The 52763-nt window shown below is 32.4% G+C and overlaps 6 protein-coding genes and 1 non-coding gene across 12 annotated transcripts; 2 read left to right on the plus strand and 5 right to left on the minus strand.

Moving 5' to 3' along the window:
* Positions 1-853: 853 nt before the first annotated feature.
* LOC107929215 (NAC domain-containing protein 104) lies at positions 854-2238 on the minus strand. 2 transcript variants are annotated; one of them, XM_016860597.2, is made up of 3 exons: positions 1713-2238; positions 1345-1613; positions 854-1250 (listed from the first exon to the last, which is right to left on the minus strand). In XM_016860597.2, exons 1-3 carry the CDS (start codon positions 1876-1878, stop codon positions 1092-1094), a joined length of 594 nt encoding a protein of 197 aa, XP_016716086.1. In that variant the 5' UTR covers positions 1879-2238; the 3' UTR covers positions 854-1091. The 2 variants fall into 2 exon arrangements, with proteins under 2 accessions (XP_016716086.1, XP_040964096.1); XM_041108162.1 differs by having other exon boundaries at positions 1342-1613; positions 1713-1954.
* Positions 2239-8285: 6047 nt separating this feature from the next.
* On the minus strand, positions 8286-11428 carry LOC107929206 (F-box/kelch-repeat protein At1g22040). Of its 3 annotated transcripts, none has more exons than XM_041108163.1 (2): positions 11288-11428; positions 8286-10121 (listed from the first exon to the last, which is right to left on the minus strand). In XM_041108163.1, exon 2 carries the CDS (start codon positions 9979-9981, stop codon positions 8716-8718), a length of 1266 nt encoding a protein of 421 aa, XP_040964097.1. In that variant the 5' UTR covers positions 9982-10121; positions 11288-11428; the 3' UTR covers positions 8286-8715. The 3 variants fall into 3 exon arrangements, with proteins under 3 accessions (XP_040964097.1, XP_016716075.1, XP_040964098.1); XM_016860586.2 differs by having other exon boundaries at positions 8286-10221; positions 11288-11417; XM_041108164.1 differs by having other exon boundaries at positions 8286-10089; positions 11288-11388.
* A 13523-nt stretch (positions 11429-24951) lies between these two features.
* Positions 24952-25037, minus strand: TRNAM-CAU (transfer RNA methionine (anticodon CAU)). Its single transcript is given in 2 exon segments — positions 24952-24987; positions 25000-25037. It is a non-coding gene; the product is annotated as a tRNA-Met (tRNA).
* Positions 25038-25918: 881 nt separating this feature from the next.
* LOC107929199 (heavy metal-associated isoprenylated plant protein 3) lies at positions 25919-27705 on the plus strand. 2 transcript variants are annotated; one of them, XM_016860575.2, is made up of 3 exons: positions 25919-26555; positions 27006-27081; positions 27353-27705. In XM_016860575.2, exons 1-3 carry the CDS (start codon positions 26259-26261, stop codon positions 27472-27474), a joined length of 495 nt encoding a protein of 164 aa, XP_016716064.1. In that variant the 5' UTR covers positions 25919-26258; the 3' UTR covers positions 27475-27705. The 2 variants fall into 2 exon arrangements, with proteins under 2 accessions (XP_016716064.1, XP_040964099.1); XM_041108165.1 differs by having other exon boundaries at positions 26027-26555; positions 27223-27705.
* Positions 27706-32718: 5013 nt separating this feature from the next.
* LOC107929194 (non-specific lipid transfer protein GPI-anchored 31) lies at positions 32719-34169 on the minus strand. Of its 2 annotated transcripts, XM_016860563.2 has the most exons (3): positions 33653-34169; positions 33323-33349; positions 32719-33099 (listed from the first exon to the last, which is right to left on the minus strand). In XM_016860563.2, exons 1-3 carry the CDS (start codon positions 34023-34025, stop codon positions 32933-32935), a joined length of 567 nt encoding a protein of 188 aa, XP_016716052.1. In that variant the 5' UTR covers positions 34026-34169; the 3' UTR covers positions 32719-32932. The 2 variants fall into 2 exon arrangements, with proteins under 2 accessions (XP_016716052.1, XP_040964100.1); XM_041108166.1 differs by lacking the exon at positions 33323-33349 and having other exon boundaries at positions 33653-34162.
* Positions 34170-42962: 8793 nt separating this feature from the next.
* On the plus strand, positions 42963-44608 carry LOC107929184 (uncharacterized). Its single transcript, XM_041108167.1, has one exon. The coding sequence runs from the start codon at positions 43043-43045 to the stop codon at positions 44363-44365; it is 1323 nt and encodes a 440-aa protein (XP_040964101.1). The 5' UTR covers positions 42963-43042; the 3' UTR covers positions 44366-44608.
* Positions 44609-47194: 2586 nt separating this feature from the next.
* On the minus strand, positions 47195-49643 carry LOC107920885 (uncharacterized; the record flags this gene model as incomplete). The annotated part of the gene is made up of 7 exons (XM_016850708.2): positions 47195-47495; positions 47592-47649; positions 48626-48679; positions 48817-48864; positions 48943-49005; positions 49135-49248; positions 49608-49643. Coding segments are annotated over 7 exons (417 nt in total), but the record flags the coding sequence as incomplete, so codon positions are not given.
* Positions 49644-52763: the final 3120 nt, after the last annotated feature.

A 52763-nucleotide genomic window follows, 5' to 3' on the forward strand; every position in this document is an offset into this window, starting at 1 on the left:
GAATCAATACAATATCTCTATAATATCAATCTAAATATTGTTTATATTAATATATGTATATATATATATTTGACCAACAAGTGATTGGAAAAAGTGGAAGTGGACTTCTTCTAAGTACTTGAACCAAGCTAGAACCCTAAAGTTTGCATTCGGTTTAAATTTGTTAAACTCTATAAGTTAAATTAAGGAGTTGATGTAAAATATTATTTTTTAAAAATAGAGACCCATGAATTTTTTTTAAAATTAATTAAAAAATAAAAAAAATACAACCAAATACTAACATTTTTAATTAAATCTCTATGGACGTATATCTGAAAAAGCACGTGTTGGAAAAATTGGAAAGCGTGCGACTGCTTGCATCATATGTGACTGAATGCTTGTCTAAGTAGGCACCCAGGAAAAATTTTGTTCCTTAGCATTGCGACACAAGACAACTACCAAACGCCCATCAAAGTGGAAAATGCTATTAAAAGGCTACAATGGACAAAGGGCAGAGGGCAGGGGCGAGGGGATGCGAAATATATAATCCTCTATTGCTCCATGCCCTACCAAGCTTCACAGTGCTGTTTGGGCTCCACTTTCATCCTTGCACGTGATTATCTCACCAAAAGTTTGGCACAAACATTACTCCAAAAACATTGTTTATTACGAAGTGTGGATGTATCCTAATTTATAGTGCACGTACAATTATTTTCATAAAAATATACATTTACCTACCAAGTTATCTCCACTCTCACGTAAAGTGTTTCAATTCATGAATCTAATATTTTCCAACATAATTGGTGTCTGTCGTCCTTGCAGAATGTTTTTGCATATTTCGGAAACATTAAGTATACAAGCAGGGAAATTTCGGTAGTAAAACAGTGAAAGTGAATTCCAGAAATATACAATGCCATATATATAATATATCAAGTAGTACTATATAGTCTATATAGTCCAGTCCGTAGCATTAATATACTTAGCTACAGTAATACCATTTCCCAAGAAACACAATGTTGTCAACATTCTACATTTGGATAAAGCTTTTTTGATGGAAATGGAATTAACCCTAGCTAGCTAAGATCTTCCCAGATATTTGCTCCTCCAATAAGCTAGTTGAATGGCAAGCTTATTTCATCCATATCATCCAAAGATAGAAACACTTCATCCAAGCATGACAGTTGTGTTCCATCATCATCATCATCACCATCATCTTCGTCTTCACTACAATTTCTTTCATAAACTCGACATACAACCCACTTGCTATAATCCTAACATATCAGAAAAATCAACAGAACAAGTCAATAAATAAAAGACAAATAGATCGAGTTGGACGTATTTTATATGTAAAATGTATATTACTACTTTGGAATGTCCTCGGCGTTTGGACGATTTGGTGGAGCTAGAATCAGACTTGGAAAGACGATACTCCTGCATTATCCAATTGGTTTTGATGGCAGCCGTGCCTTCTCCAATGTAGAAAACCAAATACTTTTTCATGCCAACTTTCTTGCTCCTGCTATTAATAACATCTTCTTCTATTCCCATTGGCTTCCAGTACCCATTGCCGGTAATCCTGTTTTGCGTCCTTCTACTGTAAAAGTACCATTGGTTCCCCTCACCCAAAGCTTTGCCTATCAAAAACATATTAACTTTAACAAAAAAAAAAAAAACAAATACTACTACTAGTACGTAATAATCAGTTTATGTAAATACATAGTAGATAGATATACCATCAAGTTCCCAAGGATCATGGGGATAGAGTTCAAGATCAGGGATGACATCAGGGTGGCAAGGCAACAGGGCAGCCTTGCGTTGAAGGAAATGAACCACAAGCTCTTCATCAGTTGGACAAAACCTGAACCCTGGAGGAAGATTAACACTGCTATTCTCTCCCATCTCTCTCCACTGCAGTAAAAGAAACAAGAAGAAGAATAGTGAAGAAGAAGGATTTGTAGTGGGGTGATATTTATAGTGTGAGTGGGAGAGGAATTTATTTATTCTGTTTTTTTTTTTTAAATGACATGAAAAAAGGAGGTGGGGTTTGATAGAAAAGGACGAATAGGGAAAGGGAAGTTGATGATAATATTTGGTTTGGGTGCTCTCAACTCAAAGCTCCAAAACACTCCACTAGGCGGGCGGGCGGCGGTTAACGGGACGCATGGCTTCGCCTACTTCCAAGTAACGCTATCTGTTACTACTATTAGTTAATAAGATATGGAGGTGAAAGAGAAAGAGATTTTTGTCATATGTATTGTTGGTTCATTTTTTAATTTATTAAATGAATGAATGAATATATATGATGGATGTAGGTGGGCCGTCCTCATACATCATGCTTATATCATGCATCTGCTGGCATACACGTGGCACTAATCAATTTGGGGTTTGGTCCTCATCCATATATATTACAACTTTAATGTAGGGCTCATATATTTTCAATATTTTAAACCAAAAATTGCTTCTTCTTCTTCTTCTTTTTTAAATTTGGAATATAGGTTGATTTTTCTTTTTCTTTTTTAATTTTTTTTAACAATAACATAAAGATTTCATTTATAAATTAATTTAAAAATTTTAAAAAAATTATACAAAAATGTTATTAAATTGAAATTGAATTTAGAAGATTGGGTTTTGTTAGAAGTGATTTGATTTTAGATATTAGTCACATCTTTTATTTTAACATCAAGGAATTGCCATTGATCACATATGTAACTAAATAACACATTGGGCATACTTTTTCTCTTTCTCACATGCAGCAACCAATATGTTATTATTTTATTCAAAACCTGAGATATAAAAAAGCATAAGTCAGTGTTAAAAAAGCAAATCAACCCAACCAATTAATTCCTTAAGAAGGGAGTTCAAGTTCAACTCAACTTCAATGGGGTCAGAGAAAAAGATAAAGACGGAAATTACTATCTCTACAAACAATGCATCACATAAATGAAAGTGTTTTTTGAAATAGCGATGGGGATTGAACCTTTAAGTTCATGATTGAAGGATGAGGTGAGCAACAATCACACCACGCTACACCTCATCATTAATAAATAATATTATCAATTTTTTCCTCAATCAATTACTTGACTTTTTTTATTTTTTATTCTCAAATTCATATTTGAATAACTTTCAAAAATCAAAAGAAAAAAAAATGTTTAGATGATGTACAATATTTTATATATGCAACACTTCATAACATAATTTTTTCCCTGTTTGCTAAATTGTAAAACAACATTTGTAGCAAGTATATAAGAGTGGGCAGAGCATCCAAATCGTGGGATAGGGTAAGGGTAGGAGTTGAAGTAGATTTTGATAATTGGGGTAGAAGGTAGGAGGTAGAGTTACTAGGGGTTGAATGTTTTTTTGTATTTATTTCGTTCATATTTTAATTTTGTGAAAAAAAAATCTTAAAAATGAAAACACATGTCCCATTAATTATTTTTTATATTTTCCATGTTCTTTTTATGGTTTATGTTCCGATTTTATATCTGCTCTTCTCCGTAATATCGTTTCTAATATTTAAGTTTGTATTCTTCTTTGAGAGTGCAATATACATTATCATTGCACCCAACATCTGTTTATTACTTATAAAATTTTTACTTTCGATAGTATACTAAATAACAAATCTTAAAATATTAAAACTAGAATTTATATAGGAATGATTTTAGCATGTTAAAAATGATGGAGTTTTAATTAAGGTGAAGTAGAAAGGAGAAAGACGCATATCACATGCATAATACAAGCTTTGGTCCTTTAAGTGCCCCTTTATAAGAAAGCTACGGGTGGGGTTGCAGAAATCAAATCAATATAACTAAGCAGTGGTTATCCAAACCGATTTCCAAGGGCGTTCACATCTGTTTGGCAGCGCGGCACTCGCAACGCGCACCCTTTTTTCTACACGCCGTGTGCCAATTGCCAAACTTCATCATATAATCACCAAAGGGTATATATATTATATGTGCTTATTTGCACTTTTTTTCTAAAAAAAAAAAAGGTTAATTTACGTTTTAGCATTTTAACTTAGTATTTCTTTTGAAAATTTTCACTGTAGGTTGTAATCATATATGCTCTTTTAGATACAATGTTTAGAACTACCTATAGCTCATCTCCAACCTATAAATATGAAGATAATGTGTTTCAACACACTTGAACCCACATCCTCTTCTATTGATATTTATGATATCCAATTTAGATATATTATACAAATTATCCCAAAGTGCAACTCCATTAAATTTGTTATTGCATAACACTTTCAAGGACAAGTGGTCCAAACATATACTGACACACGTTGACTTATTGTTTTTAATATAAAAAAATAAAAAAATTAAAGAATTGCATATTTATTAAACAACTATTTTGTATTGTTGAGTTCCAAAAAGATCATTTATTTTTAGTTTCTTAACCAATCTAAAACTTGTTTAAGATTTGTAGGTTATTTTATGGAAGTGGTAATAGCCATTTTGTTTTGGTGTTTGGGAAGGATTTGAGTGTTTGTTTAGGGGTTTAGAGTTTATAAACACAATAGGAGAAAGAATATAGCTATGGGTTTTTAGATCAAAGGAATTATGTGTTTCGAATTTAAGGGTTTAGGACAAAGACATTAATAGGTTTCTAAGAATGTGTTTTGAAAAAAAAGGGTTTGAAGTGTTTCGTACTAAAATGTCTTTGGATTTTTCAATTTTACCTTAATTTCTTTCTTGCAAAACTGGAAGAAACTATTGGAGAAGATCACAATCGAGGTGTTCTCAAATTTGGGATGAGTAATATTTGATTCGACTCGAAAAAACGAATAACAATTTCAAATTTCAAGGTTAACTGAATTAAGTTATTCAGTTTTGCCGAGTCAACTCGAATAAGTAATTTTTTTTTGAGTTTTAATTGAGTTAAATTTTATAATTTGAATAACTTAAATAATAGATTGTGTAAATACTCCTTTGGTCCCTCTTAATCTAAAAAAAAATAGAGCAGATTTGTGTAAATACCCCTTTGGTCCCTCTTAAACTCAAATAACTCGAAAAGAACCACCAATCATTATTACCACCCATCCCCTGCTCCCCTGTCTCTATCGTTCCTGACTATGCTATCCCCGCACTATAAGAATCACCTTACAGAACTGCTTCTCATAACTGCATCAACCATGTTGGAGAAGCAGTCGTGTAAGGTGGTTCTTATGGTGTGGGGGTAGCATAGTCATGAGCGATAGAGATGGGGGAGAAGGGGATGGGCAGTAATAAGGATTGGTGGTTTTTATGTTGCAAATAAACAAAAAAAATTGTTTTAGACTAATTACAGAGAAGTCCCCAGCCTTAGTCAAAAGTAAACAAAAATGCCATGTGACAATCATTGAATGGGCTCTTGTATCACGTCAACAATCTGTTAGTAGATTAACGACATTGTTAACAACAATGATCAATACAAACAATTATCTTAATTAAAATGATTAAATTGACAAAACAAATTGAAGTGAGAAAAATAAAAAAAAAACACGCTATTTTAGAATGAATTTAAAAATTTATTTTTATTCAATAATTATAAAAAAATTTAAATATATGTGATATAAGTCGTAAAAAAAGAGGCTTGAAATGAATAAATGTTAGGTGGTGGATAGAGTGACCATTGCATTTCCTAAACTATAAGGGTGAATAGTAGGATTTGGGTATTCATCTCTTTCAGGCGCAATGAAAGTTAACTAACTTAGCTCCAATAATACAGCTTAAGATGAAATTATTCCAACACACAAATTCAAATTTTAGAAAGGAAACTTTTCATAATGTAGAAAAATCTACCTTAAAACAACACCTACACAACTCGATATAATTTTAAAATAAAAATTACATTTGCATGAAATATTATCTATCAGATGCATATGCGTGTAAAAATACGTATTTCTGAAATGGAGATGATGTGAACATAAAATAATTCAAAATAAAAATACAGATCGTTTGATTGAATCAAATAATAAATAAGTAATTTAGTCATAAGTCCTATTTTATTATTCTTACTTGATTTGAAATTTTTTTTCAAGAGTCAAGTGGAATTGTTGGGTTAAACTAAAGTCTTGTTGACAATACAACTAATTTCGAGATAAATTAAAAACTCTTGACTTGATAATTTTTCTTGTATAAAGGCTCAAATTTATCATTTTAGGAAATAAAAAAATTAAATTTAACATTTTTATATAATTTTTAGATTTTTCTTTAATTTGAATTTTTTAAAAATTATTTTGAAATTTTTGTACTTCCTCATTTTCAATTTTTTTTTTGCTTATTTTCGAATTTGACTTGGACTAAAATGATATTTATACCAATTTGTTATCTAAGTAGTAAAAAATTAATTCAACTCAAAACACTGAATTACTGATTCGAAAAATCGAATAAAAAATGATATTTTCAAGAGTGTATTCAAAATTTCAAAATTCTTATTATTTCATAATTAAAGCATGGCTCAAAATTAAAATGTGATCTTCTATATAAATTTCCAAACTTCATTCCTAAAGTGAATATAACAGTTTAGAAAGACATAAGAGTGGATAATTCATTAAGAATGTTTTATAAATTACTTGTGATTAAAACACAATAATACCCAAGGATAGATTCATCAATTGTATTAAAAAAATAATAATGTGAATATCTTGACTTACTTTTTAGTATTAAAATGTATTAAAAAAGCAAGTGTATAGAGTGGTAGAAAAATATGGAAGTTGCTTGTAATTGTAGCCAAATGCAATAACCTCGAAATTCATGAACTTTCCAAAGTTGGTACTAAGATAATATATATATATATATATAACCTGGAAAACTTTCATCGCATGTTCCTGGGAACCATTATGAACATACTTATATATATGATCCTGGGAAGCGTTGAAAGATATGTATTTTTTTGAGTCTCCCTTTGTCTGAAAGAAACATTTCCACATTTCTAAATGTGGTGTGGTGAAGTGAATTTCACTTCACCAAACATTGGAAACTGGAAACTGGAAAGTGGAAACCATATCATACATTACAAAACAACCACAAAGCACCAACTTTTAAAAAACAAAAACAAAAAAACAAGCCTACTACCGACGCCTAGGGAGCCTGCCTGAGTTTTAGCCATTCAATAAGTAATATTATCTATGGTGTACATATGGACTGCCTACCCCCTATTATTCCTCGCCTGTGCTACTTCTGGTAATCATTAAAACTGAAGTTCAAGTCTAGGAGTTTTTGGTCTCTTGTCTCACATTCTACTTCTAGGCCTTGTCCATGCTTTAAGGTTAACATATCAAGTTCCAATGGGATTTTGGCTTTAACAAACGCTTCCAATGACACCCCTTGGTCTTATATATAATTCCAAAACCTCCAATGCCTAAACATCAATGATGACCATGTAGAACTAGAAACATCCAACCTATCCAGCAACATATCAAGGGAAGGGTTTAGTGACATCAATGCCAAGAGGAACAACTCGATCGCTCTTGACTCAAGCATGGATCAGGTACGGCAACAAGGAGAAGTTGAGTGTTTCAATGTTCTCTCATGGATGTTTTGAGACCCCGCCGCTCTTTGAAATCGGTTCACATTGATCCCACATTGCTGCTAGTTGAGTTCAAGTTATGCTGGTTTCTGTAATTATAAAAGTTTCCTAACAGGCCTGCATTATGTGCATGGCTGGAGATTTGCAGTTGTTATCACTTCAGCAAGTATTAATATGATTTTCCAAGTGATCATTGGTGCTGTTCATATCATAAGTAGAAATAGAGATGGAGATGAGATTCTGGGAGACTGGGAAACTGAATATAGAGCTTGGAAATTCCAAGTACTTTAAGCTCTTCTTCAAGTAGCAATTAAGCAGGTGTCTAATGGTTCTTGTCGAGGAATGAAAGAATGGGATGGCTGGTGCCCAAACTAAGATAACGTCTATGATTGTCCTCAATGGGATTCTAGACAAGCTTTTTGTACCAACTTGGTCTCCTTAAGGGGACACAACAAACTTGGGGACCTACGATACAAAATTCTAAATGGTGTTCCACAAGCATTGCTATAATGGTTTTACAATTCACATATTGAATTAGAGGTGCTCTTTGAAGCGTTTAGAAAAGGAATACAAAATATCTTGGAAGGTATATACATTCAAGTTTATATTTTCTTTACTGACAACCTATACATACGAGTTTATATACACTACCAGTCAACTAATTGATGTCACTTCATTGAAAGTTTCTATGACATATATACACGTATAGCCTTATTTCAAAGGAGGTGACATCATCTAATTATTGATCATATTTAGATCCTATTCATATTTGAACATATTTTTAATGGACCACTATCAAGATAAATTGGTTAGTTGACATCAATAATACATAGTAGCATCATTCTCACATCATAACAATGACTAAAGAAGATACTGTGCTGTCAATAGAGATTAAAAAAATAAACAATTCATGAAATATAGTAATAAAGCAAGAACAAAGATAATTCCGAGCTTGCAGAATCAATCTTCCTGGTAAAATAGATAGGGGCAATAGAAACAGAACAGACTATTGTACGAACCACTGTTTTGGAAAGCTGATGGCAACTGAGATCCCAAAGTACCCTGATGGTGGTACTAGATACTAAGGGTCTGACAACTTACTAGCTCAAAACATCGACCTGTCCTTGTGGCAACAACCCTCCAAATATCCGTGTCTAATCCTGCTGCAGACTCTGCAGACTTAGCATGCATATCGGAAGAAGCTGGTGATAGGGAGGTACAATGGTTTCAGACATCAGTCTGCAGGACCAATATATTGTTGTTGGCATCTTTAGTAATCACATGAAGCTTTCCTAGTAAACCAGCAAGTAAATATGGAGATTCTGAATCCGTAAAGTTAGGAATGGGGACCTCTCCAACTACAAATTTCCAAGCATCATCTTGGTAATCATATACCTTGACCCTAGCACTTTCAAGAGAACTAGACAGATCAAGCGCATACAACTCGCCATCCACAGTGACACTTAATTTCATTCCTGCCTGTCTTGCAGGCCAACCCTCACCCATACCCACCGGCATTTCGACCCATGAATTTACCTCTGGATCATATACCTCCCCTCCAACATCAACAAAAAACGGCCAGCAATATAAACTTTGTGGCACAAACAACCTTCCCCTATATGATGTCAGTCCCGTAGCAATGGGTTTGAGTAGATCAGCCAGAAAGGCAGTGGGTAGAACCTGAGCTTTTGAAAATGGCATGCTTGGTATTTGAGACCATATACCTGTATGAGAATCAAATACTTCAGCAGACTGAAGTGGGGTTAATCCACCAGGACCCCTGGTAACCCCTCCGACAACATAAAGCTTATTATTTAGGATGCCAGTCTTACAGTAGGCCCTAGCAGTTAACATTGGACATACTTCACTCCAGGAATTTAGAACTGGATTATACTGCCAAACACATCTAAGGGCTGAAGCTCTAGACAATCCTCCTAACACATAGAGGCATCCGTTAACAGCACCAATTGCACACCCACATGATGGACCGTCCAATGCATCCTTCCTGACAAGCCATCCCCTTATGAGATCAGCAATTTTTATGCTTGAGCCCACCACATTCCACATTCGAAGGCCATTTAAACCTTTCCTGGATTCATCTTCAGAAGCAACGTTGGGCATTGGAGGCAATCTAAGCCATCTTCTTGACAAAGGGTCCAAGGCATACCACAAAGGCTTTTCGCCTTCATTCTTAGTCAATATATAGAGCCATTCCTCTGTTGTTCCAAGCTCTTTCCTAATATTGAAAAGCTCAGAACTCATGATGGAAGCTTTCCAGGATCGAGACACTAACCTCGCATTCAAGTAATTAATCCTTGGAACTCGAGCAAGAATCTTATAGGATACCTCATCAGGAAGGCAGGGAATCAATCTTGGGTTCTCATCACAAAGACATGTTGACAACTTCTGCCTCTTGCATGTTTCATTTTGTGAAACCTCTAAGGGCTCACTCGTTCCAGCCCTGGAATAATTTGAACTTAAGAATGCCCCCATCAATATCTTACTGATAGAAATATATTCATATATCAACCCCAGAAAGAACCGACTTTCGATGGCTAGAGATTTTAATCAACACCAAATTATCTAACTTTCTACATGAACCTGCTCAAAACCATCGGGACTCTATCAGGTATCTGAGGTCAGAACAGCAGAGTAAGATGGAAGACGTCAGAGTTGAATCAAAAGGCCAACAGCATGGATGAAAGGCAATTAACTTAGTTTCAGTATAACCATCTGATTCAAGGGAGACAATCAACAATAACCAGATAAATAAGCATTTAACAATCATCTATAGATTAGAAAGCTCTAAAGAATGGGGAGAAATAATCCCCTTTGCAAATTGTATAACGAGAAATTGAACTGGAATACCTTATGAGAATGATAAGAAAAGAAACAAGCAAAAGGAACTCCCCCACCCCCTTTTCTACTATAAAGCTGATATCCCAAGGTAAATTAGATAGAATTCTTAAATTCATATAAAGCCAGCAAGAACTTCCGAGCTCAGTATATAACAATAAAGATGGTCACGTTTATCTCTCCCCAATACATCTCTGCAGCCATCAACTCTTCTATCGCGGGTGTCAGCACTCTCTTCAGAAAGCAAAGATTGAAAGTGCAACAAAGAAGAGGCTAATGATACCCTCTTTAAAAACTTCCAATATAAGAGGTCAACCGGGAGAAACAAAGAACACTATAATAACTTGGAGTTCTAAGACATCGTCAAAGATGGTAACTCTTTCTTATTTTTCCCAAATAAACCCAATTAGATATTTAGAACCAATTCACTCAAACTCAGGTGAGAGTGTCAGAACAGTACAGAAACCATTAAAAATACCTCATCACTTATCCTTTTTTTATTTTCTTCTAAACAAACAAAAAATTTAAAATAAAAAGGTCCTGCCTTTAATCACACTTCACCCAGCAAAAACAAGCTAAACACCCCCCCACCCCAAATTCTCAATTACAACAATTCAATAAGGGCTCTTCACATAAATCCACAATTAATTAAAAAGAAAAAAAAAAAGAAACTGCAGTAATCTAAAAGAAGAGGGAAAAAAACAGCTAAATTAAATGCAACATTTGCCTACAATCAATTGAAATTAACACTGTTAAAACAAACTGAAGAATAAATGAAAGAAAAGAGAGCCTTTATTGTGAACTGTGAGTCTGTTTTATTCCAAGGGACAGATTTTTGACTGAAAGTTCATAAAAGTTGAAGCCCACAAAAAAAAAGGCTAAAAGACCAAACTTTTAAAGGAATTGAAACAGAAAAAATAAAGTGAAAAGAGAAAAGAAAAACCTTAGTATTTGCAGAAAGAGGAAGAGACAGAGAAGACGATTCGTATGGGGTATTCAGGCTATCCATTCGTAGTTAACTTTTTGTGCAGAGTCTGAGCTTCCCTGTTACGGGTGAACAACTTATATGTAATACATTCAAATCACACAATTTATATGTTACATACTTGAATAAAAATAAGAAATTTATCAATATAATTATATTGATTATGTATATAACTTTTTAATTCATTTTATAGATATTATAAATATTAATATTTATTAAATTATTAAAATATTAATTATAAAAATATTTAAAAAAATTATTATAAATTGAAGTTTTTGTCATAGTATATTTGAATTTTTATTTTATTTTTATATTATTTGTAACTATGTATTCCTGCTCACATCAGCTTCCAAACGTCACCATGACCTAATAGATATTTATAATTTATAACAATATATATTATAAAATATAATAAAGAAAATTAATTAAGCTGTAATTTAGTTACCGCCATCATTGTTGCAATGTTTAAGGTAACATAAGCGGAAGCTTATTCAAATCTTAACAAGTACAATTTTTTTTTGAATCAATTAACTCTTCAATATTACATCAATAGCAATAAGTACAAAAAAGATTCAAAATTATTACCAACAAAATTTGAACCAATGTTCTAAGAGAAAAGAGCAAGCATCTTAACCAACTAAACTAAACTAATTAATTAACATATTATAAAAATACTGTTATTATCTTAATTATATTACTTACGTTCTAACGATTTATCGGACCTATTCCATACACGTGTCAAATAAAAAAAATAATACAACAATTCTGTAAAAAAAATCCGGTGTTTACTTCAAATAAATAAGGAAAATAATGATTTGAATGTTTCAAAATTCAATTTTAAACTGAAAAAATCAAAATTTAGGGGCAAAAAAGGATCTTTTTCGATGAAAAATGTGGCAAACCGCCTTCGGCTGTTTGTCAGCGCGTAGATCTCGAAAAGTTATTTGAAATAAAAAAATTTCATCTCAATCGGACAACCGAGCGAAAAGTTATGGCCTTTCAAAGTTTTCCAAGCTAAAAAACATAAACTGTTCATGCCACGTCAGCAAATCGCGTCCTAGGGGGTGCGATTTGTGTCCACGTCAGCAAATCGCGCTTACGTGGACGCAATTTCCTGGCGTGTACCCTGACATCACGCTGACGTGGACGCGATTTCGCGGAAAACGGACCATTCCGGTAAATAATTACATAAAGGGCCCATTTCGGTAAATTTTGAAAAAAAATGGATTTTTTTGGTAATTTGCCCGTTACCGCTATCGTTGTTGCAATGTTTAAGGTAACAGAAGTGGAAGCTTATTTAAACATATTTTTCAAATTATCGATTCGATTAGTATGAATATTATTGTCAATACATGAGGATGTGAGTTCGAGTGCGTTAAAACATATTTAAACATATATATTTTTTAAATCTAGCTAGTGAGCTCCAAGAAACTTTTTAACGATCGTATGGTTGACCAATACCGATCGACGAGTAGTAGAATATATCTTAGATCCAAGTTAATATAACGATCATTGCTAAAAATCAGAGAAGAAAGTTATTTAAATTTTGATTCATGGATTTATGACGTTCAAAATTGTTTTATGAAAAAAAATCGAATTATAGAAGAAAAGGGAAGTAGAGCTTTTAATTGGTGCAGGTGGTGTAAACAGAGAAGGCTATACAGACTTAAATGAAAACTTTCTAATAATTCAATGACTATTTTATAATTTTTAAAAATTGAGTGACTAAAACGTAAATTTAATAATTAGATTAGTCATTGTTTTGTTATTCATCCTTATTTCACAAATGGAAACCAACATGGAGTTTTGTTGCATTTTAACGACCTCACTTTCACTTTGCTTTCTTTTTTAATTAATTTAATTAATTTATTTTATATTATTGAAGTTTTAATTTAATGTAATATATTTTTATGTTTTAATAAAAATATTTATATTATAATAGAAGTTTCTTACAATTTCTTGATATAATAGAACTTGTTTGACATGGAAATTAGCTACCAAAGTATTGGTTGCACTTAGTGAGAAAACACATTCACTGCAGATAGTGATATATGCGATTCATTTTTGTTACTTATAGTTTTCATTAATTCCACATTAATCAATTCTACATGCAATTTATTTTAGGTTATATCGAGCTAGTGGAGGGACCGATCAGGCATATATATATAATTAGGGATCAAGTAGTTTGTAATTAAGTTATTGTTATTTGTTTATTAATTACAATATTATTTAATCATGGAGTCATTCCACTATAGTACAATGATTATTACGAAAGTTACTACTTAAGTGATCGCCTAATGACCTTGTCATAATTGTGTTACTCTCATAGGATATCCTTAAATCTCTTTAGGATAAAATTCGTTCTCCTAATGTGATCTTATGTTATTTCATGGCATCAATTACATCTTGCTATACGAAAAAGTCAATTACTAACACATAATAATTAAATCATTTTGTCTTATGACAAATGACCTGTGGTTACGTTATTTTTTCAATAACCATATAATACCAATGAGAGGATACCATTTACCTTATAGGACTATGATTCTATTGTTGTGGAATGATGCTACATCATGCAAAAGTCGTATACCCAACGTACTAACTTTCGGTTCATTAATTATTTGAACTCAATCTTTTAATACGTCAAAATATACGAGTCGCCATACATAGTCCGTCATCTACTCAAGATTAAGGTATGCCACACTATGTACATCACAAGTGCATAAATTCATAAACAGATTGGATCTATACAATGTATTGCCAGTACAGACAATTACATGTATATATCTTTTAGGAGTCACTTGCTCTGATACCCAAAGCAAGGTGTTTCCCCAATTGGACTTGGTAGATGACGCAATAGTCTTTTAATTGATTTGCTCAAGTTCGATTAGACTATGGATTGTTTAAATTATTTACTAATATAATTTTTCTTCTCGCATTATGATTTAACCATATAATGCAACTCAATATTAGTTAAACATTAGATAATCAACGAGCCAATATTTGCTATTATTTTGCTTTGTATGCAAAAAATATTGAGGACAGATACAAATGATATTAATGAGTAATGGAATTTTATTTAAATCAATATGTTCAAAAAAATTACAAGTACTAAATGGCGAATACACTACAACTAAGGCACTAGATTATAACAGTGTCATGCATGGTTGTGCGGATTGGCTAGATGCCAGTGTTGTTACAAGTTAGTTATCTTCATGGTACATGCTACATGATCCTATATGTGTCATAGGTTGTCATGTTGTAACTACCTAATTTTTAGTGGTGCCGAAAAAGTCGATTTCGTAACCCTATTTTTGTAAATATGGTTAGTATAAAAGATTATTAATAATAAAGTTTGGTCCTTCAATTTTGTCTATTAATTGTTTAATTTAGATACAATGACTAAATTGTAAAAGTTTATCGCAATAGATTTTTAATTGGCCAAAGATTTAAGGACTTAAATTGTAATTAACTAAAGATCCAAAATGACAATTGAACCATTTCTCAACATGAATTAGTGGAATGTGATGTATATAGGAAATTATATTAAGTTAATTAAGTTAAACTTAATTAAACTTAATTAAATGTTAAACTAGGTATAAATACGTTAAGTAAGTGGAATTTTCACCTTTTTTCATTTTTCTTCACCGAAACAACTCATAAAAATGTAAGGAAAAACCATTTTGAATCTCAAAGCAATCGGTCCCTAATTGGTAAGCTTTTCCAAGTCATTTTCTTGTAATTTCTATGATTTTAGGTCATGGGAGCTTGATTTAGCTAGCCCATGTACCAATTTGCAAAATTGTTAAAATTTTTAATAGTTGCCATTATTGATTTCTTGAAGAAATTGATCTTAAATTGATAGATTTTAAGCTTAGATATGAAAAATGACTACATTGTAATGTTTTATTAGTTTTGTTCATAAGGACTAAAGTGAATAAAATGTAAAATTGATGTGAAATTTTAGTAATAATATATAGTAGAGAGTCCCTAAGTGATGTAACTAAAGTCACGACGTGGAGGAGATGACGTCACGATGTTGGTCCTGAACTTTTAAAATATTACAATTTGATCCTATATCATACTCGGGTTCTTAAAAGAGCTTTCATAAGCTCGATTAAGACTCAAAAAAATATTTTTTAACATGAAATGAGTATGATTAACATTGAATTGAATGTGTGGATGATTGTTATACTGTGTATTCGTCTGTAGTTGCTCCGATAACGAATGTAGCATCTTATAGCTCGGATTAGGCAACAAGGTCGAGCGAGGGGTGTTACACATACTCTGACATATTTGTCCTTAAATTCATAGAAATGGTTGTGCTTAAGTGACCTAGTGAGGGGTGTATAGTGAAGGGTAAGCTGTGAACCATCCACAGGTTAGTTTATCGAGGGTGTAATACCCCAAAAATTTTTACAGTAAGATATTATCTTTGATATAATAAAATAAGGAAATAAAGCGACAAAAAGGGAAAATTTTGGAGTTATGTCAACATTGAGAAGTGTATTATGACATATTAGTTCAAGAAATGATTAAATCGTAAAAGTGAGAAAAGTTTTGTTACCCAAGAATAAATACTCAAAATTTGAGGGGTTAAAGTGTAAATATGAAAAATTTGAAGGACCAATGGTGTAAATATTTTAAGGGTGGAATGATCTAGAAACTAAGGAAAATGGATGGATTAGGACCAAATTGAAAAAAAGTGAAGAATTTTGAAGGATTAAATCGTAATTTTATCAAATTAAGTGATGACTCAATGATAGAATTTTAAAAGATCATAAAGGGCAAAATAGTCAATTAGAAGAGAGAGAAATCTAGAAGATAATGATGATGTTGGAGATATTTTAGATTAAATAAATAAATATTAGTTTATTAATATTTTAATTTGATTTTTAAATGATATTTTATTATTTTATTATTATTTTATTTAGTATATATATATATGGAAGGAAAGATGAAGAATCATCATCTTCTCCCATGCATTCCAACGTATGAAAAGAAAAGAAAGAAAGAAACTTTCTTTTCTTTACAATTTGGTCCTTTCACCAAAAATTTATCATTTTCATCTAGAAATCAAAAGAATTTCCATATCCATCAAGAGAGAAAGATATCAAGGAGACTGGGAAGCTAGAATATCAAGTTAGATTCAAGAAATAAAAGCTGGAGGAGAGAGAAAATCAAGTTAAAGATTGAAATCAATATGACAAGGTAAGAACATCAAGATTTTAATATATTTTTAAGTTTGATATTATTGAAAAAGTATGGAAATGATGTTAATGTAAAATTTTCATATATATGGTCCTATGTTCTTGATATGTTAGTGAAGAGAAAATAAGAGAAAGTGATGAGAAATAGTGTAGAGAAAGAAAATAAGGGTGTTATAAACATGGTGATAAACATCTTGCACTAAAACAGTTTTGGACAACAACAGTAGGTTAAATTTGAAAAATCACCATAAATTATGGGAATTGAACTAGAGGATTAAAAAATATGAAATTAAATCTTATTAAGTCTAGTTTCTCATAGAAGAAACGGTGTAAGTAATTAAATTTTAAATCATGAGATATAATAAATTTTGTGAGACAAGGTCAGAATGAATTTGGGTTCCCCTATTTTGAATTTGGAAAATCATAAAAACTTGAATAAAAATAATTAGAGGCTTGAATTTATATATTTAAAATCTTGAATGAGTCTATTTTCAATAGAAATAAACGGAAACATCATCTGAATTCTTTACAAAGAGATAATTAAGTTTTAGTGAAGAAGGGTCAGAACTGTCAGACAGCAGAACAGAGGTGACTTTAAAGAATAAAATGTATTTATTGGCTAAACAAAAAATTCTAAAAATTTTATGGTAAGAAGATATTTGAGTCTAGTTTCAGGTAAAATTAGCAGATCCTAATTTTTAGTTCTGTAGCTCAAGATAAAAATAATTTAGTGACCATGACTCAAATGGACAGCTTTGAATAAATTTACAAGTAAATAGTGAAATCATAGATAATGTTACTTATAAGCATGTTATATAAACTAAGGATGTGGAATGGAGAGGAGGAGAAGGAAAAATATATATATGAATGAATATTCAGCTAGCATGGATAATTTGCACGTTTTAGGCTCAGTGACTAAATTGAATAAAAGTAAAACTTTATGGGTAATTTTGTAAAAACATCAAAAATGATCAAATTGCATGAAATGGATTGTTTATTTATTTAAATTACAAAATTGAATGAAATTAGAACAAGATCGGGTGAAAACATGTTTTAGGGATTAAATTGAAAAATGTTAAAATTATGAAAAATTCTGATATTTTATAGAATTCATGGGCTGTTATCAATATGTATGGGAATAATTAGGCTTAAAACAAGGATTAAAATTATAAGAATTTATTTTTCTGAGCCTAAGGATTAAAATCATCATTAATTAAAAGCTTAGGGGCAAAATGGTAATCTTGCCTAGAGCATTAATTGAAGGTATCAGAATATGAAATGAATGAAAATGATGATTAAATTTATTTATAAAGATCCGAATGACTCAAAAACGAGACTTGAACGTGAAAAAGAAAAGATATCGAATTAGTGAAATTGTAAACACGAACAAGTAACGAGGTAAGTTCGTGTAACTTGAATTATATTCTTAAAAGCTTGAAATGTATGTTATTGATGTGAATATGATTTAAATGTTCATTGAAACATTGATATAATTGATAAAAAAGGGGAAGAAATCTCGGTTGAATGAAAGGAAAATTCGATAGATCTTTGAAAAGGAATTGACTGTAAAAAGGATCTATCCCGGACGGGTGATCCTATCCTGATATAGCCCTCCCGAAGAATATGTGTGAAAAAGATCTAACCCGGATGGGTGATCTTGATATAGCCCTCCCGAAGAATATGTGTGAAAAAGATCTAGCCCGGACGGGTGATCTTGATATAGCCCTCCCAAAGAATATGTGGAAAATGGATTTAGCCCGGACAGGTAATATGAATTAGGGTATGAATTTAGCCAGGACTAGTAATTCAGATCCAAGCTCATTAGAGTAATTTTCATTGTAGGGGATTTAGCCTGGACTGGTAATCCCGACAATACTCTATGAGTTTATATTATAAGGGATTTAGCCAGGACTGGTAATCCCGCTGTAAGAAATAAAGTTCGCGGGAGTGTGCTCTCTTACAGGGGATTTAGCCTAGATTGGTAATCCCGCTGTAAGAAATGAGGTTCTCGAGAGTGTGCTCTCTTACAGAAGATTTAGCCTGGACTGGTAATCCCGTTGTAAGAAATGAGGTTCGCGAGAGTGTGCTCTCTGAATTGGAAAATGTGCACACATGAATATGAATTGACGGACTCGAATTTGTACACTAAAGTGTACCCTTGAAAATCCATCGAAATTTCGAGAAATTCAACGGGATAAAAATAGAAAATGATAAGTACTTAAAATCATGAAATTAAACTTGAAATACATAAAAATGATAATTATTTGATATACTGAAATATAACATGGAAAATACATGTATGTGAAACTTGCCTGATAATTATGCATATTCAAGATTATGAACTGCTACTGGAATAAATTTACATTGAACTTATAAAAATTATGGTACATGAAATATTGTCATAATGAATTGAATGATTTATATTTAAGAAGAAACAACAAGAAAATGATATGTATCATGACATGTAAATATGAGACTATCTTTGATATGTTGATACAAGGAAAATTATGTGTATTAAGATGAATAATAAATTTAAGTGAGACATGGCGAGAAAATAAGTTTGTCAATATTAAAGTACGCTAACCAATGTTGTTGCTTGAAGTTTTGGCAAGAGCCAAATTACTGTTGAATGGTAATATGTTTAATTATAAGGTGCATTGGAATGGTAAGTGCTTAGATGAAAATATAATTGAGCTTATGAAAGAGTGGAAAGGTTTCAGTTATGCAATTTCTTATGAAAAGATTTGTTATGTGATACGCCCGTATGAATCCTGCACCTAATTCGGAAATAAAAAGAAATCTAAAATCTCTCTCTCTCTCTCTATATATATATATATTTAAGATTCTGCGAAAAATTCCCTATGATTCTGATTTAATCCCAGTAGGTTCCTAATGAATGTTTTAGGCCTCGAGGGCCCTATAGAGGGACGTTATGATTATTTTCAGAATATGAATAATAAATGACTCAGAATTATTGAAAATGTTTAGTAAACTCTAGTAATGCCTCGTGTCCTATTTCGACAACAGATACGGGTAGGAGGTGTTATAGAGGGATCCACAAATGGTTAATCACAGGCCGCTCAATGGTTTGATATATATCCTGCTCTACTAAAGTATACACTTTTTTAATTAATTTTAATTTGATTTTAAAATTTTATTAAAAAATATTTTTAGGTAACCAATTACATTTAATATAAAAAGAAAAATAAGTGGTAGCTCTTCTTTAGAAAATCGTCTAGAAGTTTGAAATCCTTCCAATACATGTAGAATAAAAAACATCAATAACTTGAAGACCAACACAAATTAAAGTTTATACATACAATTATAAACATAATATTATCAACATGTATATAACTTAATAGGAAAATAAATTATAGTAACAATATCTTTGACAACAAAAGTAAGAAATAGTATAAAGCAATTTGATAATGTAAATGTAAGTTTAGAATTACTTTAAAGTAAAAAGAAATTAAACCATATTTTAACCAGGAACTTTGAACAAAATTGTACTAATAACCGATTGTGAAATTATAGGAAACTATAGTAACAACAAGAAATTAAAGAGAAATATAGGGCAAAACAAGAGATGAGGAAAAAGTAAGACAAAAAATAAGAGGATAATTCTTCTTTTATTGGCTTTCACAAGCTTATATATATCCATTTCTTTTATGCTTAAAGGGTTGCGTAACATCCTTATACTTGACCCGGTCGTCGGGTTAAGGTATCGGGATGTCACATTCGTTGTCAAAGCAACTACAGAAATTTCAGATCGATCTATCATATTGTTTGATTATTAAAGACCATTTCACTCTTATCGCAACAGTTGAATTCATATTAGAACTGTTTATGAGCTAAAGTAGTTTATACATTTTGCAATTTCGTTAATCCAATCAATATGGCCTTCAACACAATACTTCAATTTATTAACTAACATTTAATGAACACATCAAATAACCATTATTCACTTATTATCTCATCAATTCCTTTAAACTTCTCATATGTATTAGTCATTCCAACACTTATAACAATTTCATATATTTACGATTTAGTCATTGCTTTAGGCTAACATATCTCAACATACTTCTTAATTTAAAATTTTCTTTAGCATTTATTAACCTTCTCCTTTATCATCTTTATACCTCCCCTTCATTTGACTGGAAATCAATTATACACTATTTAATTTAACACTACTTTTATAATATATCGATTTTTTTTTAGTGTTACAGATTGATTGAGTTGGTGTAATCTATCAACCGAGTCTCAATTCAGTTGAGCAATTATCACAAACCCTTTTTTTTAGGTAAAATCAGAAACATTATTATAATAACTTAAATTATGTAAAATTTTAAAAATTGAAGGATTTGGACCCAAAATAATAAAAATTTAATATATGAACTTAATCATTTCAACCAAAGATTCAATTACCTTTTTAAGATTAATTTTCTATAAATTAAAAATTTTTCACTCACAATTTCATAAGCTGTAATACATAAATAAGAAAATTAGACCATCCTAATTGAACAAAATAAATTCCTTAGCGGTTTATAAGTTTGATGAGAAAAAACTTTGAGAGTTGTATGAACAATTTTATAACATTCAATAAATAATGCATGGGGAACTGTAAAAGTCCGATTCCAGCATTTTCAATATATTTTTCTCCCTAATTCAAATATATATATTAAATAATTATTTGTTACAGTTGAAATTTTTATTCTATAACCAAAATTGACATTTTTTTCATTTATCCTTAAATTATATTTAAAAAAAAGAAATAGAATATATGGAACAAATATTTATAAAAATCTAAAAATAAATAGAAATGTGTGTCAAAATTTCAATTCCGTTTGTGAAGTTGAAAAATTTCATTGTTTATGTGTTAAATAAACATCCATTTTAGAAGAAAATATTTTTCTCTTATCTTAACAAAAACGAAAAAAGAAGAAGGAATGACTGTAAATAAATAAATATGTCGAGAATTTTGACAATCCTATGAACATTACCCAATTTTACAACAGTTTCTAATCTTATCTCATACATATATATAATATAACAATGTATAACCTCTTAATTTTGCCCCTGCTACCAAGCTTAACCACTAACCGAAATAGTTACACAAGTTGAAACAAACTTACAACTAACTGATCAAGCTAACATTTAATACCTGTTTAAAACAGCAAACTCATGAAGTAATACTTGAGCTGATACAATCTTTAATGTTCACCCAACTGAGTAATTTTCAGAAACCTGTTAACAACTTAAAGCTTGGATCGAAGTTTGAAGAAAGGAGGTTACAAAGGTTTGGTGAAGACATTTACTATTTGATCATGTGTTGATACAGGGCCAACAATTAAATTACCAGCTACAACTTTCTCTCTCACAATCAACTATTATTAAATAAAAAAATTAATCAAAATTTACAATCAGAATTCTTTCTAGGGACGGCTGAAATTAAATTGTAATTTTTGCGATAGTAAAAATGTAATTTTTAAAGAGTTAAATCAAAATTTTATTATTTTTAGGGGGGCCAAGTATAATTTTACCTTTACTAATTTAAAATTTTAAAAATTTTAAAAAGTCAAAATGAAAATTTTTCTATTTTAAGGGGGTCGAGCCCACTGTCATCCCCCCTAGATTCGCCCCTAGCTATGATACTAATTGTTAGGTCTGAAAATACTAAGAAGGTGGGTGAATCAGGATTTTAAAAACTTCTACAAAATTTTCTAGTTCAAAAGAAATGAGAAAAGCTTGGACAAATCGATTTACAATCCCTATTTTTCTCTTAAGACTGAGACAAAAATGTTTGTATAGTTTTTATAGCTCAACTAAAACCCTTTTGCTTTTACAAACGCTCAATTAGAAAGCTCTTAATCATTTTGTAAGGTTTTCTACCAAAAATCCTTAAGTACATCATTAATTACAACAAACCAATTATCAACCTCTAATAAGCGAGTGTTTGCAAAGTTAAGCTCACTAATACAATGAAACGAGAATAACAAAATATATTATAATAAGCTGCAAGAGATATATGTACAAGAGAAAAAGCAGAAATAAATAATTGAATAGTTTTCTTTTGTTTTGATTGCTTGGATATTGATCTTTTCTAAATTGTAGTGCCTTTGACTTGTATTTTTATCAAGAACTCAAATCTAGTTATTTATTTTAGATTGAAAAAGTGGCATTGCAACCCAAATATCGATACCTACAAAGCAAGTGTCGATACTTGCTGTAAAATTAGTCGTTATAAAAGCATGTATTGATACACACAAGGCATGCATCGATACCTAACCTTCCATTTTGGTTTTGAGGCTACTGACTTGCAATGTATTGATACCTAGACCTTTGGTATCAATACTTAGTTATCAAAATGCCTTAAAATCAATTTGAACGCCTTGGGACACTTCAGTATTAACTCAAAAACATTTGGTGCAAAATTTAATGAAATTTTCAACAATAATTTCACTAAATGACTCAGTAATAAAATAAGTAAATTTTATCTTAAATATTATTATATCAAAATCTTGAAACATCAAAGCTGACAAATATATGTCTAATTAATTTTTTTTATATATAATTTAACTTTTACATTTTGATTATTTTTACAACACATTTTAAAAAATAGTTTTATATGATATGTGATTTCAATATTTAATTTATTTATCTTATGACTTATAAACTTAAAAGTATATTTTATTAAGATGATAAAAAAGTGAATAAATTAATATAATTTTAAAACTTTAAATAATTCAATAAGATATTTTTTCAATTATTTAATATTAAAATTTATTTTTATCATTAAATCTTTTAAATTATTTTAAAGTAAAAGTAATTCAAAATCATACATATTTCTTTTTATTTTCACTTAGTAATAATTTATAATTTATAATTTATAATTAAAAATTAAAAATATATTTTTTATATTTTATTTTTATATTAAGTCATATTTTAGTGGTTAAATTTTGCTATTAGTTAACAGAGTAATTTGACGCGCCAATCATATTATCATACGTGTAATGTCATGTCTGATTGTTCTTTTCACATATAACTCACTTGAAATCTAGTTAATAGAGTAAAGATTATCATTTGTGTCAAGACTGAAATCTCAAAATTTGAAAAGTAAAAGGACTTAGAATCATTCAATTGGAGAATATGGATTAAATCTACAACTGTACGCATAGTACAGGACTAGCAATTTAATTCAACCAAATGAATTTAATATATACTATTTGGGTTAGGACTAAATTTTCAAAGTTTAAAAAGTACAAGGATTATAGCAAAATTTAACCTATTCGAAAAGTACAAATACTAAAATTGATCAAATTAAAATATAGGGATTAAATCCACAACTTTCCTAAAGTACAGGGACTATAGCAAAATTGAACCTAATTTAAATATTTTATCATACTTAACTTAAAATTAACGATATTTATAATATCTTTTTGTTATACTAAAAATATATAAAAATATAAGATAATAATTTTATTTTATTTAAATAATTTAAATTACATTTTTTAGTTTTTAATTTTTAATTTTTAATTAAATAAAATAAACGTGTAAATATATATTATATAAATAAAACAAACCCATGTTTAGAAACTAGTATATATATACAAGATATACAAATTTCTAATGCCACATACATGATATGTAATTTTACCTCTTTAATTTTTTAATTTATTTTTTAAAATAATGTATTGTAATTAGTGTAAAATAATATTTATTAAAATTATTGAAAATAATTAAAATATATTAACTTATTTACTAATTCAAATATTATAATAAATTCAAACCATTATTAAAGCATGTTTACTATATTCAATGTATAATATAGTTTTACTTCATATAATTAATACAGAATAAAATTATTCAAAATAATAAATAATTAAAGTATATCAACTATTTTTTATCATTTAAATATAGTGCTAATAAAAAAAATCCTATTCATTATTAAAACATTGTACAAACTATAAAAAATTGTAATATTGTAAATTAAATTATTTCCTATTTAATTTTTATTGCTTTCTTTTTTTTAATAGTCAATAAATTTACTATAATAATTGATAGATAAATATAATTGCAATATATTAGATGATGTAAATGAATTATTTATAAAATTTTATATAAGAAATAATAATTAAAATTTTCTATTTAAAACTACAGCAATATAAATTTTCTTTTTATTCTATTTGTTGATGGGAACATAATAATTTTTATTTATTATATATAAATTCATTTAATAAAAGTTTTTTAATAGAATCAAAATTCTTATTTATAAGTATAATAAATTTCTTTATCAAATAAATTTCTTTATCAAATAAATTTCTTTAATTGAATATTTTAGTGAAATTAAAATTATTATTTAATGTGATAAACATGCTTTAATGCCTTGAAAATATAAAAAGGAAAAGAAAAGAATGGGGTGAGAGAGGCTCGAACTCTCGACCTCAGGATTACTCAGAAAGCTATGAGACCTACGCGCTAGCCAACTGCGCCACCACCCCTTCCATTTGCAAAGGAGCATACATGGTTAATATTTTTAAAAACGCAGGAGTAAAGATAAAAAGGAAAAAACCAAATTCACGTTGCAGTAAATGGATACATCTATATTGCATTTACTATACATGCTGGTTGATTGAGACATTTACACAAGTATTTGTCTTTGAGAAACAACGGCATTGGGGCTGGCATCTGCACTTTGGCAGGTCAATTCCAAGAATTTAAAACCATCTTCATATGAGATCAACACCAGACAGATGGACAGGCAGTAACCAGCAAGAACAACAGAAGCAACAGGTCTGAAATGTTAGTTGTTACCAGCTCTGTCACTGTATCTATTGCAGTCACTTACCATGCCAATCTCATTTATTCTACGTCCTCCCTTTCTTCCACTTTACCTAAACTTTTCCCTCTGCTCTTCTTTCACCCACCATTCTTTGGTCCCAACAATTTGGCTCGTTTCTTCATAACCCAATCTTCTATACACTACTCAACATTTGGATTATGATTTTGTATATAAGAGCCACGAGGTTCTTTTTTTCTTTTGAATGGCAAATTGTTGTTCTTAATATACTCATTTAACTCCAACCAAAATCCTTTTATCAGTCAAGTCATAATTTCAGGACTTTGCTTTATCCATGATTCTCAACATGTTCAAGTTGGTAGCCTCAACACAATAATTGGCACGACCGACAATATCATAATTAGAACTTTAATTTTTAGGGAGACATAAACTTATTGCTTTTCTTCAACAATCGGAATAACATTTGCTCATACCTTTTATGTATTTTTTCGAAAAATATATACTCTGGGTTTTGCTTTCATTTGTACCATCACATATAATATATATACCAAAGTGAAGGATACAAACATCTTTCAACATTAATAGCCCTAGACAAAGATAGGTAGGTGCAAGCATTAACAGAGAAACATCTACTTGCATATAAATACAAGATATATGTAAAATTTAAAAAGAAGTCAAATTATGCTCGTATTCAAGACATAAATTTAAAAACAATCTGGGTAGTATTGACTACTGTCACAGCCTCCAAGGCCTAGTTAGCTAAGTCATAAATGGAGTACATGCATATTTTCCTTTTTTTATTTACAATTTCCTACATTTAACTTATAAGACCAGACCCTACTTTTCATTTCATCTTTGCTCCGTTAGGTTACCAGTTTCCTTATAACCTTCTTCCTCCACAGTTGTCTTGGTTGTTTAGAAGATGAAGAATGGTAAGATGAGAGGTTTCATGTGCCAATCCGCTGCAGTAAATGCAACTTGCATGGCAGTTGATCCTCGTTCGGCAGTGGTGCCAAGAAAGTTAGCCAGAATCCGTACAGATAATACTAGATTGATCAAGAATTGCAAGTACTCTAGGCTCGTCGAGTCTCAAAGATTTGTTAGAGACGACAAGAGATCCATTGTTACTCCCTTGGTCAGAAAGGAAAGAAATCAAGAACAGAAGCCAATGCCCCACTCTAGATCAGTTCAGCTAGCTTCATCAGATCATGTTTTCCAGGTCAGGCTTCGATTATATGCCATTTTTTTGTATGACTTTAAGAACTGACCTATTTACGCTTGTTGATAGTCAATTCTAGTTTTTGACACAAATTTAAGATTTTATGTTGTTTTTCACCTGTGTCTTTTAACGACCATTTAGTTGTGTCGATGTGAATCATGTAGTAATGTGGAAATGATAAATATATATCAACAAAATCAACTGTCCTACTTGGTTATAACTTATAAGGCTAAATAACCATCTTTTACTTGAATATCTCAATGCCCTGTTCTACATTATCAACCTAAATATCATGTCCAACATTTTCCATGCTTTTTGTTTCTTAATGTATTTGGAAGATCCTTGAGAGGTCATATCCCCCCGCACTCCTATTCAAATATGTGTTGGACATGGGTGTCAAGTAAAATAAACATTGGTTTCTATAGTCGTTTCTCTCATAAGCAATTGCAGGTGGTTGTGATGCGAGTCGCTCTGCATTGTCAAGGTTGTGCTGGTAAAGTGAAGAAGCATTTATCCAAAATGGAAGGTATTTTAACGAATCTATGCTACTATTTAAATTTCCCTCAAGTGATTTCAGTTAAATCATGGCATCATATGACACCCTTTTTTGTTTTCCTTAAAACTTCACAAAAAAACTTTTCATAACCCGATCTTGGTGCAAAGCCAGAGCTTGAAGCTAAGCCAAGGCTGAGCCAAGCGGTTGCAAAGTAGGGTAAAGTAGCAGTAAATAGAAAGTGATGGCTTTTATGATTGGTTAAAAAAAGATGGGAGTGTGAGACTGTTTTGGAAAAAAGCAGGGGTGACATCATTCAGTATAGAGCTAGAGAGCAAGAGGGTGACGGTGATGGGGCACGTATCGCCAGTGGGAGTCCTGGAGAGCATTTCAAAGGTGAAAAAGGCTGAGTTTTGGCCTTGTTGAACAACTCAAGAGGGGCCGAATTTTACTTGGAAATGCCGAAATGGTTTGTTCTTATTTTTAAAGGGAGAGAATGTGGGGAAATGTGGCTATGGAGAAGAAATGTAAGATGTTGGGTTTTGTTTGTTTGTTTTGATGTTTTCGAAATTGGTTACAATGTTTAAATTTGAGTGGTCCTCAATGCTGGCTCATCCAAAACAAAAAAGAGGGATATAGATGGAGTAGTTATGGGGACTTTTTGTCTTTTGGAATGGTCTTGATCGGGATGTTTCATAGTGACAATTATAATTATAAATTAGGTATATATGAAAATTTATGTTAACATGAAGATCTATATAAAGTTTAATGAACATAAAAGCAGATTTTGGGCATCAAATAACGAAAATAATTGATAACCAAGCCAGCTTAAATAATGTGGGTTGTAGAAGAATGAAATCATGCAAGCGCTTCGCAGAGGCCATTAGGCTCACATATCCCGCTCTGGCTTTCTTTTCTGGATTTTGCACTACTTTCACCATTAAGTATTTTCACGGTTGTTACCTGTTCGAGCATGTGCACCATTAACCATGTTTGGTTAGGTGTAATAGCAATGCATTACGGTTCAAATCAATGGGCCCATTACCAAACTATTGCTTGATTCGCTGTAATAGGCTATTACAGTCCTATTCCATACAGGCTTATTCAGGTTAAAAATGATGTTTATCATTCGATAGTTTCCTCACAGATTGATAATTCAAGGAATGAGTGAGTAATAAATTAGCTAAAGCTTTCAATTTTACTCTCACCATTATCCTTTCTTTCTCACGTTTGAATCTTTTTATTTTCATGATTCTTCTCCCCAAATTCCCAACTTATCTCTTCTCCACTTAATTTAAACATTTTTTAATCCCATTTCCTCCCAACTCTATTTGCGTTTTCACTTCTTCTTCAACTATTTTTCCCTTCAATATATTGACAAAATTGGAAATTTCTAATAGTTTAATCCATTGAAAAAAAGAAATGAAGTATTTTTCGGGTCATTTCACACGATTCAAGATTTGATAAGTTTTAATTCGAACCCAAATTTCTTATGGGCTATGTGTTTGTTCTTAAAATTTTTTGACCCATAATAATCATTGATCCCAGTGGAGTTTGTATAATTTATAGTATAATATTTTTTTTGGTGATAAGAAAACACAACATAGGAATCACATAATCCTAAGCCAAAACCCCTTGGAGGTTGTTCAAACAATTGTAAAACATCCCTATTGCTATGAGCCATTTTCGCAAGATAATCCGCAACTGGATGTAAAATATTATGTTTGGATAATCCGCAAGATAATTTGCTAGTTGATGTATGAACATTTTTAGATGTAAAATATAATTGTCAAGCTATTTATTATTTCTAATCTTTTGCTTTTTACTTTAAAAGATAATCAAAATTATTTGTTTCGCTAACGATATTTTAATACATTAAATATGCATTGTCGTTTAAAAATAATAAAATAGGTTATATATCATTTTTCTAATATTATATATTATGATTTTTATTAATTCATATTTTAATAATTATTATATTAAGAATATTATTAAATTATACATTATTTTATTAAATTATATTTAATAATAATCTTATTAAAATTTAATAATAACAACAATAATAATCTCATTTAAGCCTTTTTTCTTATGCTATTATAACATCTATTCTATTTAACCAAGTAAAAAAATAGTATTACAACTCTATTCCATTCCATTGGACCAAACAATTAAATTACTGATTATAACTCTATTTCATTACATCTTTATTTTATTACAGCTCTATTCCATTTATCCCAACACAACGTGGTGTAAATATTTGGCTTATTCTTCTTTTAATGTTAATTTTGTGTCACAAAATTTAAAATTAAATTTTACATACCCATGAAGTTAAAATTTTATCAAATTACATCACTAATTTTTTATATAATAAATTAGAACACTTATATTAATGTACATTAAATAATTTTAATGAAGAAACTCACTCAACGAGGAGCGTCGTCTCGAGCCTAGCCTCATAGGCGGAGGGGGTTCCAATACCCTCAGGTGTTCGATTTGGCACAATATTTTTTATATGGGGGCTTTCAAGGGGTGTAAAATTCAAACTTGTTCCAAGAGCCCTTCGTGCACCGTCTCTGATCATCAGTGAAATGTAATTGCCTGCGGAGCTTTTCTTGAGGATGTCTGGCTACTCGTCAGCTTTGATAAGAGGAGAACTTCGGAGATTGTTGCCCCTCATGTTTAATCGTAGTGCTTGGTGTGTTCTTTCATGGCTTCTACTTTGCGTCTGTCTCCTATTTTGATTAAAATCTTATGACGAAGAGCTCGAACTGTGCCTTGAACTTGTCGCACTATCTATTTCTTCAGTTTCTGCTAATTTACCTTATATTTCATATAACTGGTAAAGTTTCTTCGACCTGTTAATCATCAATATGTCCTTGAGATGCTTATGTTCAAGGCCAGCAATATTTTAAATTCTCTGTTTGATTCTCCAAGCTGCTGATGAACTGCTAGTAGACTAGTTTTTGACTTCAGGTCTATTTTGTTGGCTAGGAAGTGAATGACAAATAACATCGGCAACTTGCTAAAATTTTTAACCAGCCCTGGTTGTAAGGAATTGTACCAATATTTTGCATTTTCTCCAAGAGTCATTGGAAAGAGTCTCCACTTTAACTCATCTAAAACTATCTGGACATCCATGTAGCTTCTATACTACGACAGGTGATCGGTTGGATCGCTCTTACCGTCATAGGCTTCCATTTAGTAATGTGTGGAGCCAAAAGGTCATTGGCATCCGACATCCGTTCCATTTACCCATCTGAGCAGTTCGCAGATCCTGTATTTCTTTGCGCAAAGTTTTAACTTCATTTCTTCTCATAGCTTCTTGCAAAGGAACATGTTGGGGGTACATATTCTGAATCCCCACGTTGTGGGACATCCCTGCCAATTTTTTTGGTATTTTCCGCTTAATTTCTCCGTTAACGTATTCCTTGATTTAGTTTATGATCCTGCCCTTCCCGACCGAAGAGGCTCTCTCCTCCTTATCGTTGCACTGCCTCCTAACAGTACATTAGGTTGTTAATAGCTCCTAAATATTACGTTGTAAGAGCTCTTATTGTTGTCGGTATGTTTTCTGTTGCTACTGGAGCTTTTGAGACTGTCTAAACTGCTCCTACAAGCTTCTAAATTGCTCTTGGAGCTTAGAGAATTGTTGAGAGCTAACATTTTGGTTTTGGGTTGTGTTTCTTTAATTTTGGGGTTGGTAACCAGGGTAGATCTCATGATATCTTTGTTGATGGGAATATTGCTATGTGTACTGCCATATGGGTCATAATAATAACCCTTGAAATTCTAGTTAGGTTGTTTTGATCGGTTTGTGGGTTAAAATTGTTATTTGATTAATTTCAATGTTTGGGATATTAATTTTTGAATTTATTATTGAAAAGATTTTTAAGTCAAATTGAGTCTATGCATATCACACGGAGCTGCAAAGGGAAAGGGATGAAGGAGATGGAGATTTTGTAGATTAGATCTCATTCTCCCCTTAGGCTCCTAACTTTATATATATTGGTTGCCCCTGTCCCTAAGGTATTATGTATCAAGTTGTTATTAGTTGGTCAGAGACTAGTGGCATAACGCTATAGGCCTAGATAGAGTGGCATTATAATGTGGCCAAAGTCATCTCGAATGGAACATGATGCTTGGGATTTGATATAAAAATTAATGAGTAAGCTTGCTTGTTAGACAAGTTACTAACCGGGAGGGTCATGTTGAGGGCTAGATGGTCTTTATGTGGGATTTCGGATGATGATATTATTTGATTTGCTTGAAACTAGTTGGGAGGTTTTAGTGAGGCGTAATTAGACCTGTCCATGGGCCGGGCGGCCTGCCCGAAATATGGGAGGATTCGGGTAAAAATATAGGCCCGAAATATGGGCTTGGGCAAAAAACGAGGCCCATTTAAAAAATGGGCCGGGCTCGGGCTCAACTTTTTTAGCCCGGGCCCGGCCCGACCCGAATATAATAAATATATTTTTTATTTTTATTTTTTAATTTTAAAATACTTTAAAAATATTTTTATTTTTAAAATATTTTTTTGTGTTTATTAAAAATCGGGCCGGGCTGGGCCGGGCTCGGGCTTACTCTTTTTTCCCGGGCCGGGCCTGGGCAAAATTTTAGGCCCATATTTCGGGCCAAGCCGGGCCCGAGCCTAAGAGTCGGGCCAAAAAAATTTTCTAGGCCCGGCCCGAACCCGGCCCGGCTCTAGGCGTAATATTATATAAGTTATTTGTTGAGTAAATTTTAAAAAAATGTATTTTTACATATAAAAAAAATTTAATTATATTGTAGGTGTGATATAGTTTAATCTTTATATACGAGTCATTTGTTTAAAATGTAAGTTAATCTTCTTTTTTTCGTTTAAGAGAGAGAAAACAGTGACTCCATATCCAGCCCCATCAGAGTGTCCGTGCAGCTGGGCGAAGGTAGGCCCTCTTGTAATTTCAATAAGGAGTCTTAATAAATTCAATGAAACCCTCGACTGACTCGACGCTCTTATCGTGAAAACCTTGATTTGTTTGTTAGGGCGTCAACTTCATCGTAATCGGCTGTGTTTTTTAGCCCGAAAGACAGACTAATTGTATACATTCACAGAGGAAGTTTCGCACACGCCGTACGCAAAGACAGGCAGACAAGTGGTGTCTGTGTCAACATAACACGAATAGCGCTGTCACATCCTGAGGCCTCCCAACAAACCAATGACTAATCGCCGCATAGATTTTCATATCAATGTTGGAGCTGCTCTAGCACATGCGTCGTCTTTCGCTCCATATCCTTTTCAGTTTTAAAATTGTTATTTTATCTCTGAGAAAATATTTTAAACAGACAAATTATTAGTAAACAAATAAAAAAATGATGTGAAGTAGCTTTTTTTCTAATTTAAATATATACATAAAATTTTAAATTAAAAAAAAATATATATATAATTACACTTCGGTAAGAATGGTAAAACTTCAAAATTCACTCGGTACAAATTACACATTTTCAGCAAAATTCAGCAAAAGTGTGAAAAGCTAAATTATGACAAATTATTTGAATACCTCGAGTGATGCAATTTAAATCTAAACTTCAACTCAAATGATTCATCGAATTTGATTTTTTTTATGACATCTCTAAAGGAAAATAATCACCCTCCCAAAGTATCACTATTAAGCATTAAATCAGACACATAAATGAGAAAGGAACTAATCATAAAAAAATGTATCCAGAGGATGGTCCAAAACCTAAAATCATAGTTTTCCAGTAACCCACTAAATGAATGCTTCAATCTTCATTCTCCAATCACACATCAAAACACAAAAAAGGCAAACTAATTTAAATACAGGTATCCGAGAATCATGTCCCTAAACATCAAAATGGGTATTTTTCATATGATACCCCCTCTCCTTCACCTCCAACCAGACACCAAAACAATCATGAGGCCTACCACAAGTGATCCCACTGAAACAGATAGCAATGGGGAGCCTGAACTACCAGGAGCTGGCGCAGGGGCTACTTCATTTGCTCCTTCTGACGATGCTGTGGGCGCACTGGCCGATGTTGATGGTTGCATTCCTACAAATTTGGTAGGGGAAACTAAGTCAAATTTTATGGTAAAACAAGGGTCACCACAGGTCGAGCCTGTTTGGATTTTAGGGGTTGGAGTTGGCGTTTTGAGTTCTTAAATGAAACTGGATTCACCATCAATTAGAATTTTTATTTTAAGAAAGGAACAAAAGATTTGATGACATTGAAATACTTCAAAGAAAAGATAAGGATTAGATTTATCAGAACAGACCTGGTGCACCAGCAGGTGTGAGAGATACTGCCAAGGAAAAAAAAACACAGTTTTAGTTATCATTTCTAAATCCCCAAGATCTCTTCTTTTTCTCCCCCTTGTTAATGAATGAATGCATGAAAACTTGTAAAGGTTGCTTCATAATACATAAAATTCAAACGTGCCCTTTGCCTACAATAGAAATTTGCAACAAAAAATGGCACATTTTAGTTACCCAACAATAACCAAAAGGGGCTTCGTGATTTTATCTTAGTCAAGATTCCACAATTTATGTTTATAAACAAACTAGTACATAGGTTTGAAAAGGAAAGAAAAGGTTAAGTCACTCACTTGCGCAGTTAGTGGTAGAAGGAGCAGAGACTTTGCAAAGAGCAGGCAAAGTCATGGCCTTGGTGACATTCAGAGTAACACCCAGAGAAGCACTGCTCTTATAAGCCTCACACAAGCACTCAGCGTCGGTTTTCAGCACAGTTTTCAAGCCAGAACAACAAGTTCCTTCAGGCTTCAACACTTCACTCCCGCTGGATACGAAGGACAAACAGTCGGCCATGTTCAAGATGAGGGAGGAGCAGTCCACGGAGGAAGAGGAAGAGGAAGGGGAAGGAGCCGACGCCGTGTGGTGGTGGTGGGCGGCATCAGCGGCCACCCAGACAGATATAATGGCAGCGAGTGTCAAAGCAAGAGAGAAGTTTGATGCCACCATTGTTGGGAGAGGAAACAGTGGAGGCAACAATTGGGTATAGTGGGAGAAGGAAGAAAATGAGAGGACTTTGATAATGAAGGACTGGGGGGATTTATTGGGGAGAGAGGAGCATGTGGGAATTGGGAAAACTAGTCGGTGCCACTAGAAGGGGAAACGTATACGTGTCATGGTTAGCTTTATTTTATTTTATTTTTGTCAAAAGTTCTTTTGAATTTTGAAAAATTTTACTTTAATTTTATTTTAGTTACAGTAAAAAAACATATTTGACAGTGGCACGCATACACGTGGAGTGAAAATAATAAAATAACATGATAGTTGTTTGTGTTTACGACACCGAAGATTAATTGTTTAATTTTACAAAAATCATTCACAACCAAGGAAATAATAATTGCTATAAGTGATGCATACTTTAGTTTTGACAAAAAGGAAAATGATAAAAAAATCAAAATATTTCACAATATTATTTTATTTTTTAAAATTTTAACTTACGCGTGAGGATGGTTAAAATTTTTATCAAATAAACGTTTGACACGATTTCAAATCGTGTGGCCTTATCTCCACCAACAATATCATACAAAAAAAAGATATTATTATTTAAAACAAGTGACAGGCAGAAAAGGAAAATTCCATGTGATGGTAAATAGTTTATTTTCATTTTTTTAGGAAATTAATTTCATTACACTAAACAAGAGAGTGTGAGCCAATAAAAGAGAGGACAAAAACTAAGTCCCCAGTCGGTAAACTTGTCATATACATCCTGTTCTAACATTCTCTACTTTCGTCAGATAGATCAAACATAGCATCATGATTTAAAATTCAGGAGAAACTAGAATGGGAGCTTTTCCATTCAGACTGAGTCACATAAGATAAGGTTACCCTCGTAAGCATATGAACTACCTTATTAGCTTTCCAATCGGATCCAACAAAAGGACAGGTTTTGGAATTGAGATGTAAGCACTCGACATTATTTTTAAGTAAATGACAAAAATATATTTAGTCGTATCTTCATTTATACAACTATCATGTTATGAATTTAATTTCTGCAACACCTCTTACCCGATCTAATAATAGATTCTAGTACGAGATGCTACATTTAAGCACATAATCATATTTTGAAATAACATTCATACTAAACCCAAGTACATGTCATCTCTAAAGTCTAAAATTTATATATATACTAAAAAGAACTTGAACTTTGAGAGTTGATGAGATCCTCACGAATAAGTACTCATTGCATCTTTTATCTACTTCTTTTACCTACGCGTTCAAAATAAACACGTTAAGCTACATGAATAGCTTGGTAAGTACTCAATTGAATTCAATCTTATCATTTATATATATAATCTAAATAATTTTTTAATAACATTTATTCTCATAGTTTCTTTCATCAATATACTTAAAATTTTAATGTTAGAAAAAAAATTGTTTTTCAAATGGTGTTCTTGCATAATGAAAAATAAAAATTTTAAAAATTGAGCTGGTTTGTAATGTTTATAGCAATAAACCCTTTACCGAAATCGCATCTGTGTTTTTGGCTAGACTGATCCTTGTTGTTCCTGGCTTTCAACCGAATGACCTTCTCCTCTATTCTCGTACCACAATTTACTTTGAGCGTGGACTCAAACGATTCAAATCAAACACTAAACTAGAAATATATATATTTTTTACTTTCAGTGTGAAAACAAAATCTCTTTCAACAGGAACCAGTAGAATTGTTATTCCAAAAAATAGAATTTATATTTAAAAATAAATTCTCACTATTTTCGAAAAAAATAACAATATCTCAAAGTTTTATTTTTTAGCCCTATTGGTGCCAACTATTTATATGAATAATAGGTGAAACCCCAGTTGAATTGTAGAAGTCTATTTCAAATAGAAAAATGAGCTCTTAATCTAATTAAGAGTATAGGGGGAGCAACCCTAGTTAAACAAACTAGGGCTTGTTATCCCTCTATTTAAAAATAAGGGGCTTTTGGACCTCTCACATATCGGGTCCAATTATAAGCACTTCCTGAACTTTTAACCTAGTACTTTATAATTCAACCCAACCCAATATTTATTTTTCTATTTCCCAAAATAAACATTTCAAATTAATTTAAATAAATTACTTCCCAATTTAATAATTTTCTCAACCAATTCTAACTTTGTTAAAATCATGACGACTTTTACATTCAACGAATTCACTATGACTAAATGATTAATTTCCATTTTCAAACTTTATTTAATTTGAAAACCATAAATTCATTTTCATGTCATTTTCATTTTTGGAGAAAACCATACTCATTTCCAAATGTTTTCCATTTCTCCATTTTTATCATTTCTATTCATTTTTGTTCATTTAATTATACATGCAATTCATTTCTGGTTTCAACGAGCTAGTGGAGGGCCCGATTAGACATATGTGATTAATGTTCAAATGATTTATAATTAAGTTTCAACTTTTTACCTACTAATTATAAACTCATTTAGTCATGAAGTCATTCCACTATAGTATCATGATTGAGCTCTCCCCAATGACATACCATTACGAAAGCAACTCGATCAGTGTTCGTCCAGTAACCTTGCCATAAGTGTGTTACCCTTGTAGGATATCCTTAATCTTTTTAAGATAAATTCGTTCTCCCAATATGATTTTATTTTATATTATTGTAACCATTACATCTTCCTTCATGAAAAGTCAATTACTATTAAACAGTAATCAAGTCATTCATCACAAAGGCGAACAACACATGACCACGACACATGACCATGTTTACTTTTCATCAACCATGTAATGCCAATAAGAGGATATCATTTACCTATATCTCGAGCTATGAATTTCACTATTGTGAATGACACTACATACTGTAGAAGTCATATACCCAACGCACCAGCTTTCAGTTCCTTATTTATTAGAACTCATACATTTATATACATCAAAGTATACAAGTCACAAATACATAGTCTATCATCCACTTAGGATTAATGTATGTCACACTTAGAACATCACAAGTGAATATATCCATAAACAGATTCAAGATCAATTCTTCTTAGGTCCAATCTGATGTACTGTCAGTCATATCTATGTCTCTATCTTCTGGGAGTCATTCTAAATGCTACACCCTTCACCCGATTCAGTTGCCGGACCCGAGCTACAGAATGTTATAGCAATTAATGAAATGGAACACATCTATAATCAGCTTTAAACTAGAAATAAATAGCAAACATATCATACATTCATATTTGAAATCATACTAAATCAAAATCAAGTCTCAAACGAGTTTTGTGTATTTTGTGTTTTCTTTTGGTTTGCATTTTTTACATGATTTTTTGGAGATTTTGTACAACAAATTAAAATAGAATTTTATTAACAACAAAGATTATTGAAGTTTAGACCATATTGCCTAAATTTATATTTAATTAGAATTTTAAATAATTTATATTTAATTAGAATTTTGAAAGGTTAATGGTCAAATTTAACTAAAAAAATAAATGCTAAATTGAAAAAAGATGAAAATATTGCAAACTAAATTTATCATTAAATAATAGTAGTAGTTTGATAAAAATGTTGGATTTTAAAATGGGTGGTTATTTAAAAAAAGATTAAGTGGCTAGTTATTACAAGGATAAGCTTTAAAAATTAATATTCTTTCTAAAAAAATTTAAAAAATTTAATTATTCCTATTTTACTTTTGATACAATATTGGGTGATTTAAAGTGCATTTCAAAGATAAGAGATCACTTTTTGATCGATATGCAAACATATCAACCCAAAAATGCCTGAATCCCATCTAAAAGTGAATCTCAAGTCCACTGATTTTTTAGACTTAGAACTGAAAAAATAGGTGAACTTAATTTAATAAATTCCACCCCATCCGTGCACGTATCACTTCTATTAGGCATCACAAATCTATACTTCAGACCAGATATCCAATTAGCACCTCCAATTTGGATTTTCTGAAGAATCCTCTTTCTATGTCCTTCAAGATAATTGTTGGGGATAAACCCGATTGAGCAACGAACAAGTGAAATAAAAAAAATTGAAAAGATCGAAAATAAATATTTTACATGAAAAAACCCCCTGAAGAGGATAGCAAACCACGAGCAAAGATAATTTCACTATAACGGCAAAAATGAAGAGTAAAAAGATGGAGATAAAAACTAAACCCCGAAACCCAAAATAAGAACTCTCAAAACGTAAACACAAAATTTCTCTAAAAACTTGTAAAAGCTAATACCTAAATGTGTAAATGTGTTATCTTTATAGGGTGGAAAATAGTCTATTTATAGGCTAAATTCTTAGGTCAAATAATATTAAAATAACCTACACTAATCAAAGTTTGGTTAGGACAAATAATCAGAATTTGACTGGAAAAAGAAAACTGAAAAAATTGCATAACACGTCGCCTCATTGTGCTCGTTAGGACGTTAGCTATCACGTCGTCAGAAAGACGCCTCTTCCTTTATCGGGACGTCAAACCTATTTCAACCCAAATACAAGGCATAACTCTAAAACTCTCCACCTTGACTCGTATTTCTATAATGCTTTCTTTGAAAGAGCTCGTAACGAGCCTATTTCATACTATGCAAGATATTAACTGAGTTGAAACTGTGCTTTGAAGCTGAAAGACTTCTAGCCTTCAACTTGTGCATTACCAAATCAAAACTGATCCGGGTCTAATTTTCAAGAACGCAATACCCTATCTTTTCAAAACTTACACCCAAAAGAGAATATATCTTATATGAAACAATCATACCTCTACTTCAGACGAGTTGACTTTGACTCTTTAACGGACGAGGGACGTCCGATTTCACTAGTCACCCTTAATCCTTTCTGAACATAAAGACTGTTAATCCTTTTTTCTTTCATCAAAAGAAGAGCCCCATGGGATACATTAATGGCGCTTGACTCGATGTTTATTCTACAATAATTTGAGTCTAAATTTTCCAAAGAGATAAGATTTCTTTTTAAATCAGGTACATACCTGACATCTAAAAGTGTCATGATTATCCTATCGTGCATCTTGATCTGAAGAGTACCAATACTGATTACCTTACTGGGTGAACCATTCCCCATACGCACACTCCACCTTGAACTAAACCGTATGTGGAGAACCAGTCCATGTTGGGACACATGTGGAAAGAACACCTCGAATCTAGGATCCACTCTAACGTAAGCTCGGAGCTTTCACTTGTTGACACCCACAAGAAATCATCACCCTTGTCATTGGCCAAATTAGCACCAACTAAATCTTCCTCGTTGCTCTCAACAACCCTTTTATTTCGCAGTTTGTAACAATCTGCCTTAACGTAACATAACTTCTTAAAATAACGATATCTCTTGTCTCGCTTCCTTGATGCTGCCAAAATTGAAGCTTGCTTATCTAACTTGCTATCCAAATCAAATTTATTTTTGAGTTTGTCTTTGTTTAATAGATGACCCTTCACGTCATTGAACGAGATATTATCTCTGTCATAAATCAGAGTCTTCCTAAAAGACTTGTATAAAGGGGTAAAGAGTACAATAATGATCTTCCTCGTCAATCTAAACCTCAAAATTCTTTAAATCATTCAGAAGAGTAATAAATTGACTAATGTGATCTCTAAGGTGCTCACATTCGTTCATGCGGAACGTGTATAACTGTTGTTTCAACACTAACCGGTTAGTTAGAGACTTTGTCGCGTAGAAGGTTTCTAGGTGTATGTCATTTTCTCCATCAACACCTCATGCAATACATTATTCATGAAGTACAACTGAATTAAGGATAAATCATTTTTATCTAATCTATCCCATTCTGATTTTTCCATTCTACAGGCTTCTTCTCTGTAAGGACCTTCTCAATATTGCCTTAAATTAGAATTGTCGTCATCCGAACTTGTCACATATTGAAATTTATAATGCCATCGAACTTATCAATATCAAACCTTGTTGTTGTCATCTCTGAAAAAGTTGAATGCAAAAACCGACCAAGCTCTGATACCAATTTTTTCGGGATAAACTCGATTAAGCAATGAACAAGTAAAATAACATAGAAATTGAAAAGATCATATACAAATATTTTATGTAGAAAAACCCCTCTAAAGAGGATAAAAAACCATGGGTAAAGATAATTTCACTATAATGACAAAAATGAAGAGTACAAATATGGAGATAAAAACCAAACCCCAAAACCCAAGATAAGAGTGCTCAAAATGTAAACACAAAATTTCTTTGAAAGATTGTAAAAGCTAATACCTAAATGTGTAAATAGGTTATCTTTCTAAGGTGGAAAATAGCTTATTTATAGGCTAAATTCGTAGATCAAATAATACTAAAATAACCTACACTAATCAGAGTTTGATTAGGACAAATAATAAGAATTTGACTGGAAGAAGAAAATTAAGGAAATTGCATAACACATCACCTCGTTAGGATGCTAGCTATCGCGTCGTTGTGACAAAGGTTTCTTCTTATTAGGATCCAAGTGGTCGCATCTTGGAAAAGAGCTTATTTATATGTTAAATTTATAGGTCAAATAATATTAAAATAACCTATACTAATTAGAGTTTGATTGAGACAAATAATAAGAATTTGACTGGGAGAAGAAAATCAAGGAAATTACATAACACATCGCATCATCAGGATGCCAGCTATCGCGTCATTGTGACAAGATGTTTCTTCTTGTCAAGACGCCGGTGTTCACATCATCGGGACAATGCCTCTTCCTTCGTCAGGATGTCAAACTTGTTTCGGTCCAAATACGAGGCATATCATCCCTGAATATCATGTTAAAATGGTTTTTTAATTGAAATATGATGCCATCCTTACATAATACATTAGGTTGGATATCCACTTAGCACCTCCAACCTAGATTTTCTGAAGAATCCTCCTTTTCATAGCCTTTAAGATAACTTCATTTCTAAAGATCATGTTAAAACGAGTTTCTGATTGAAATATGATGCCATCCTTAAATAATATATCCATTAAAAATAGAATTGGTCCATGAATCGGTTCATCATCTTGTAAGTTGAGGCTAGCAAATTGGTGGTTCAACAATGGTGATGATAAAATAATAACTATTTAATAAATTCTAAGTGTCTCAGACTTATTCGCAAGTGCACGGGAACAATGCCAAGTAAAAATTACAATGAAACAACTTCGTTAAAAGAAATATTACGAGGATTGAACCCACAAACAAAAATCAATTGGATTAACTCGACATAACTAATTAAAATAAACGATTAACATTAAACCTACTCCTAAGTATTTAATCATTGAAGAAACAATTGATCTAAACTAATAAAATATGACTCAAGTGATGACAACTTGGGTATAAAAAATGAAATGATTAGGAAAATCTTCAATTAATGACACCTAATAATATACTTGAACTAATAACCAATTTAAGGGTCTAAATGGTGACGGACATCGAAGCATGAACAGCTAAGTTGGAGCATAGATTATAGGCATCATCTATCACTCTCATTCATCCCAATTACATAAGTTCATGTATTTCTTATAAATACCCTAATGGTTGGTGTATATATTAACTAACTTGATAATTATTCAACTAGATCATTAAGGTCCACCCAACAACTCATTACACTCTCTCCTAATATTTTCATTAGCCTAACAATCACTTAGATTAATCATTAACTATGAATTGAATAACTAGTCAAACCAAACATTTGCCTATCTCAATTACTAAGCCTTTAGCTTACATTTTCCTAATCATACAAAAATTCAAATCAGCTCCAAACATAATCAAGAATAATTGTGCGAAATGGTGATTTTTAAGATTAATGGTGGATCTAGATGAGAAAAAGAATGGGAAATTTTAGATAGCATGACCTCGATATTAATATGTGTCAAGATCAATATGCAAAAAAGAATCTCGAAACTCGACACCTATAAGTGTTGAGATCCTATTACATCCAGTTAAATATGTATAAATTAAATACAAAAGTCGAAGACAAACTACATTAAATCAAACTAACTACAAGAATCTTGAGAAAATATTGAAAAATATTAATATAGATCTCCACATCCAAGGGTTGAAGTTATAATAAAATAATTTCATCAATCGTGACTATTATAAAGAATTAAGAATCTTGACGTTCGTATGAGTGTCGAGTTACTTAAAAGATATTTTGCAAAAAATAATTTAATCTATATATTTTAAGAAAAAAATATTCATGATATTTGAGAGGGCTAGCTCTCTTTCGGAATAAGTCTTTGAGGTGTCATCCATTAAGTAACCGTTTGGACTCTCGAACGAAAGGTATTGTCCTCGAGGAGACCTTTAATTTTTTTTTAAATATTGTAGTCTCGTACTTCACGGAGTTTGGGCTCTCGTTGGAGTACGAGAGACAAAATCCCTCCACGAGGACAATAGCTTTTGTTTGTAGGTCCAAGACAAACCTCCCTCAACAATAGTTAAATAAATAGGTAAAAACATATTTTCAGTCCTCAATTTCAAAATTGAGCAAAATGATCGATCTCAACAAAATCGATGCTATTTAATCTCTGTCAATTTTGAAAGTGACCAAATAAGGACAATTAATCACTGTGTTAACATTTTCTGTCAATTGTACCTCATTTTAATTGATAAATAACAAATTTAGCCTTTGATATTTATATATCTTATATAAATGTTGGCAGGATGTGTAAATTTTATAGGTTAAATTTATTAAACCAAGAACTAGTTGACAAAATGTGTAAATGTTACCGTCTAAACTTGTTAAATTAAGATCAAATTGATTGAATGTGTAAACTTTAAGAGCTAAATTTATTATTATACTAATAAAAATAATGTACAAATGACTAAAAATATCAACATTGTGATTAGTTATCTTTATTTACTTACTTTCAAAATTAACTGTGATTAAATTACTGTAATTATTTGGTTAATATTGAAAAAAAAAAGGGTGAGCCTCAGTTAAAAGTTAAAAGTTAAAACTCCTGTAGTCAATAAGCTGCTAAAACCATAAGCCCAAATCCCAAAATCTTTAGCTAAATTCACGAGTCTTACGCAAGTCAAACAACCTTCAACTCCGCCATGGACTTCCCCCACAACCATTCCACTAACTTCCCCTCCCCTTCCTCCTCCTCCACCTCCTCCTCTACTGCCCGCCAACCTCCTCCCTCCACCGCCACCACCAGCACCACCGACAACGATCCTATGCACTCCTGGTGGGAATCCGTCTCTAAACAACGTTCTCGCATCCTATCCCTCTCCTATCTCCTCCCCTCCGACGGAACCACTCTTTCCTCCTTAGCCGATTCCGACCGCCCCGCTCTTTCTCTCCTCTCCTCTCCCGCCGCTTACTCCCTCATTTCCTCCGCCCTTTCCTCTCCTACCTCTGGCTCCGGTTCTGACCCTCTCTGCCAATGGCTCTACGAAACTTTCCAATCTTCTGATCCTCATCTCCGCCTCCTTGTTCTCTCTTTCCTCCCTCTTCTCTCCGGCACCTACCTTTCCCGAATCCACACCTCGGATTCTTCTTCCTTCCCTTCCTTCTCCGGCTTCGAAGCCGTTCTCCTCGCCGTTTACTCTTCCGAAGTCAAATCCCGTTCCGGGAAACCTCTCCTCGTCCAAATTCCCGACCTCTCTCAGCCCTCTCTGTACCATGCCCCTCGTAACAAGCCCGCTGACGACAGATCTAGACAATCCGTCGGCCTTTTATCACCTCCGCTCGAGCCACATTTAGCTGTAAAGTCTACTAAGCGAGCCGTCATCGTTGGAACCGCTCTTGATTGTTACTACAAACAAGTCTCTCAAATGCCGGCTTGGTCTAAGCTGGACTTTTGCACATTCGCCGCCGCTTGGGCGGGGCAAGATTGTCCTTGCAGAACCAAATTGGACGGGGACGATCTCGATCACCACGAAAGCGGTAACGGAAACAGTAATGGGCACGATCACTTTTTTAGGAAGGATTCGGGGTTTAGTAACGGAACGAGAAGCCGCGACGGCGACGACGTGGGCACTGAAGATGATGTGATTAAGGATGTGGTGGTGGAGATGGACAATTTGGGTATCAATAAAGAAGATGCTGAGAATTTGGAGAAAAAGGGTGTGAGAATCCCTTTACCTTGGGAACTTTTGAGGCCGGTGGTTACAATTTTGGGTCATTGTTTGTTTGGTCCTTCCAATTCACAAGATGAAAAGGACGCTGCGTCCATCGCCATTAGGTGTCTATACGCGAGGGCCTCTCATGATTTGGCACCACAAGCGATATTGGCATTGCAAAGTCTGATTAGGCTGGATAAGAGTGCAAGAGCAGCAGCAAAGGCGGCTGCTACGGTTGTGGCAAACGCGCCTTCAAATGCTAACACACCTAGCAAGGCTAAGAAGCCAGAAATCCTTTTGGTTTCCAAGTGATTTCAAGGTTTGCATGTGCTGGTAATGAATATGTATAGTTGACTCTAGTAATGTATACTACGTGGAAAATCAGTTTTACTACTAATAGTTTTCCTTAGAATTGAATTGATTATGCCTTTTTCCTTTAATTATGTTCTGTAAGCTGTGTATCATTGTTCTGGGTTTGTGATTGGTTGAGAGAATATGTGGGTTCAACCTGTAGTATCAGGCTTTCTGCTTTATTGATTTGATAAGGTTGAGGCAGATGTTGGGGTTTGTTGTGAGGTTGCTATCATCTTATATTACCACTTCCTTATCTGTTGACTGCGGCATCATAGCTTATGATTGGTGTTTTGACTTTTTGAGTAGTGTAATGAGTTGGGCTCACTATGAAATGATGAGGTGCACGCCTTAGCATTAAGCTCTCTCCACTGGAATTTGGAGGATTAAAGAATTCCAGCTGTGTGTGAAGCTGCTGTTACATTCATATTTCAAAGGGGGAGAATAATAGGATATCCTAGATTGTTGTTTAATTACACTAGTGAAATGGTGAAATCTTCTTTTGACAATACAAATGTATGCCCATACAGATATAGTGTATAAAAGCAATCCTATATTTTAGAGACACAAGTGCATTCAAGTTCCAAAGAATCTATCGCTTTTAATTGGAGGAAAAAAGAGGTTGGACTTCAACATACAGCAAAGTGTCCATTTAGTTGAAATATGAAGTTATGTAAGAATACATTTTACATATTAGGTGGTAGAATTATTGATAGATTAGAAGGGATGAAACTTATTGTTGCTCAGGAGAGTATTAGGTAAACATGGAAATTTAGTTGGTCAATAATGATGCTGTCTATTTTATAATTCCATAACGAAGTTTTTGCCTTCCCCAAAAACTCTTCAAGTTTTCACCCCTCAACATTCTTCACATTTATCCTTACATCAACCTTTCCCTTCACCCTTTGGTTATTGCAACACCTTCATTATCCAACAAACAAATTATTCATCCTTCATCTTCAACACTATTTTTTTACTACCTATTAAGATTTGTTTTTTCTTTGTTTAAAGGATAGAGTTGGCTAAAATAAAATTGTCTTTAATATTTTTTTAATTTTAACATTGTTGGTAATATTATTATATATACATTCAAGGTAATTTTCTTCATCCGATCATGAAAATATTAGTCGATTTGTAAATATAAAATTCCCTGAATCAAACACTCTTTTACCATATATGTTAGTATCATTTTACAAAACTCCAAAATTAATTCACAATGTTGTTTGAATCGGATTAAATTGATCGGTTGGATCAAGAACCGATCAGGGTAGCAATTCAAAAAGGAGTTTTAAATTGATTGACTCAAAATCAGTATTGATTGGTTGAACAAAATAAAAATCAATTGAACCAACTAAATCAAATTTCTTTTGAACCAATTGGATAGACAAACCGGTGATTTGATGAACCATGGATTTTTATAAAATTTGATACAATGATGATTCCTATAGTACAAATTTTCGTATTCTAATTTTGTTTTGATTATGCTTTTTTTTAATCTTTTAACCTGTTTTTACATTACATTTCTTATCAGAGAGAAGTGCTAATCAGTTTCCAATAACACCAGCTAAAATGATAGACATAAATTACAGACGCTAGAGAAATTTCGATTCCAATCGTGATTACTAAGGCTGTGTTCTTTATTGCTTTTCAGATGAGCTTTTGCATGTAAAAATGTTTTTTTCCTGAAAAGCAATAAAGAACGGACATCATTTCAAAAAAAAATTCAACTTAAAAAGTTTTAACTTCTCCATCTGCCAAAATTGTTTTTGGCTTCTATTTACATTTTTAACATTTGTCTTCTCCCAAAATTTTTAGTATTTATATTTGGTATATAAATATTATCCCTTTTTAAGACTTTAATCTAAATATATATAATATTTTAGTTTGTTAGGTTTATATTTTCTATGTTATGTTAATATCTAATATGAGTTATATATTCAAATATATTTTACAATAAAATAATACAAATATGTTAAAAGCATTAATTGAAAATAAAAAATAATTTTTAAAATAATACAATTATGTCAATATCTAATTACAAATATTTAATTATTATATTTAAATATTTAAATATAATTTATATATTCTAATTAAATTTAATAAATAATTAATATTAATTACTTAGAAATATTTAAAATTAATATTATATATTAAAACATTAACAATAAATTATAATAAATTATTTTTATAATTTTGCTAAAATATCATAATATTAACTAATTTGAACCTTATTTAAATACATATTTGTTACTTTATAATCTAAGGTCTAAAATAGACATTTTATTTTTCAAAAGTAATTTTTGACAATAATACCAAACATCTAAATTTTCAAAAGTACTCCTCAAAATTCTCAAAAGTACTTTTCCATAGCACTTTCAAAAGTACTCTTCAAAAACAATGAAAAACTGCCCTAAAAGCAGTTTGAGTTGGATTTAAAATTTGATTCTTGAATAGGTTGGAACTCAATTGAGAGGAAGTAAAAATTAAGGTCGATATACATGCGAGACTACTAAATTAGGTCTTTCCAGTACCAGTTAAAAATATAAAATCTCTGCTAGACTGAGTTTTAATAACATACTCGAATTCAACTCACTAGGTGCTCGAGCTCAACTTTCAACTTAACAATGGTCAAGTCGAAGTCGAAGTCGAAGTCGAATTCGAATTTCTTTTCCGAATCAAATTCAAGTAGCTTGTAGCTTGTGGGCAAAGTTCATACTAGGTAATTTGAACTGATTGATTTCTCCTTTCCACGGAACAATGAAGCAAACTATCAGTGTAAAACAGCGAAAATTCGTTATATAAGTGGTTTACTCGTATTATATGAAGAATAATGTTCCACATTAGAATAACCTTGGAACAATAGACATTTCAGTTCCCACAGTTCACAACTCCATAAATCTTGTAACTTGTTGAACTTTTAACAGATATGGAAACATCTTCACCACCAGGTTTATCCACGAGATCAATTGAAAATTACTCATTACCTGTCTAGCCATTTGAATAGCGATCGATAGTTCTCGGAAAACCAGAAGACTGAGCGCAGTTTCTCATTCATTGGCAGTCCCATCCTCTGGTTGGCCACTCCCTCCATCTACACAATGACATGATAATTGAATTGAATTTGATTAATCACCACCATTTTCCAACTGAAAATCAGAATGTGAAATACAAAATGAACTAGGCATACCTTCGACATCTGATGGAGCATATGGAGACTTCCTATATCGTGTTTGTTGTTGTGTAGGCTGAAGACAAAGTGCAGAAGTAATCATAACCATGCATCATAAGAGTACTAAATAAATGAGTGAAAAACGACTAACTAGCAGAAAACAAAATGGGATATAACGGCAAGTGATTAATCAAAAGTAGACCATGGGAACACACATCTGAGGAAAAATATTGGACAGGAAAAAAAGGAGAATTGCAATGAAAATCATCTCAAATCCTTTTACTTTTCTCTTTCCTGGAAGTTACGTGCTTGAAATTTACAAAGACACTGCATAAAAATTCCATTACAACATGATTCCGGGAACATCTTGTATCAGAAATCATTCAGTTGCTCTTTATAAAATGTTAAATTCAGTATGAAATGCAAGTTAATTAGGTTGAAGAAACGACCACACCAAGTCAATACAGTACCAAAATAAAAAGATGTAATTAAGGTAGTTTCTTATCTTAAACTTTAAGTCATGTTAGTGCAGATGCTAGACAAGACTTTTTACATCATCTTCCATTTCCGAACATAAATATAAAGCAAGTAAATCCAAAAACTCCAGTTGTTTGAGAACCCCATATGGAACCTATAAAGTAACCCACTTTGGTTCAGTTGTTATCGAAACCCCTTTTGTCCCTCCAGACATCTATAAGTGAGTAAAGATTGTTTACTATCTTTTGAACCAATTAAAGAGACGTAGGTGTGACCAATATAAATAATCCGAAAAGTGGACCGGATTAATCTAAAATTTAGACCAATAAAGGAATCCTACAAAAGTGGACAATATTGATTTGAACTTTCTTTAGACAGCACTATCCTGCAGCATTAACGATGGACTGGCTATTCTATTGCTCTCACTAATCAGAGGAATTTACTACAATTCTTACAATACATACATATACAATTCTCACTATGTTATCCATCAGATTTGGACCAAAATTAAGTCAACTTACATTACACAAGAAGGGAATATTATTAAATATCTCTTACAAGCATTGAATTAATACCTGCAATTTGGGACGGAGGGCTTGAAGTGGACCTTTGGGCTTCTCAACACCTTGCTGTTAGCATCCAAGAACATCAAAAAAAAAATTGGTAAGTTCAGCTTAACTGGATTGATTAGCATACCAAGCTAACCAAAAAAAAAAAAAAGAATGGTAGGGGGTGGAGTCCAGTGGTGGAGAAATCTTTAAAGTACCTTTCCAAGTGCCCAGTCTGCAGAGTCAAAGTAGGCACGTTCATGGTCCTGACATCAAAATGAAAAACTTAGAAGAGAATCAGCACAATCAAGAAACAACAAATTGTAACTTGCAGCACAAATCACCTTAGAGATAAGTGGAGGCTTCTTGGGCATAATCCCTCCGTATTTTTTCTTTACAACTGCCTCCTAAAATAGACATAAGAAAAAAGAGAGTAAATCACCTCAACTGAAGAACTCCAGAAAAATAATTTTAATCCAGTACATAGCTATGATCTTTAATCAATCAACATTCCATGGTGAAGATAAGAACAAGACCTCCTGTTGAGATGACGGCATGGATTTTCCAGACTCCTGTGCAACAGTTCCGTCTACTAGTTCTTGATCTTTGGCGACCTCCATGCCTGACATCAGTTCCTTGCAACTGCCCAACTGACGGTAGCCGAGATATGAAACAAGTAATTTGCATTAAACTTTAGTAATGCCAAATTTTAGCAGATCACAAGCACCAGAAAAGGAATTTCATTTATTACCATCAAACAAATAAGATCAGCAATGTAGAACAAAAATATAAAATCAAAGGAGAAAAAAAATCAGCCAAAAGGCTATGATGCAAGTTCTACAGAATACCCATATTTACTAAATACTGATCATTAGCATAATCAACACAGCAACAGGCATTAGTGAACTCGTTAGTGGAACTCACAACACATTCATAAGCAAAGAACGCCACAACAAAATCAAATTCAAGGGGGAGGGGGGGGGGGAATAGCAATTTTTGAGCATATTACCAACTTTCCAGCCTCAAAAATATTTCTTGATGCATATGTGTTTTACATCAAAACCAATTATATATTTGCAGCAACAATGAAAACCCCACAAGTCATTTACATTACAATTTATAACATGCCCAAAATATAGAATAAGCATAAATTGAAATCCCTATATATACACAGTTTCAAAAAACAAATCCCATAACCACTAAATTAATTTCTCACAAAAAGAGAAAAGATCCATACTTTAGCTAAAAAAAATTGAATTAAAAACCTAAGCAGATCCATACCTAACTGCAGTGGCAGTCAAACCGAAATTTATTTTTCCAACTAATTAAAAAAAGCCTACGAGAACAAAACCTTAGGTGCTAGTAATTCTTCAACAACTTAATAAGCAAATAAATGGATCATAAATTAAAAGATGAGGAAAAGGAAAAGGGGAAATCGGAAAGATCGGGTACCTGAAATCTCAGATCCGAAATTCAAATGAAGAGGTTTTTCTAATGGCGTTTGATAAATATAAATAAAAATAAAAATAAAATATTTGAGTTGAGTTGTATTTTAAAGGAATTTATGATAAGGGAATGGATCTTTTAGATTCTTCTATTTTTGGCATCAAATATGTTCCAATTTGGAATCACTTCCCCTCCAAAAATGAGATACTAATTACATCACTGTACACATATCCACAACACTAGAGAGGGAAAACAAATTTAGATTAGCCAAGTTAAAAGAAAAAACCCTAAAAACCCTTTTTTTTAGTCAACGACGTGTAAGTTTCCGGGCCAAGTCTGTTTTTCTCTCCCTCTCACCAATATTTTCTTTTATGATATTTTTGTTGTCTTGGATCCTATTGAAAACTATATACAATTTCTAACATTTTGATTCAATTTTACTTATATTTAACATATAGTTATATAATTGACTTAGAATTTGTAATCATAAATCCGAAGTGACGAAAATGAAATTTCAACACTAGCATAATTTGAAAAGCCATGGCATTAGAGAGTGCCTTTGGATGTAGTCACTACTGGACAAATTTTGGAACCTTGTGCTAATTATAGAATTTTAAAAATTCCGATGCCTAGTGAAGATAAAAATGACTGTTTAAATAACATGAGTGAAACTCTCTGTCCTCTTGTCGGAGGAAGAAGCCGAACTACTAACAAGTATGAAGAAAGTGAAGCATAATTCCAATGCACTCACTAATGAAGTAAGGAAACCCATTTCCTATAGAGACACACTCTTGGGCAATGAGTTTGGTAACTACGACCAGGATACTCTCGAGGAAGACAGGAACAATTCTGATTTAGGAGCTGCTCCTATAGAAGAAGAACAACAACAAACTACTGACTTTTCCAAGATCTACCTCTCTTAGGAAGAGAGACTGAAATTTCGGAGTAGGTTCATGGGGAAACAGTAGGGTTTCAGTTCTTAAACTTCAAACTTGATCAACTACGATGTCCCTCATGTTCATGACAAATTATTGATCCAGGTCACGATTATTTCCTTGTTACGTTTTTATTAGTCATATAGTTTTAAATTAATTTCTTATTAGTCAGTTAGTAGTTATTTTTCTGTTATTTTTTGTTACTTCCTTTCCCTGCTTGTATATAACAATACGTTAGCATCCAATATACTTGAGCAGTTTTCTTTTATTATTCTACATGGTATCAGACGTTATTTTTTTGCTTTCTCCATAAATCTGCATTCTTGCTTCCCTTTTCTTCCAATGGCACTTCATGATACTATGCTGCCTTCTAGCCCATACTATCTGCATCCAAATGAAAATCCAGCTTTGGTTCTTGTTTCTCCTGTCTTATCAAGCTCGAACTATCACTCTTGGTCTCGAGCTATGACAATGGCATTTCTATCCAAGAACAAGCTCCAGTTTGTTGACGGCACCATCACGGTCCCACCTCGAACGGATCCTCTTTATTCTGCCTGGGAACGATGTAACACTATGGTGCTTTCTTGGTTGCACCATTCCATCTCGCCCTCGATCATGAACAGTGTTCTTTGGCTCGACTTTGCTTATGATGTTTGGCGCGATCTTCGTGAACGCTTTTCTCAAGGTGATGTTTTTCGCATTTCTGCTCTCCAAGAAGAGATCAATGCTTTCAAGCAAGATGATCGTTCCGTTACTGATTACTTTACCGAGTTAAAAATTCTCTGGGATGAGTTGATGAATTTTCGACCAATTCCAATTTTTTCTTGTTCACCATCTTGCTCTTGCGGTGTTTTTGTCACTCTCCAGAAATATCATGATAACGACTACGTTATTCGTTTTCTTAAGGGTCTCCATGATCGGTTTGCTGCTATCCGTTCTCAAATCATGATTATTGATCCCTTGTCTCCAATCAACAAAGTATTTTCCCTAGTTATTCAACAAGAACGTCACCTTTCTACTAGCTCTTCTCAGTTGTTTGTTAGCAACACACTGCGCCACCACACTTCTTCAAATAAATCTCAGGCTAAATCATTTACTGATTTATGGCAATGTACCTTATGTGGCAAATCCAGGCATACTGTTGATACTTGTTATAAAAAGCATAGATATCCACCTGGTTATAAGTCTCGAGGGCGGACCTCTCGTGCACACACAACCCTTAATGATTGTGCTTCACAACCTTTGGACTCTTTGCAGCATGTTGATATTTTGCCATCTAATCCTTCTGTTACTTTGACACAAGATCAGTTACAACAGCTACTTGCATTACTTCCAGCATCTACCTCCCCACCTGATGTTACCAATACTGCTTCTTCCTTACAACCAAACCCTTCCCCATCCTCAGGTAACCTCTTTTCTCTTCAATCCCATCATTGGATCATTGACACAGGTGCCACTGATCATATTGCTCACTCTTTATCGCTTTTTGCTTCTTTTCATTCCATTAAACCTATATACATCAGCCTTCCAAATGGCACTAAATTTTGTGCTCGAATTTCTGGTACAGTCATTTTCAATAATAGTCTTTACATTACTAATGTTCTCTATGTTCCTCAATTTACCTTTAATCTTTTATCTGTCACTAAACTCACTGCTATATTACCTTGTTCATTTACCTTTCATAAAACTCATTGTTCTATACAGGCTCTTTCTTCTTCGAAGATGATTGGTACAGCTAGAGTGCTCTATGGTCTTTATATTTTGGACTCCCCAGCTCAAACTTT

This window comes from Gossypium hirsutum, chromosome D12, assembly GCF_007990345.1.
Source record: "Gossypium hirsutum isolate 1008001.06 chromosome D12, Gossypium_hirsutum_v2.1, whole genome shotgun sequence".
Classification (NCBI taxonomy): Eukaryota; Viridiplantae; Streptophyta; class Magnoliopsida; order Malvales; family Malvaceae; genus Gossypium; species Gossypium hirsutum.

Coding starts and splice junctions, on each gene's coding strand:
- LOC107929215 (XM_041108162.1), bottom strand. CDS start 1,878: ATGGGAGAGAATAGCAGTGTTAATCTTCCTCCAGGGTTCAGGTTTTGT. Junction 1,614..1,712: donor TGATCCTTGGGAACTTGATG/GTATATCTATCT, acceptor TGTTTTTGATAG/GCAAAGCTTTGGGTGAGGGG. Junction 1,251..1,341: donor GCCGAGGACATTCCAAAGTA/GTAATATACATT, acceptor CTGATATGTTAG/GATTATAGCAAGTGGGTTGT.
- LOC107929206 (XM_041108163.1), bottom strand. CDS start 9,981: ATGGGGGCATTCTTAAGTTCAAATTATTCCAGGGCTGGAACGAGTGAG.
- LOC107929199 (XM_016860575.2), top strand. CDS start 26,259: ATGAAGAATGGTAAGATGAGAGGTTTCATGTGCCAATCCGCTGCAGTA. Junction 26,556..27,005: donor CATCAGATCATGTTTTCCAG/GTCAGGCTTCGA, acceptor AAGCAATTGCAG/GTGGTTGTGATGCGAGTCGC. Junction 27,082..27,352: donor GCATTTATCCAAAATGGAAG/GTATTTTAACGA, acceptor GGAAAAAAGCAG/GGGTGACATCATTCAGTATA.
- LOC107929194 (XM_016860563.2), bottom strand. CDS start 34,025: ATGGTGGCATCAAACTTCTCTCTTGCTTTGACACTCGCTGCCATTATA. Junction 33,350..33,652: donor TTCTACCACTAACTGCGCAA/GTGAGTGACTTA, acceptor TTTCCTTGGCAG/TATCTCTCACACCTGCTGGT. Junction 33,100..33,322: donor CACACCTGCTGGTGCACCAG/GTCTGTTCTGAT, acceptor CCAAATTTGTAG/GAATGCAACCATCAACATCG.
- LOC107929184 (XM_041108167.1), top strand. CDS start 43,043: ATGGACTTCCCCCACAACCATTCCACTAACTTCCCCTCCCCTTCCTCC.